Source organism: Physella acuta, unplaced genomic scaffold, assembly GCF_028476545.2.
Source record: "Physella acuta isolate Inbredline_101_S28 unplaced genomic scaffold, ASM2847654v3 ptg001328l, whole genome shotgun sequence".
In the NCBI taxonomy this organism is placed as follows: Eukaryota; Metazoa; Mollusca; class Gastropoda; family Physidae; genus Physella; species Physella acuta.
Genome location: NW_026732843.1, coordinates 147,287 through 216,826, shown reverse-complemented (window position 1 = coordinate 216,826; position 69,540 = coordinate 147,287). Strand labels below are relative to the sequence as shown.

General features: G+C 34.5%; 8 protein-coding genes across 18 annotated transcripts in view; 3 read left to right on the top strand and 5 right to left on the bottom strand.

Moving 5' to 3' along the window:
* Positions 1-5,734, bottom strand: part of LOC131958470 (mesoderm-specific transcript protein-like) — a 10,079-nt gene extending 4,345 nt beyond the window's left edge. The window contains exons 1-7 of the mRNA XM_059323535.1: positions 5,348-5,734; positions 4,517-4,593; positions 4,080-4,157; positions 3,440-3,570; positions 3,200-3,255; positions 2,345-2,385; positions 2,161-2,228 (exon numbers count right to left, since the gene is read on the bottom strand). Coding sequence (XP_059179518.1) covers positions 2,161-2,228; positions 2,345-2,385; positions 3,200-3,255; positions 3,440-3,570; positions 4,080-4,157; positions 4,517-4,593; positions 5,348-5,495 — 599 coding nt within the window. The 5' untranslated portion in view covers positions 5,496-5,734. The remainder of the gene's footprint in view (positions 1-2,160; positions 2,229-2,344; positions 2,386-3,199; positions 3,256-3,439; positions 3,571-4,079; positions 4,158-4,516; positions 4,594-5,347) is intronic.
* A 14,214-nt stretch (positions 5,735-19,948) lies between these two features.
* LOC131958475 (nicolin-1) lies at positions 19,949-27,965 on the bottom strand. Of its 5 annotated transcripts, none has more exons than XM_059323544.1 (10): positions 27,946-27,965; positions 27,061-27,243; positions 26,364-26,384; positions 25,036-25,126; positions 24,443-24,546; positions 23,789-23,899; positions 23,002-23,076; positions 22,409-22,459; positions 20,950-21,054; positions 19,949-20,285 (listed from the first exon to the last, which is right to left on the bottom strand). In XM_059323544.1, exons 2-10 carry the CDS (start codon positions 27,196-27,198, stop codon positions 20,244-20,246), a joined length of 738 nt encoding a protein of 245 aa, XP_059179527.1. In that variant the 5' UTR covers positions 27,199-27,243; positions 27,946-27,965; the 3' UTR covers positions 19,949-20,243. The 5 variants fall into 5 exon arrangements, with proteins under 5 accessions (XP_059179527.1, XP_059179526.1, XP_059179525.1 ...); XM_059323543.1 differs by lacking the exon at positions 27,946-27,965 and adding an exon at positions 27,634-27,888; XM_059323542.1 differs by lacking the exon at positions 27,946-27,965 and adding an exon at positions 27,654-27,888.
* A 64-nt stretch (positions 27,966-28,029) lies between these two features.
* On the top strand, positions 28,030-33,476 carry LOC131958428 (F-actin-capping protein subunit alpha-2). The gene is made up of 9 exons (XM_059323452.1): positions 28,030-28,104; positions 29,827-29,890; positions 30,082-30,133; positions 30,264-30,327; positions 30,454-30,552; positions 30,758-30,945; positions 31,160-31,244; positions 31,352-31,423; positions 31,533-33,476. The coding sequence occupies exons 1-9, from the start codon at positions 28,060-28,062 to the stop codon at positions 31,752-31,754; spliced, it is 891 nt and encodes a 296-aa protein (XP_059179435.1). The 5' UTR covers positions 28,030-28,059; the 3' UTR covers positions 31,755-33,476.
* A 584-nt stretch (positions 33,477-34,060) lies between these two features.
* LOC131958427 (uncharacterized) lies at positions 34,061-38,356 on the bottom strand. The gene is made up of 8 exons (XM_059323451.1): positions 38,220-38,356; positions 36,164-36,435; positions 35,852-35,915; positions 35,251-35,381; positions 34,914-35,032; positions 34,579-34,711; positions 34,371-34,467; positions 34,061-34,230 (listed from the first exon to the last, which is right to left on the bottom strand). The coding sequence occupies exons 1-8, from the start codon at positions 38,299-38,301 to the stop codon at positions 34,163-34,165; spliced, it is 966 nt and encodes a 321-aa protein (XP_059179434.1). The 5' UTR covers positions 38,302-38,356; the 3' UTR covers positions 34,061-34,162.
* Positions 38,357-40,501: 2,145 nt separating this feature from the next.
* LOC131958462 (PRA1 family protein 2) lies at positions 40,502-45,278 on the bottom strand. The gene is made up of 3 exons (XM_059323524.1): positions 45,082-45,278; positions 43,705-43,922; positions 40,502-43,493 (listed from the first exon to the last, which is right to left on the bottom strand). Exons 1-3 carry the CDS (start codon positions 45,258-45,260, stop codon positions 43,354-43,356), a joined length of 537 nt encoding a protein of 178 aa, XP_059179507.1. The 5' UTR covers positions 45,261-45,278; the 3' UTR covers positions 40,502-43,353.
* Positions 45,279-46,393: 1,115 nt separating this feature from the next.
* Positions 46,394-51,760, top strand: LOC131958431 (transmembrane protein 243). Of its 5 annotated transcripts, none has more exons than XM_059323460.1 (5): positions 46,394-46,439; positions 49,280-49,509; positions 49,731-49,781; positions 50,044-50,148; positions 50,462-51,760. In XM_059323460.1, exons 2-5 carry the CDS (start codon positions 49,447-49,449, stop codon positions 50,597-50,599), a joined length of 357 nt encoding a protein of 118 aa, XP_059179443.1. In that variant the 5' UTR covers positions 46,394-46,439; positions 49,280-49,446; the 3' UTR covers positions 50,600-51,760. The 5 variants fall into 5 exon arrangements, with proteins under 5 accessions (XP_059179443.1, XP_059179441.1, XP_059179444.1 ...); XM_059323458.1 differs by lacking the exon at positions 46,394-46,439 and adding an exon at positions 46,448-46,574; XM_059323461.1 differs by lacking the exon at positions 46,394-46,439 and adding an exon at positions 46,462-46,574 and having other exon boundaries at positions 49,414-49,509.
* A 155-nt stretch (positions 51,761-51,915) lies between these two features.
* On the bottom strand, positions 51,916-59,642 carry LOC131958429 (cyclin-D-binding Myb-like transcription factor 1). 3 transcript variants are annotated; one of them, XM_059323454.1, is made up of 19 exons: positions 59,550-59,642; positions 58,175-58,247; positions 57,647-58,027; positions 57,432-57,500; positions 57,282-57,337; positions 56,824-56,983; positions 56,663-56,739; positions 56,355-56,545; positions 56,076-56,185; positions 55,917-55,985; positions 55,466-55,625; positions 55,012-55,080; positions 54,813-54,895; positions 54,533-54,661; positions 54,123-54,307; positions 53,811-53,943; positions 53,624-53,712; positions 53,102-53,225; positions 51,916-52,602 (listed from the first exon to the last, which is right to left on the bottom strand). In XM_059323454.1, exons 3-19 carry the CDS (start codon positions 58,008-58,010, stop codon positions 52,523-52,525), a joined length of 2,148 nt encoding a protein of 715 aa, XP_059179437.1. In that variant the 5' UTR covers positions 58,011-58,027; positions 58,175-58,247; positions 59,550-59,642; the 3' UTR covers positions 51,916-52,522. The 3 variants fall into 3 exon arrangements, with proteins under 3 accessions (XP_059179437.1, XP_059179438.1, XP_059179436.1); XM_059323455.1 differs by having other exon boundaries at positions 59,531-59,636; XM_059323453.1 differs by having other exon boundaries at positions 59,395-59,622.
* Positions 59,643-60,088: 446 nt separating this feature from the next.
* On the top strand, positions 60,089-64,603 carry LOC131958430 (translocon-associated protein subunit delta). The gene is made up of 6 exons (XM_059323457.1): positions 60,089-60,220; positions 62,525-62,643; positions 62,767-62,841; positions 62,974-63,063; positions 64,061-64,126; positions 64,329-64,603. Exons 1-6 carry the CDS (start codon positions 60,157-60,159, stop codon positions 64,431-64,433), a joined length of 519 nt encoding a protein of 172 aa, XP_059179440.1. The 5' UTR covers positions 60,089-60,156; the 3' UTR covers positions 64,434-64,603.
* The last annotated feature ends 4,937 nt before the right edge of the window (positions 64,604-69,540 follow it).

The window sequence follows — 69,540 nt, the reverse complement described above, 5'->3', positions numbered from 1 at the left end:
ACAGAACTGATTGACTCGCCAGTCTCACTCACACAGAACTGATTGACTCGCCAGTCTCACACAGAACTGATTGACTCGCCAGTCTCACTCACACAGAACTGATTGACTCGCCAGTCTCACACAGAACTGATTGACACGCCAGTCTCACACAGAACTGATTGACTCGCCAGTCTCACTTACACAGAATTGATTGACTCGCCTGTCTCGCCCAGAACTGATTGACTCGCCAGTCTCACTCACCCAGAACTGATTGACTCGCCAGTCTCACCCAGAACTGATTGACTCGCCAGTCTCACTCACACAGAACTGATTGACTCGCCAGTCTCACACAGAACTGATTGACTCGCCAGTCTCACTTCTCACTCACACAGAACTGATTGACTCGCCAGTCTCACTCACACAGAACTGATTGACTCGCCAGTCTCACTCACACAGAACTGATTGACTCGCCAGTCTCACTTACCCAGAACTGATTGACTCGCCAGTCTCACTCACACAGAACTGATTGACTCGCCAGTCTCACACAGAACTGATTGACTCGCCAGTCTCACTCACACAGAACTGATTGACTCGCCAGTCTCACTCACACAGAACTGATTGACTCGCCAGTCTCACACAGAACTGATTGACTCGCCAGTCTCACTTCTCACTCACACAGAACTGATTGACTCGCCAGTCTCACTCACACAGAACTGATTGACTCGCCAGTCTCACTCACACAGAACTGATTGACTCGCCAGTCTCACTTACCCAGAACTGATTGACTCGCCAGTCTCACTCACACAGAACTGATTGACTCGCCAGTCTCACACAGAACTGATTGACTCGCCAGTCTCACTCACACAGAACTGATTGACTCGCCAGTCTCACACAGAACTGATTGACTCGCCAGTCTCACTTACCCAGAACTTACCCAGAACTGATTGACTCGCCAGTCTCACTTACCCAGAACTTACCCAGAACTGATTGACTCGCCAGTCTTACTTACCCAGAACTTACCCAGAACTGATTGACTCGCCAGTCTCACTTACCCAGAACTTACCCAGAACTGATTGACTCGCTAGTCTCACTTACCCAGAACTGATTGACTCGCCAGTCTCACTCACACAGAACTGATTGACTCGCCAGTCTCACACAGAACTGATTGACTCGCCAGTCTCACTTACCCAGAACTTACCCAGAACTGATTGACTCGCCAGTCTCACTTACCCAGAACTTACCCAGAACTGATTGACTCGCCAGTCTCACTTACCCAGAACTGATTGACTCGCCAGTCTCACTCACACAGAACTGATTGACTCGCCAGTCTCACACAGAACTGATTGACTCGCCAGTCTCACTCACACAGAACTGATTGACTCGCCAGTCTCACACAGAACTGATTGACTCGCCAGTCTCACACAGAACTGATTGACTCGCCAGTCTCACTTACCCAGAACTTACCCAGAACTGATTGACTCGCCAGTCTCACTTACCCAGAACTTACCCAGAACTGATTGACTCGCCAGTCTCACTCACCCAGAACTGATTGACTCGCCAGTCTCACACACACAGAACTGATTGACTCGCCAGTCTCACTTACCCAGAACTGATTGACTCGCCAGTCTCACTCACACAGAACTGATTGACTCGCCAGTCTCACACAGAACTGATTGGCTCGCCAGTCTCACTCACACAGAACTGATTGACTCGCCAGTCTCACACAGAACTGATTGACTCGCCAGTCTCACACAGAACTGATTGACTCGCCAGTCTCACTTACCCAGAACTTACCCAGAACTGATTGACTCGCCAGTCTCACTTACCCAGAACTTACCCAGAACTGATTGACTCGCCAGTCTCACTCACCCAGAACTGATTGACTCGCCAGTCTCACACACACAGAACTGATTGACTCGCCAGTCTCACTCACACAGAACTGATTGACTCGCCAGTCTCACACAGAACTGTTTGACTCGCCAGTCTCACACAGAACTGATTGACTCACCAGTCTCACTCACACAGAACTGATTGACTCGCCAGTCTCACTCACACAGAACTGATTGTCTCGCCAGTCTCACTCACACAGAACTGATTGACTCGCCAGTCTCACTCACACAGAACTGATTGACTCGCCAGTCTCACTCACACAGAATTGATTGACTCGCCAGTCTCACTTACCCATAACTGAACATGTAATAATTGGACAACTGACTTGTCAGGTATCCTAACACTGGTATTTGTAACACCTGAAATGGTTTACATGGCATATTATTAATATAAATAGTCGCTGACTTTTTCAATTGTGGAGTTGGAAGTTGGAATGAATCAAGTTTGGTAAAATCAAGAGCTTTTAAAAACTTACTTTTTGAAAAAATCGAGGACGATGTACTTCTGGAAAAATACCTGTTCAGTAAAATAATTGAATAAACTATTGATTGTGTTAGGTAAATATGTATTAATGAAGGATGTTGGGGTGAGTGGAATTGGTAGTGTCGGAAGGGAGTGGCGGCAGTTTATAAACATGACATGACGTGGATGGAGGTATGCAGCAAGGTGAGATGCGACACGGTGTCCATGTAGGTTTTATTTCAGGAGGGTAATGGGGCGTCTATAAATGACGTCACACTCTCACAGGAGGAAGTCAAGATTTACTGACGCGGTGTTATTTGGGGGGGGGGGGGGGGGGGGGGGGGGGGGTATGAGCAAGTGTAAGTCACAATAATGCAATTTTAATTTGTTTTAAACTTAACTTTACCGCTCATTTTGCATTTTTTTTAAATAAATGTTTCAGTAAAATTTAATGAAAATTGATCGATGTACCTAATCTTCACCCGAAATTACTGGGATTTAATGAGATTGTTGAAAACAGCAAACAATTAGGTTTTTAGTAACATTCATGTAATGTCACTAAAGAAACCGGCCGTTAAATCATGACGGTCCAAGGTTAATACTGTTTACAGTAAGCCTTCATCCCATTAGCTTTGATAAACAGTAAGAATAGACATGCATGAGCGCTTAAGTTCAAAGAGATTTTTATTTGCCGTAGGCTACACAGAGAAATTTCTAAAAACTAGGTCAGTGTCTGGTTAGGTCAGGGGTGGACTTATGTTATTTAAATAAAATGTAGTTGAATATATAATGATTTAATTTGCCTATTTTAAGTCACCGATAAATTCTAATGAATTAAAAACCAGGTCTATTTTGTTTTTGTTTTTACCTCCATTTAACATGGTTAGCGAGAGAATTTGAAACTTCAGCCATTGAACGTTGTGCCTGTAAAAAGGAAATCACTTTTTTTTTTAAAAATCTTTTAAGAACCTAATAAAGTAGCACTGTTATTACGATATTACATATACCAAATGTAAATCAGTAGTTTTTTTTTTTTTTTAATTTATTTTTTAAAATGTTGATTAAGACAACGAAAAGAATTTGTTTAGCAGCTGTAGACAGCTCGTACCTGGCAAGGAGTTCAAGTGCCACGGTGTCGCCATAATCGTGCGCCAGAATATGTGCAGACTTGATGCCTAATTTGATGGCTAAGGACTCCACAATGTGCGACTGGCTATCAATGGTATACTCGTGGTTAGTCTAAGAAAATAATTCAACGAAAATTTATCACGCTCCTAATCAACTTTATTTTAACCGTGTCGCTCATTGATCTAGCAATAATTTCTAAACAACGTAAATTGATGGTGTAAGGCTGTAAGCATGGATTACTTCCCTTTCAATCTATCTTGGTAAGGACAACTGACTGTAGGGCTGGTAAGTAGGACACCAACCAGTTCTACGGCTCAATTAAACCTTCATGAGCCATAGAGCTGGTTGGTGACCTACTTACCAGCCCTATAGCCGAAGTGGCCTAAATTGATTTTTTTTGTAAATTAATTTAGCGCATATAATAATTATAAGCGTACCAATTGATAGATATAGTTTTCTAAAGAAAATCCACTACATTTTTAATTGCCGTAAAATTATGTTTTTTTTCACTAGACCTATTAAACTATTAAGAACTTGTGCCATATAAATTTATATTATAGTTTATAGTATAAAATACACATGTTTACTGTAGCATGTGTTTGAATGTTCAATCAACTCACAGGCTTTTCACTGAACCCATAGCCCAGTAGGTCGAGCAGGATAATTCTTCCAAACTGTTGCTTTAAGTCTGGCAGTATCTACAAATACATCCATATACAAAATCACATTAGGCCTACATTTGACATGCAGACTTTCATAAGGCTATTTAAAAATTTTATTTAAATAAAATGTTTGCCTTTATATCGGTTATGGAAAAAGGAAAAAGTTATACAGTTAACTCCCCCCCCCCCCCCACCTCCACCCCACGTGAAATTATCCGCCTCATCTCTTCCCACAACCCCCCCCCCCCCCACTTAAATTAAAACGATAAGAGTTATTATGTTATTTGGGAATAAATTTAGTTAAAAGTTTAAAATCTGAGATCTTGTGTCAGTTTGTGGTGAGTACTTCAAGCTATTTGCCTGTGTGTATTTGTGGTGAGGTGGTTTCTGTTTACCTTGACCCAGTCGTAGCTGCTGGTGGGGAACCCGTGGAGACAGATCAAGGTGCCAGAAGGTCCGGTGCCAGCTTCGTCTGCGGGGGGGGGGGGGGGGAGAGAAGAGACAATGGATATATTTACTAGTCTAAGAGAAAAGGTTTTTAAAAAGAAAGGATGAGTGACATTGATATGTGCCTGGAGTCACACATGACAAACTCTGAGCTCTGTGCTAATGATATCATGTTCGCTAATGTGTTCGCTTGTTTACATCATGTACTGTTAAACACATTCTGGATAGAAATCGGGTATGCCGTTCTTTTGTCATTTTAATTTCAACAAATACTATACATAAAACTGTATTCTGTAGCATATGAAGATTATCCACCTTTCAGTAATAACATCGATCGCATTCACAGACGCAGTAGAGGCGTAGCGACCCTTCCCGGCGCCCGGGGATAAACTTTCAATTTGGCACCCCCCCCCCTCCCTCCCGTGGACAAACGTTCCATTTGTCGATTTCCCCCCCCCCCCCCCCCCCCCTAGTATATTTTTTTAATATTTATAATGCAAAACTGCAGCTAAAATGAGCTTGTAATTTTTTTTAAACCCATTTTGGCGCACCCAAGGGCCGGCGCCCGGGGACATATGTACCCCCCCCCCCCCCCCCGCTACGCCTCTGAGACGCAGACTCACTGCCCCCCTACCCCTCCTACAGACTTTTGGGAAAAGCTTCTGTCTCGCACGTAGCCTCATTACGTCCATTTTTTAAAATTTACAGACGACCCATGAACTACACAAAAAAGCACTGTTATCGTGGGTATTTTTAGAGGCAAGATGGCCGACACTTACCGACATAGAAAATATTCCAATTTTGCAGCTCAGCATACTGGCCCCTGCTATACCACCAATCAACATTTCTGGTGATCTCATTGGTGTGTGCCGAGAAGTATGCATACCACACGGCAATTAGAGCAACCACAACAAAGAGTCGCAGCATAGCGGAATAGCGTTAGTGAGCTTAGAAACGAAACTAGAAAAGCGTCCTACTTTCTGCAGTGAACACGGTGTTATCGAGAGCTTGTTCACAAATATAAACATTCACTTGTTGTGATGTAGAATGTGATAAATTTTTGTTATCTTTCTCAACAGCTGATAACTTTATCAAGTTATTGAGTTGTTATCTAGTCTAAAGTATAATTGCAGAAATAGCGTGTATGAAAACAACGGGCTGTGTGTTGGTCGAGCAACACTGGCAACACACCGGTGAACGGAAAAAAAAAGTCACAGGAAAAAAAAGACACAGAAAACAGTCACAGTTTTTTTCTAGGAAAAAAGTCACAGAAAAAAGTCACCAAGGACAAATTTTAGCGGATAAAAGACTCAGAAATAAAGTCATAGAAGAATGTCACAAAAATCTTTTAAGAAATATTTTGATTTAATTGTTGAGAATCTTTTGGTTGTTTGTTGTTGTGGGATGTGTTTTTACTTTCTCGTATATACGAAGTATAGAGAAAGTCTTGTAATCGTGCAAAAAAAAAATCGAGATTTTTACAAATCTCGACGTTTTACATCTCACTGATACGGAAAAACATAATTTTGCAATCTTGTCCGTATGTCTGTGTGTCTGTCTGTGTGTGTGTGTGTGTCTGTCCGTGTGTAAACACGATAACCTGAGTACCGTTACAGCTAGGTTGATGAAATTTCATATATAAGTATTTTATCAAAACCGTAGATTCGTATCAACTTTTGAGTGATTTCCGATAACCGGAAGTGGTACTTTTTCTACTTTGAATTTTTCGAAAGCCTATAACTTGAGTACTACAGATAGATAAATGAAATTTCACATGTACGTAAAAAATCTAATTCTCTACCTTCTGTCAAATTTTGAGTAATTTCCGTTGACCGGAAGTACTAATTTACGCTATTTCCGATTTCTCAAAAAAACGCATGTAAATTTATAAAGTACTAATTATTTAGCGCACTATTATGCACTTTTTTATTTGGCGTTCACTTGGTGTGCAATTCTTTTGTCTACGAGATTTTATTCTATTTTTAAAACTTTAAGTATTTAAAATGGATTAAAAATCATGTCTATAGCCCGAGTTCCCATCCCCTGTTATTTTATATAAGAATATTCGAGAAAGTTTAGGGGAGATCACTCCCGGTTTATTTTTTTTGTAGCGTATTTATAAACTTTAAAAGCATTATAGTTTATAACAATAATAAGTAAAAATCTTATAAAATAATTTACGCAACAATCTCAACTTTTGTTACGAAAAATTAATTACAAAAGAAATTTAGGCACAACATTGTGGATTGGGTGGTTTGTGCCTTAGGTGATTCCCTGGTCGGCTTTTCCTCACTCGGCCTTGTCCGACCATGTTGTGTGTTGTTGAGGTTTTGCGTCAATGCCTTTGTACAGTGTCGGCTGTTTTGATCCTATGCTTTATTATGTAATGAGCGTGCAAAGATGGTTGAACTACTTTTGTGATTATTTGTGATTATACGTCTGTATGCCATTTCATGCTAATTTAAAATTAATATTTTAAAGAACACGATGAAAACCGAGAAAATTGGAACATTCTATTAAATTATATTGTCTAACATAATTACAACATACATACTTCATACTAAATATTTTTTCGGTTGTTATAAATATAACCAACTACGACATTTACTCTACGTTACATTTAATTGATCGTAAGTTGATTTGCACTCTCGGAATATTTAATGCATAAAAGTATTAACAAATTCCATGCAGATATGCAGATATACGTTTGTGACTTTTTTCCTGGGACTTTTTTTCCTGTGACATTTTTCCTGGGTTTTTTTCCTGTGACTTTTTTCCTACAATCAACACACCATGGGTGTGTACTGTGTCATGCTACTCGCTATGCTTGACATGTATGTGTAGGACATGTTCAGTTCAGGTGCTTGAGTTATTCAATCGGTTTAATGCTATAATTAATAATTATGAGAATGGTTTTTATCAAGTTTGTAGTGTAACGTTTATTGAAACAAACAAAAAAGTATGTACAGTATATATATTCAATGCAACATACGTATTACATACAATTAAACATAAAGCAAATCAAATCATGTTAAAATAGTAACATTGATGGAATAAGTATATACAACAATATACTTTTTGGGAGGTACTTGTGTTGTTTTGTATCGTCTTATATTTATACAACGAAAAGAAGTTTATTGACCACTTTGTCCAGTGCTATTGTTACACCAAGCAGCCGCCCCATTAATGAACCCAGGTCACACTTCCGGTTCTTTCTACCTCCAAAACGACGTCACCGTCCACGTCATTCAGCATCCGAATGATCTGCAAGCTTGACGCGCACCTGACGTCATAATGATTGACAGCGACGATGCCGTCACCGGGGAGCAAACCCCAGTCGTCTGCTGCCGTGCCCGGGACGACGCGAGAGATGACCACACGCGGTGCCATGGCCTTCAGGCTGCCGCTGTCCCAGCTGCCGAAGCTGGTGTTACGGCTGCAGGAGCTGCAGCTACTCTCGCTGCAGCAGTTACCGCAGGAGTCGGACGAGAAGAGCGACATGGAGCTAGAGCTTGAGGCGTCATCGATGAAGCTGGAGCTCCGAATTCGTCCATTGGCGAAGCTGTTGTAATCGATGTTGTGTTGGGGGAATACGTTCCTGGTGTTGGTCGCATTGTGGTGGTTGTACGGGTGTTTCTTGATGTCCGAGTCCTCTATAATTGAGTGAGATGTGTTACGTATTTGCCTGAGGTAACTGTAGATTTCATTTTTCAAATTGTTCGAGGTCACAGAAGTGTGACAAGGCGGCACGCGAGAGCTAAGGTTAAGGTCATGGAGCTTGTCAAAGCTCAGCTGACAGCTCAAGTCTAGAGGTTTTGGGAGGTGGCTCATGTTTAGCTCGTTACTTGAGCTTAAGTCTGAGCTGCTGCTGTTGCTACGACAACGGCTGCTGACGTCACTACACAGACTGCCGCTGTGGTTACGCCGTGTGCCGGATGCCTGGAACTTGAAGATGCTGGAATCGTTGTCTAAATTTAACGGCCCGGGGTTGTGATGCTCCCTGCTGTACCCAGGCCAGACAAAACCGCTGACCGCGTCCAGCTCGTGCGTGTCCGTGACTGTGAACCCCAGATCTTTCCTTCTATCAGAACTTCGATGGAAACCGATGATCCGTTTCTGCACAGCAAGCACGGTCACGTGGTTTTTAAATTCTGGTCCAGTTTTCAAATATCTCTGGAATTCATCAGTTCTTCTAGGCGCCGATTTATCAGCATCTATAGAGTAGAGCTGGTCATTTCTGGCTAAAAAAGCGCTTTCATTAAGCGATGTAGCGATCACAGAATTTGAGCTTATGCTAGAGAGACTGGCTATGTCGTAGCTTTCTTCGCTTCTTTGTTGCATGCGGGCGTTCTTTAAAGTTTTCATTTTGCGGCCCCGACCTTTGAGTACCCCAAACAGCACCCCTTTGCTGCAGCAGCTGACGGAAGACTTCAGTGCCAGATGCGGGTGGTTGACCCCCACGACACTCGAGTCTACGGATGTCTCCAGGCTATCAGTGGAGTCTCGGCTTGGATGTTCTGTAGAATAACCTGACGAGCTTCTGAACGACAGCTGCCTTCTCAGGATTTGAAGACTGTCTCTCTTGATTTTTCTTTTGCCCCGCAGCTTCACCGACGTGTTGCCGAGTCGAGATGGAGTCTCAAACAGATGCAGGTCGACTCGTTGGCTTTCTGTTGATTGGGTGCTGTTTGTAGAATCCGATTGATCGGCGTTGTTGCGTATAGCTGTGGAATGTTTCGGTAAGTGGATTTTATCCGAGATCTCACACTCCTCCATGAGAGCCGAGAGTTGGCATTGGACATTGTGCAGAGAGTCTTCAAGCCTGCGTTCTTTACTCTCGGGGAAAACCTTTTCCTTTGGGATGCAGCAAAAAGCGGCATCAATATCCGTCTCAAGTTGACCTTCGATCACGTGACCTCGACAGACGCTGCCGTCTGGGACAACCGGGTAGCTTGGGTTACACTCGTCATCCGCGTCATCGTCTGCGTCAAGCGTCAGACACCTGACCTGCTGTAACAAGTCACGTGGGTTGCCGACGACCGCCGACACGTGTTGCGTGCGGCCTGCGTCAGACGGCAGCAGGAAATACCAGCCATTGACGAGTTTTGTGTTGTGGTGGCTGAGGTCAATCAAAGAAGCGAAACTCAACGAAAAACACCCGACCATCTCGCCCCAACCAGCGTGGTTCCCCCTGCTGGCATGGACGCTGAAGTAAAGTCGTTTTCTGCGCAGGTCTTCAGACGGGGCGTTCAGATAAAAGACGGTGTTGAACTTGAGCATTGCTGTGCTGTTCTGGTAGTGCTGCTCAACGCTTTTGGACAGCACCGTGAACAGGGTGGTGCAGTGCTGTCCAGACAGCAGCTGGGCCGTGACTTTACCGTCTGCCAACGTGTTGCTTTGGTCCGCCGCTTTAATCCCCATCGCTCGACGGACTTTGATCCTTAGCAGCCTGTTTGATTTTTTCGTGATGGATATCCATAGGAGACCTATGGGTAGAAAGTAAACATGATTCTAAGCCTACTGTTGTGGTTAGATTATTTAGTTAATACTGTAAAATCTTAAAGTTGTGCTTTATTTTAACAGAGGTTCACTTATGTGGTTGTAGTGACCCAGGGTTGACCAAGTGGTTGTAGTGACCTAGGGTTGATCAAGTGGTTGTAGTGACCTAGGGTTGATCAAGTGGTTGTAGTGACCTAGGGTTGACTAAGTGGTTGTAATGAACCAGGGTTGATCAAGTAGTTGTAATGGCCAGGGTTGAACCAATAATTGTAATGACCCAGGGTTGACTAGAGGGTTATAGTGACCCAGAATTGACCAAATCTTAATGACCCAGAGTTGATCAAATGTTTGTACAGACCCAGGGTTGACCAAGAGGTTGAAATGTCCAGGGTTGACCCAATAATTGTAATGACTCAGGGTTGACCAAGAAGTACTGACCAAGACTGACCCAGAGTTGACCTAATGGTTGTACAGACTCAGGGTTAACCAAGTGGCTGTACTGACCAAAGGTTGACCAAGTGGTTGTAATGACGCATGGTTGACCAAATAAATGTAATGACCGAGGGTTGACCAAGTGGTTGTAAATACCCATGGTTGACCAAGTGGTTGTACTGACCAAGGGTTGACCAAGTGGTTGTGCTGACCAAGGGTTGACCAAGCGGCCTTACTGACCCGTACAAGTAAATCGACCGACCAGCCCAGGCAAGGTAGTGGATGAGACGTATGTGATGTGGCACCTAACCCCTATGACTTGACACTAGCAAACTTATGTTAATGCTTCTATTATTTAAACGAATTATTTTCAGTGGCTTACGTAAGATGTGAGAACAGGAATTCGTAGTGATTGTTTTGTACAATTAACGGTCGATCATAAAAAACCCATAACACTCAGATCTCCCTTCACACTTATAACTGAGATCGCTTACAATCTAGAAGGGCTCAGAGTAGGCCTATTTGGTTTGAAACGTTATAAACTTATCTGGTAATCCCCTAAATTCAAGTTTATATATATATATATATATATATATATATATATATATATATATATATATATATATATATATATATATATATATATATATATATATATATATATTGATGAAATCACTCGGAACATTCATCGTTTTTTGAATAGGAAAACCTCCAGTCCTCCACTGGTAATGAGAAAAGACAGTGAATTGTAAGTGGATCGTTTGTTTAGGCTTGCCCAGGACGAAACCTCACATAGTTGCGTGTCAACACAATAATTGGAAGGACGAACTGGTTCAGTTATCTGAAGTTTAAGTAAGGAACCATTTCAATTATCTGATGTTTACTTCTAGTAACTTACGGTTTAGTGCGCTTTATAGTGACTTGTGGATGTCTAAACTCAATAAAAAACAGGGTCTTACTAACAAGGTTTCTGAACAAATGACCATGGAGATACACCCCATGTATTCCCCTACCTTTTCTCCCCCCTACCCCACCACGAAACCCATGGGCAGTGTGACGTTTATAAAAACAAACTGAGAAAAACAAAATTTAGTAATACAAAAATATTTATTGCCTATTTTTTAATTTAAAAATTATTTTTTACAATGTAATTTTTTAATCTTATCTGCTGCATGTCGATATTTTATTAAATACTTTAACCACATCAGTGGCGTAGTGGCGTAGCCAGGGGGGGGGGTCATAACCCCCCCCCCCATAGACCCCTCGGTATATAGAAAAAGTATATGAGGGGGGGGTGTGCAAATCGAAAGTTTGAGGGGGGGTGCAAATCGAAAGTTTGAGGGGGGGGGTGCAAATCGAAAGTTTGAGGGGGGGGGGTGCAAATCGAAAGTTTGAGGGGGGGGGGGGTGCAAATCGAAAGTATGTCCCCGGGTAAAAATTGGAACCCCCCCCCCCCTTGAGACGATCCTGGCTACGCCACTGAACCACATTCCAATATTTTGGAAACTCTAGACAGAGAATAAGGCTCGGTGGTTGATCTAGTTTCTTATTACAACAGAAGAGCAAACAGATGAAAACAGAAACTACTCTCGAGACTAGGTGCTGGTTTATGAGCGATTAAAGGTTAAAGGTTAGAAAAAAAAATATTTAAAAAAAACTGTTGAACGAGGAAGATTCACACAGTCGGTGTTTCTTTCCGGTATATCTGCCTTACTCCTCCTCCTTAAATCTATACTTATTTAGGAAATAAACATATTTTAAACTTTGTTCGCTCCCTTTAGGGATGTTTCACGTAAATAAAAGTGCTCCCCTCCCCCACCCCCATCCCTCGTCAAAAATGTCTAAAAGAAACGGAGACAGAGAACGAATGTTCCCGCTTGCTTTAATGAACATGCGAAATGCCGAAATTAAAAGATTTAACTCCAGCATGGGATGTTGCTATCCGAACATCCAGAATTTCTTCAACAAACGATTCGAAACGATAATCTGAAAACAATAATTGCAACGTATAAACTTACCTCTATTGAAGTAGGAATCCATTGATTACTTCCCCTAGCTCGAGTTACCTCCACTAGAATTAGAATACCAAGAGACAAAGCAGTTCTTCACAAAGGTTGTATTTTAATACTTTTAAATCTATTACGTCCGTGGTCAACTTGGAATCACGTTAATATCAGGTAATCTGGGATGCTGGAACTATGAACAAGGTAGCTGTCCTTAAATATGAAACATGAACATCGATGTGATATATGAACTATCTATAAAAGTGAAACATGAACCAACAGGTAAAAACTGATTCCATTTTTGTCTGGATTAAGGCGAAGTTGCAGGCTTTTACTTATAAGCCCCTGACCAGGACTGCCCCCAGCCTCAGGCTGACCAATGGGCGATGACGGACTATAGGTAGGACAATCAGACTAGGCAGTGGGCGGGGCTGTGCTCAGGTGTTTTGAGAGAAGGCCAGATTTTTTTGGCCAGCGGGGGAAATGTGCGAATAGCTGAATGGGCAGACTGACCGCTCCAATCACAACAATCAAAATGTGAAAAGTAAATAAGGTGCCCAATTGTATTGAGCGAGATCACGAGTCTACTTGAACATGATACTGGGTTGTTTTATTGTAGGTTTTTGTTGATTGTCAGAAGCGACCGTCCTCCCCGGCCTACACAAACACCTTTAGTTCAATGTATCTCAGACTCACTGGCGACCAAAACAGATGACGTAAGCGAGCTTGAAGTGGGGCTTCGACCGACGCCACTAAAAGATAATTAATTTCGATGTTGTGTAATGAACCCGAAAACCAACTCTCGCTGTAAAAAGCGAGGTGATTATAAACGGGATGAATGGCCACTTCACTTTGATACTATTTTTGTCAATCACATAAGTTACTGGAATGTGAAAATATTTGAACAAGGGTGTGTGTGTGTGTGTGTGGAGATGGGGGGGGGGGGGTATATAACTGGAACACAATTCCGCGCTGGCTCTCAAAAAGTTTAGGTAAACATAAATAAATCTCTTAACTTTTGTGTTCTTCAATTAGTAATTCCAGACTTTAGACTTGTAAGCCTAGGCATACATATTACAATATCTAATTTTTGTACTTCTGTTTCAAAAAGATAAAGATTAATCAGCAATAATTATGATGATGCTTGTTACAATAATATTTATAGAAACGACGTTGAGATACAACTTAAATTATTAAGTAACTATTACGCTTTGTAAGTCGTGGAAAGAGAACGAGACCCAAAAGTTAGACCTAAATAATGGCTTTAACATAAAATCTAAAGTAAATACTTTTTTTTTATCTAAAGTAAATAGATCTACTTTTTTTTTTTAAATACTTTTATTTGCAATTTAAAACAAGTACATCAACATCAAATTCTTACATAATTTCGAACATCAAATGAAAACGAAATAGTAAGACAATATATTACAATATATTACAATAGTAATATTTCTTTCTTACTTGTAGCCTGCTTTCATTCATTTAAGATGGTTTACATAAACATAGATGTAATACAAAACCTCAAAATATAAAGAAAAATTAAAAATTAAAAACTAACCTGAAACTGAAAATGCAAATGTGTAATTAACCCTTTATCTACTGACGGTACTCATAAGTACCAATTTAATTAAGTGCCTGTAAAAAAATTAATTTAATGCGAATTTTAAAAATTATTAATGTAATTAATAGTACTATCTCCCCTGAGTCGCCGGTAGTTGGATGGATCGATGTTTTTTGAAAACTTTTGGTGTGGTGCCAATTTCAATGTCTTGCTGTATCGGTAGTTCACAGTTTATCTGTAAAGTTCTCACACACGTTCCTGATTACCCTTTGTTTTACCTTATTTTTGAAGTTTTCATCCCCAAATATTTTTTATTGGCATCTCCAATAGTCAGGCAAACGCGTTTAACTTCTAGTTATACAATTTTACTCAAATTGTCTATGTATTAGATCGATGTTTACAAGTGGACTTATAAGTACCGTCAGGGCACACGGTCAGTTTTTAGGATTTTTAGGAAATGGCAGATTTTTTATGTGGAGTGACATAAATATTATTTTGATAATTAATTATCAAAATGTACTCAAAAAATGATATTGACACATTTATAAGAAGGTTATCATATGGTTAACCTAAGAAATATTATAATTATATGTTGATTTCTAGTAGTAAAAGAATAACAAGAATAAAGGTAGCAGTTGCAGGCTCGTTTACTAGGTTTAGTATACTTCATTTGTATACCAAAGCCTAGTTCTAGTAGTAAGATTTAATTTGTTAGTTCTATTTATTGCAATCAACTGTCTAGACTGTCTTGCCTACAATAACTAGTATTTACGTAATGTATATCTGTAGACTAGTAATAGTCCATACTTCTGCATATAGTATAGATCTATATGGTAACTTTTAATCAGTAAACAGGAAACAGTAGGCCACTTCGACTATACTAAACACATTGCGCTCACTTATATTTATGAACTTTACACTGCAGTGAAGACTTGTCATAACATTCTAGTAGGCTACAATTATACTAGTATTACTAGTAGTTGTGTACTGAATGAATAGGCTTTTGTTTGTTTATGCGGCTCATTGTAAGTAATAGCTATTGGAAGCTTCCAGCAAAAGCATGCTCATTCCGGCAATCGTTGCTACACAAGAAAGACCACAGACAACATTGAGGGAGCATGATATGTCGGCAACTTTTGCTGTGTTTGAGGCCTTAGATGTGTTCCGACAGAAAATCCAATAAAAATCGTACTCAAAATATACTTTTGTGCTGTATTTATGTGTAAAAATTACAAAAAATGACTGTTATAATGATTGTCATTTTATTAGTTAATAAATTGTATCGTTTGTTCCTGTTTTGTAAACGAAATTTTTTTTGGAAAAAATGTCCTACATTCCTGACGGTACTTATAAGTACCAATATCTGTTTGGGCCATCAAACATTTATGAAACGAAATTTCCTTCGACATATGCTTTAAATGTGCCAAAAGCAATATGATAACACATTGTTTAAGAAAAAATTTCATTCAGAACCTAATTCCGTAAATAAAGGGTTAAAATTAAATGATGATGCAAGGGATTTTTTTTTTCTCTGCGTGGTGGGCTGAGGGGACGAGGGGGGGGGGGGGGGGAGGGGGAATTTGTTTTTTTTTAAAGTAGAGCTGAAATGAATTTGGGATTACAGAGAATTAAAATGATACAAATTTTAAGCAATCGGAAAAGTTATGTTATTACAACGAGACACATCAAAGCAAACATTCTTCCCTTTCAAACATCTATATCTATACAGTCCTCAATTAGTTTTTTTTTTTCCTTTTTATTTTTTTTTTGTTTTATTAATTCAATTGTTTTAAACATTTAAATCAGTAGTAATTATTTATTTGATAGATTTTACACAGCATCAAAGACATGAACATCAATTGCATATATAATAATCAAATGGAGAAAATAAAATGGCATAAGAACTAGACTAAAATAAGGTGTGCAAACTCGAGCTAGTTATCATATTGTTAATCCTGATAATGTTGCAAATTTAAATGGAATTACCGATATTCAAATTTATTGTTTAGATTTAGAATTTATTTTTACTAAAGAGTAAATAATAGGAAATTAAAGAGCGTTAGCATTGATGAGATGTGTTTAAATAATTTTTAAGCAAACGAATTTGTAGAGATTTATTTTTAACTTATGCAGTCGACGCAAGGGTAATGGATGATGTTAATTACATTTAAAATTACTCTTAGCTATCTCCCTTAATTTATTTGTATTGTAATTATGACGTAAGCAAGGGAGATAATCAACTATTTCAGCTAAAGAGTGTTGATACCTTATTTAAGATTTTTTTTTTTAATTCTTCGAGGAAATACTTGAGAAAAAGTTAACAATTTACTTCTGTCTTTATACAAGGCTATATACAAGGCTAGGCCACCTAGCTCAAATTATGCACATTCTCATGTTAGGTTTAAGCTAACGAAGTTATTAATTTTTATTGGCCTCCTCAAATGTAGTAGTAATAAAGTGTTGTCCATAAATAAATGCCGTCAAGTTCATTTGGGGTTTCCGACTATTTGCTCTTTGGTGATGGATCTCAGAAATAAAAGTAATAAAATATGTTTATTTGCGGTTTAATTTTGATTTTTGGTGTGTGTGGCGGGAGGGGGGGGGCTGGTTGTGACATAATTTTGTGAGGGTGGGGAGAGATCGGCGAAATTACCGTGAAGTTTATTGACTGACCTTAGAGGAATTTATGATGAGTGTATCCCTACTTTCTTTTCTTGAAACGATGACCACTCCTCTCTTCTCTCTCCACCCCTACACCTCCCCCGCTTCAATGTGCTTGCAGGCCCAGGTGTGTGAGGTGACGGCACTTGTGTTCTGGGCGGCCTGGAAACTACAAAGCTCATTGTTTGTGCCCACTGGTCGCCGTCTCTTCACAGCGCATGCGCCTGGCTGGGGCAGTTACGTCACATAGACGACTGCTGCGTCTCACACATTGGCATCGGTGGCGTCTGTCAGAATTGTACCTAGGGTTGGGGTGGTGGTGTTAGGGGGGGGGAGATTACCTTTAGGGCATTTTCTTTTATCAGAGGGATGGGGTCTGATACGTAACACATGGCTGACACAGTAATTCTTGATCTACCCGAAGAAGAATGTCCAGACCTTTATTCATCTGTATCAGCCTCACCTACAAGCAGAGGCGTAGCGAGGGGGGGGGGGGGGGTGCGGACCGCACCGGGTGACACCATTTAGGGGGGTGACACCAAGGCAAAATATAGCAAAATATATAGTGAAAAACTTGAGGGGGGGGGGGGTGCAAATCGAAAGTTTGAGGGGGGGTGCAAATCGAAATTTTGAAAGTTTGTCCTCCGGGGGGTGACACCATTAAGTGCCGCACCGGGTGACACCCGACCTCGCTACGCCACTGCCTACAAGTACTCATCACTTCAAGAGGTCAACCAAACACGTGAGGCCATATATTAAGACATTTAATCAGCAATCATCAAGCTCTTCTACTCAACTATGGCAGAGTGGACACTTGGCACTTCTCCTCACAAGCCTTCGACGTCACCATAATGGACAACACATGCAAAACACACGGTCCATATACACTGCATTTCTCACTTCATGAAAACAACAAACTCAACGAGACCCTTAGATGGGTACCCCTACACTTAACAACATTACACTCATACAAGCACTACGCCTATTCAGTAACAAAGAGCCATCCATAAACACAATCTCGATAAACAGTACTGCAACAGCAAATATCAGTAAACCACATTCAGAAACAGCAACATACACCATCACACCAACAAAAAGGAAAAACAATCCTACATCAGAACAGGGGAAAATAACAAAGGCACACAAGAAATCACTAATTCAGTGCTCGAGACAACCCCCAAAAACAGAGGCACCACAAAAAGGGAAAGAAGATGACCCAAGCATAACCCATAACAAAGAGACAATGACAAAAACAGATGAAATCTCCATTCCAGAATCTCTACAGCAATCAAGTAGTTACATAAGTCCGGTGGACAAGATAACTCTAGCAAGGACTGACACAATTCAATCACAGAAGAAAAAAAAATCAACAAAACCATATATATCCAAAGCAGTAGCGTAGCGAGGGGGGGGGGAGGAGCGGGGGGGGGGGGGACATATGTCCCCGGGCGCCGACCTTAGGGGGCGTCAAAATGGGTTGGAAAAATAAATTGAAAGGTTGAGGGGGCTGCATATTGAAAGTTTGAGGGGGGGGGGGTGCAAGTCGAAATCTTGAGGGGGGGTGCAAGTCGAAAGTTTGAGGGGGGGTGCTAATCGAACGAAATCTTAAGGGGGGGGGGAGTGCAAATCGAAAAGTTTGTCCCCGGGCGCCGGGAAGGGTCGCTACGCCTCTGATCCAAAGCATGGAAACAACAACAAAGATTAACGAAAAGGTAGTCACGCCACCAGGGAAATACAACAAGCAAATGTCTCTGCCGAAGCAAAACAAAAAATTTTGTCCAAAATCTCACGTAAACGAACCAGTCAACCATTGTACAATAACACAATGTGCAAAGCACCACCATCCTCGGAACCCTATAAGCTACAATGAATTATACTACAGAATCGTTGCAGGACTCTACAAAGACCCCATAATATATACCTACCTATCCAATTAAAAACTCCCTCCCCAATTTTAACAAATTGTTAAACGCTAATCTTTTAATAAATTATATAAGATATAGGAAAATGATGTAAATAGATCATTTAAAAAAAATCTTGTTCTGAACTCTGTCAAAATAGAGTATTTTAATCAATTCCTAATACAGTTTATTAAAACAGTTGTCTAAAACGCGAAATAACGGCTAAAATTCGTTTTCTAACATTATTTTTTATATTACAAAAGTGTAACGTCACACCATCTGAACCCTCACCCCCTCCCCACACACCCTCACAAAATTACGGACCCCCCCCCCCCTCCTACGAGTGTGACGTCATTTATGGACAACTCCCCATGGCGAACACGTTTTTTGTTAAGTGTTTTAAGCCACGATAAGATTTCAGAAGACCTTGTGAGATCGTGTGTGTCAGATAGTAGAAAAATGTATCCCGAAATTTGAAGTGTTTAGAGCGCAAGTAATGATGCCTGGGCTAGTAATGATGCCTGGGCTAGTAATGAGGCCTGGGCTAGTAAGTAGGCATGCACCTGATGTGTAAGTTACAATAGGAACTTCTAAACTACAAAAACTTTTGTTACTGGTCTATTTGGGGGTGTTAGAGAATGAAAGGGGGCGCTACTGGGTGTCGTAGTTTCTTCTCGCCCCTGATGAGATCAAGAGAAACAATCCGCTGAAACAATGTACCCCAGTAGTCCGTGTGTAGGGTTATTAAGCTGGGTCTTGTTCCCGAAGTGCCGAAAGCTGGATTGATACAAATTACGTATCGCTAGTATCAGTGGGTCATTAGACGTGGATTTATGTCTCACACACGTTCAACGCTTGTCTCAGAGCTGAGGGCTACGGTTGGAGATTTTTTCTTCTTTTTATGTTCACCGCTTCTATGTGGAGGTGTCTGAATAGGGGGGAGGGTGGGGTCCATGATGGCTATAGGATTTAGTTGGTGCAATGGGTACCCACAGTGGCGTATGTTGGGGGTCTTAATGTGTTAAATGACGCTCCACCATAGGCCCCAAAATGGAAGTTGTCTTACGTAAAGTGTTTAAGGTTGTATGCGTGAAAGTTGGGTCTCAGGGCGGAATAAGGAGACGTAGGCCTGGGAGGGGGGGGGGGGGGGAGAATGGTCTGCTTCTGTTGACCATTTATTAGAATACTGTTAGTAAAACTAGCTTATTGCCTAGTTCGTAAATAACATAAATAACACAACAAATATTTTACTACCAAACAGAAAACACCAACCAATAATTTATTATAATATTTCTTAAGAAAACATGATAAAACACCTTATTCAAACACCACGGTTTTTACATATTTTAATCCATTGCATTAAATTCACAATGAAACTAAAACAAGGGCGATAAACAGCATAGAAATTAAAAAACAGACCAAAATATCTTTCTTTAGGCACAAGATATAAGCAAACCTGTATACTGTATAGCCCAGTTAATCATTAATTTCAGTTTGACTAAAAGTATACAAGTATTTGAAGAAATACAACAAATGAAAAAAAATTCTTCTAAAACAGAACACCCAACTGTAAAAAAGTCTGCAGTATTGTTCCCATCCGGACACTGATCTGTAAATTTTAGGTGTAAGATAGAAGATTGATGTCATAGCACCCATCTACCTGTGAAAATTGAAATCACAAAATGGTAATGATCAGTTTTAGATGGAAGAACTAGTCACTTACACCTATGTGTAGAGATATGCAGGTATTTATTTGATCAAAACTCTATTTACAAGCTGTATTTTTTTGGGCCTTGATTAGTCTAGTCTATAGAGGAAGTAGAGTTTATCTCTATACAGAGATTGTGTGGCCAGTAGAAAATTAAAAAAGAAGTGTCAGTTAGAGACAAGTCATAGAACTCTTTGGTGTTTAAGTACCCCAGTATAACTAAGGTATCTAACAAGAAAAAACCTTACCTCATTTCTTCCTATAGATGAGTCAGTTAAGTACCCCAGTGTAACTATGGTATCTAACAAGAAAAAATCTTACCTCATTTCTTCCTATAGATGAGTCAGTTAAGTACCCCAGTGTAACTATGGTATCTAACAAGAAAAAACCTTACCTCATTTCTTCCTATAGATGAGTCAGTTAAGTACCCCCGTATAACTATGGTATCTAACAAGAGAAAAGCCCTACCTCATATCTTCCTATAGATGAATCAGTTATGTACCCCAGTATAACTATGGTAACTTACAAGAGAAAAGCCCTACCTCATATCTTCCTATAGATGAATCAGTTAAGTACCCCAGTATAACTATGGTAACTTACAAGAGAAAAACCCTACCTCATATCTTCCTATTGATGAATCAGTTTGAGCTGTAGACACCTCTTCAGCCAAGGCCCATAACTGTTGCAGATTGGAAGAAAGTATGTCTAGGTCTGGGACACCCTATAGTATGACAACAATAACATTGTATATATATTTATATATATAACAGCTGTTTTTAAATGGAGAAATTAAATTTTTGAATAACATGTAGACTAGTTTTTACAAAAGGAGGGGAAATAATTCAACATGTTGTCACTTGCTTTTCTCATGACTTGATAATAGAGTCTAAGACTTAGATTCCACTTAGATCTAGATTTATTTAAACTAATAATGTTTCAACAAAAATTTGTCAACATATATCACATTGAATGGCTTATCTTTTAACAGTCTCACCCATATAAGTTGATTTTTGTTTTCTTATTAAAAAAATAGACAATGCTTGACTAATTTTATTTTTTACATTATGAATTCAAAATGAATAATTTGTTACAAGTTAGGAGGATGTTAGTTGATTGTGGAGCAATAGAACACCCTGTGGATAAATGATCTACTACATCTATATCAAAGTTATAAAAGCATTGCAATTAAACTAGGGATGTGGTAGCTCCAAGGCATAATTTGTCTCACTGTTGATGAAATTGGAACATGCTATACAGTGAATTATTATGATTTATGATGCACTACTTTTTATTTGGCAAGTCAGATTATATTAATGATGATAACATTGGCACATGATGAACAAGAAAATATTATGATGCACTATTTTTTGTTTGGCAAGTCAGATTATGTTATTTATGATAACATTAGCACATGATGAACAAGAAAATATTATGATGCACTACTTTTTGTTACGCTAGTCACAAATCACTTCTAGGATGCAAAAGTTATCAGGATGTAATGTTTTTTTTATTTTAAAATATGAAAAGACATAAAGCCTAATATCTAAGATATTACAGAACATTAGTTTTTCACATGGTTTCAAAATTTGATCTTTTTCTGTTTTAATGTTTTAAAAAGATGGGTTTAAGAAAAAAAATAATGCACATATAATAAAGTATTGACTTCAGAGTCACAATTTGCAGAACATGATGCATATTAGGTTTGGAATATCAGAGTGTTGGTTAAAAAACAAAGCTAGAAATATTACTAGCAATAAACATGCTTCAGAGAAATAAACACTGAGTACTAACATGGCAAGGCTGATTTGGGTGTGTGGATAAAAACATCAACACAAAAAACATCAACATTATAGTAAAAAGCCATATCAGAGTCTCACAAAATGTGGCTCACATCACATATAGCTAGAGCCACTCAATATGAGAGAAAGTAAACGTCTTTGAGAACTAAAAATATTATTCAAGATAAAATCTACTACAAGTGTGGATGTTATACATCTACATAACTTCTAAATTAACAGATCTAGTTCAAAACACTTGGAAATATCTTTTCTTTGGCCAGATCATTTTTATCTTACCAATGGAGTGAGTTGTGTATTTGGTGTTGACATCAAGTCTAAGCTGCCTGGCTGTACATTAAATCATGATTATCAATACTATAACATAAAAGTTTAGGACACTTGCTATAACAATCTGTGGGTGTATTGGAAAAGTGAACAGCACTAAAAGTTCACCCCCAACTTTTTTTGCCATGTTATTGTTATAAAAATTTACTTTCATGCCAGTTAGGCCAAAAAGATATTATTAATCCATTTTTCAGATTAAGTTTTTTTTTAAAATGGTAAAATACATTTTTTACATATAGCAAAAAGTTTTAAAGTTAGAAAATCTAATTTCAGTAGCATCTGAAAAAATACCCTAGTATAACAATAGTTTATACAAAATGTAATGTATATACAAGTAAAAATATATAGGCTTATACTATGATTATTTTATTTTATGAAGAGACAATGAAATATATAAAAATTTAAAAACTATTTTGCTACAAGATGAATTTGAGGTGTTTTTTTTTTTATTCCTAACGTCTTTCTACTGTAGGTAAAATAAATAAAGAGACAAGTAGACCTACAGAGGATTAGAAAAGTTATAAAATGAAGCAAAGTGGAATTACTTCTATTTCTTTTTTTCCTGTTGTCTTTTTTGTTTCCTCTAGCACCCATGAGGGTATTGGTGTTGCTCTGGAACCCTAGAAGTTTCAAGATTTAAGAACATTATTAAAGAAATTAGATACTGTACAGGTAACAATAATCATATCACACACTTCTTAAGTAATAGAAAATTGTTATGCTAATAGCATTTTATAAAACATAAACAATGTTACAAAAATAATTGTTTGTGATAAAACATAAATAAATGTCAGATTAAAATTGGCATTTTGTATTTTTTCTGAATGCAATATATTTATATGCTGATTCAGTAAAAAATATTTTGAGCAAGATTAACCTAGAGCTATATCTACATTATTTTCTTTTAGTGAACTATCTAAACAAGTGAGGTCGGGTGTCACCCGGTGCGGCACTTAATGGTGTCATCCCCCAGAGGAGTAGCAACCCTTCCCGGGGACAAACTTTCAAATTTTCGATTTGCACTCCCATCTCAAATTTTCGATTTGCACCCCACCCCTCAAACTTTCGATTTGCACCCCCCCCCCCCCCACCTCAAGTTTTTCTCTATATATTTTGCTTTTTTTTGCCTTGATGTCACCCCCTAAATGGTGTCACCCAGTGCGATCTGCACCCCCTGCCCCCCCCCCCCCTCGCTATGCCTCTGCCTGACTCTCAGCTATTACTGACCATGACAGGACACCCAGCTACTACTGACCAAGAGAGAACACCCGGCTACAACTGGAGGACACTCAGCTACTACTTACCATGAGAGGACACTCAGGTACCACTTACCAAGAGAGGACGAAATAGTTTTATATTAGTTAAACTGAAATCTTTCCACACAGGAGATGGCTGTTGTAAGATTAGTCTAAGGGTCACAACATTCGAAAGCTCAACCAAAAACTGAAAACAATGAGCAAAGATATATTTCATGACTGTAACTTTAGTTTGATTTAAAATTAAAAGAAATACTTTAAATGTTTCAACTCAGCTTTTCAAATTGACCGGGCAAGGAGACATCCTTTACATTTTTAGCTTCTGAAGGTGCATGAAGGTTTCAAGATTTGTTTTACTTCAAATAATAATTCAATTTTTTTGCATCAATGATAATTCTCAGATAAACAAAATGTATTTTAGATTGGCTGCAACAACTTAAGCATGTAAAAATAGTTTACTACTTTAAATGCTGATTTCAATGGTGAAAACTGTTAAGGAAACAGATTAATAGTCCCTGAGAATATGATAGTTTTACTGGTAACTCTCTTAAAAAGTTAATTTGACAAAACTGAATTTACTATATGTCATTTTTATAGCAATTAGTTTACTACTTCTAAAAGACAATTAAAACACGAAGGCATAATTTTTAAATTAAAGTTTCCACAACTAATCCCAAAAAATGGCATTACTATAAATTATGAATATCACCTTTTTCTGCTCTATACATACATGTTTCTTTGTTAGACTGAATATATCTTGGGATCCTGTTTCAGCATGGGCATCAGGCATCAGTTTATATCTTTTTAAAGCAATTCTCCAACCCTGATCATTTACTAAAATAAATAAGTTATGTTTACGTTGTTTTAAAGATTAGGATACATCATTTTATAAAATAAATACTTTTTAAAAATACATTCACTGAAATAAAAATGAGTTATGTTTTTAGTTGTGCTTAAAATTTGGATATATTTTATTTAAAAAATAAAATTGGTAAAGATTTTGAAAGGTGAAACGTTTTTGATGAGATATATACATTCTAAACATTTTTCATAATATAGCATAAATATGTTAAATTTCACTTAAAGAAAAAAAGTGTAGTGTTTCAAATGTCTATGCATAATGGCAAGAACAAAAAGTTTACTATACTAAAAAGATTTTTTTAATTTAAAAAATCTATTAATTAACTACCATGTTTTGTTTTTTTAATAGCTTTTTTAAAAAAATACATCACTCTAAAACAACTTGCTGAAAAAAAAAAACAGAATCACTTTCATGTATTTATAAATCTAAGTAAAATATCAGATTTGGTATATCCTACTAACCTCCTTGCTTTGGGGTTTCTTCTGTCATCTTAATTTTAACTTTAAGAGTAAGAAAGGCAACATAATAATTCTGAAACTGTATTTCTCCAATCTAGGGGAAAAAACATTATTTAGCAATTGTGTAACAATTACTTTAAAAAGGAGAGAAAATTTAATTTTTTTTTTTTTTGATCCGTCATTACAGCTGTTACTAAAGGAATTTTTTAAAAAAAATTATAAACATAAACTTAGTAGTCAACATTAATAAACATTGAAATACAGTATTGAATCTCAATTGTTTTTTAAGCTACTAGGTAGATGTATTGTTTTAAAAAAAATGTTTTATTGTCTCATTAAAACAATTTTGAGTCCTGAAAATCAAATTGGGGAAGATATTCATCCAACTCTGAATCTACTTACAACCTATTAAAGTTAGAACAATAAAAATTAATGACACGAATATTACATATAAAAAGACTAAACAAAAACGAAACTTTAATTTTGAAGCATTTCATGCATTTCATGCAGCAAAGCTTTTTGACTATTTTCTAATGACTAAAAAAAAAGGGTAGATTTGAGAACTAAACATATTACTATTTATTGTAACTACAGAACATAGAAGTAGAAAAAACCTGAAAAAATAAAACTGAATTAATTTGGATTAGAACATGATTTATATTCCACATTTTGCTATGTTTTAGTTTTTCTAAATCATTCATCTACCTTCTCTCAAGTGTTTTAATAATACACAAGTACATTATGCAAATATTTTTTACATTGGCCTATGAGTTATAATTCTTATTTGATAAAGCCTACACATAGAGCACATAATAACGAATGCAGGGAAAAAGGAAACTATATCCTACTGAGAGGCAATGGTTAAAAAGTTTAAAAATTAAGTACTACACCATACTAAAATGCAAACATATTTTTAAAATTAATGCTATAAAATAAATCTAATTCAGGTCCGAAAATACATACATTTAAAAAAAAAGTAAAGCTGCAAAAGTCTTTTAGTGATGATAAGTTAAAGTATGCTAATATGAACTAGAAATTTAAAAAATTCAAGTCTCTAGGTTTTAAGTTGACAAAAAATATAATAAATATGATAAAGTAAGTGAAAAATGAAAGGGGAAAACTTAAAATTTTATGATATTGTAAAATTAAAAGTTTAAAAAAAAAATGAGTTTATGCATTCATTTAATTAAAAATTAGGACTTAAAAATTATAAAACAAAATACAAGTGTTTGTATCAAAACTTTCTGTTCTATGAGACATCTCAATAAAAAACACACATATAAATAGATATTCTATGTTACACTAAGGCAGATCTGTTGCAGACTACTTACATAATCACATTCCACAGTTGTCTATAGGAAATGTATTTAAATCTTTTAAAATGTTAGAACTTAAGTTTAGACTAAAAATTGAAAGTGAATTGTAATTGTAAGACAAGGTTATCTGCTACTTTGAACATTTAAGATCATTTGTCTGGGTATCCCCTGAAGGTTTGTAATAATAATGAATGCCTGACATACAAGAGTGAACATAAATTGTCAGCAACAAGTTACTGTCTCAGGAAAATACCATAGACAACAAATGGTACCTGCTGTTATAAATATTCAAGTATAGCACCAAACAATATTTTGAGTTAAAGATATATTTACAGTGAAGTAGGCTATAAATATGAAGGCTTATAAAACATATTTATCTGAATGAGAAATGTTGCATGAAATATAATTTTAGCAGTAAAGAACCTTACAAATTTTCAATTTTATATATTTAAATAAAAGTGGATAATATATAGGGTTAATATAAAAGCACAGTCAACAAAATACAAACAAGACTATATAATTATAACTGGCGATCTTGCAGTTTGGGCCAGGAAAGACAGTGATCCAATATTGAATTAGCCTCAACTTTTTCCAGCTAAATTTTAATTTAAAAAAGTAAGACATTTATTTTAATTTTATTAAGTCAACATTGAATCCCAAACTCAACTAAACAGAGAAGCATATATTTTTCTGCTTTAAAATCATATCTCACCTCTGGATTAATAACACTTGGAAAAGAAATATCAATGATTTTGCAACCAGAGTGAAATGTTTGGTTGAAGTGCTTATCCTCTGGAATTGTCAAGCACACTGGATTTTTTATATTGCAGTTGATTGGTCTGTCGTTCATTTTAAAATGTTGAACAGCTAAAGTTTTCACTCATACAATATAATACTAACATATATAAGAGAATTTTTAACTGGTTATATCATCATAAAATTTTTTATGCACAGTCAGCATAAGGAACAATTTTTTAAAAAAAGATTGTTCTTAACTCTTAACTTCACCACCAGATCTAACTAGTACAGACTACTGTTGAATAGAATGCACGGGTAGATCTAAATACTATGTACTGGTAACTATAAATAATCTAAACTCAGCTTCACGTGGATTGTAGATCTAGATCTAGCTAGACTATATCTCTATGATACTAGATCTATATTTATGTGTAACACTTGGGATCTGTTGGCTAACTCAACTGACAAGGCAGGACCAAGGCAAGTTTCAAACTTGAAGTTTGATTTAAGACTTTAATTATTAATTAAGACAGTCAACAGGACTAACACTAAACAGTAATGAGTTACTGTTAAGGTCAGGCAAAAACAATTGTACTGTCATCAAAACATTAGCATAATTTAGATCTAGATTTAGATTAGATTAAATCATTTGGATCATGAAATTGAAAGTTGTTATTTTCGGTTTTGGCGTCCCAAGTAACAGTAAATAAAATCTATCGATTATTTCCCCTGAAAAAATATGATTTCTTTCGGACAAATTCCTTGTTAACTTTGAAAAAAAATGCTACTTGTTAATACAATAAATATTTCTTTATATATTATTTTTTAATTGTAATAGTAATCAATAAATTTACTACACAGTTAATTGAATTATTAAATTTATTGTCTCATAATTTTTTTAGAATGGCGTTGTTTTTAATTGCTCATATCGGCTACATTCGCGAGATTCGCATTACGCACCGGACTGAATAAAATGGCTGACGCCTTCGACGACGAACCGATTTCAGACCAAGACAAGGTATTAACTTATGTCTTATTGTTACCATGTTAATTTTTTTAGGCTCGTATATTTGTAAATAAATAAATTTTACATCAAACTAGATTCGCATGTGCTTAAGGCGTATTCCTATTTAATTCTTTATATCTGTTTTCTATACCAGGAAGGGGAGTGGCTAAAATAGTGTAAAATTGTGTCTGCATCTGACCCTTAATAAAAATCTGTTAGGCCTATGGCAAATTATGGAACTTCCGTATTTTTAAATGGATTTTACTTTGGTTTAGTAAAGTCAATCTTGATTATAGAATTATACCATTGTTATTTAAAAATAAGAACTAAATAAGTAGGCTAACTCCACACATTTTTTGTTGTTGTAAGAAAATAATCACAAATCTAATTTTTATTTCTAATCTGAAAGATACAGAAGTAGATCTAGTAGATTCTTGATCTAGAGATCTAGACACAAGTGGTCTAACTAATCAGCATGCAACACACAGATACACAGAGGCTTTTTAAAAAAAAAAAAAAACTAGAGCTAAACTTAATTAAAAAATGCTTGTTCAAATTTATTTTAATCGTCTTAGTCTTTTAAGTAAAGTTTTAAATTAAACCACAATTGTATTGAGCAGATTTTATTAAATTGAGTCTTATAAGTATTAAGTAGCCTACTCTATCTAATCCCAATGGAGGCCACCATTCCATTCATCATACTGTTGACATGTATTAAAAACATGCTTTTGTCAGATTTAGCGTTTGTAAAAGTAATAAAAAATATAGGTCCCTAAAGCCAAAAAATAATTTAATATTCTTAGAGTCAATGGTATAAAAGTCGCAAATCTAGAGAACTTTAGAATAATTTTTTGAGTTTAAGGATACATTTTAGTTATTCTCGCTGAGTCTAAAATTTACTCAATTTTTAATTTAAACACGACCACTAAATAATAAACATCCATAATTAATCCACATGACCTAGTTCTGCCTTTTTTTGTTATCATTTTGTACAATGCTAGCCTATCAAATAGCAGGATGCCATTGTTTATACCTATGTCGCCATTACCAGTTAAAACCAAATTGCTTTTGCCTTTTTAAAATTATGTTTAATTACTGAAAATACTAAAACTAAAACGTTTAATACATCTAGAAAAAACCAAACAGTCACAATTTTATCACCATATTAATTTTAATTACACCGTGCATGATTTAAAAAAATATTTAATGGGCCTCACAAATACCTTTGAGACTATTCTCGCTTGGGTCCATTATCAGGAAAAAACACCAGTCTGTGCCTGGTTGTGAAAGTGAAAACAAACCCTAACCCCTGAAGTGCTTGCTTCAGTTTTTCAGTTTCATTAGTTTCATTCCAAAATTAAAGAGAAGCATATCAATGGAAGTTTAGGTCTGCAAAAAAATTAAAAATAAATTTGTTAGGCCTAAACACGAAAAAAAAAACAACTAAAAACTCAACAAATCTGATATATTAATTAATATTAATATATTCTTAATAACAATCTTTACAAAGATTGTTATTAAGAATATATTAAGTATATTTCAGTTAAATTAAAAATGTGTGATACATTTTAGTTTGAAGTTGGGTTATTTAAGAGAACCTTTGAGGTTTATCTTTTGGAGCTGCTGAGTTTGGAATAATTGGTAGGGATATAAAGTAGCTTTGTGATATTATTTATAGATGTTCTTAATTTTTTTAAGTGTTATCAGATAATAATATGTATAATCTTTATTCAGGTGAGGATTGCCTCTAACTTTATTCTTCATGCTCCACCAGGGGAATTCAATGAAGTTTTTAATGGTAATTTTTTTTTTAAAAATAAAATAAAAATAATTAATTTGGTAAAAATATTAATGTGTAGAAGTAGAAGAATTAGTTGAAGTTTTTGTGTTACAGATGTAATTTCATTGTTTTGGCAGTCAAATTGATTTTTGCCACATAGCAAACAATACTTTTGTTTTTATTGATGCTATTTTATTTACTTATTTCAGATGTAAGAATTTTAGTAAATGAAGACACTTTACTCAAAGAGGGTGCTTCAGGGTATGTTTTTTACATTCAGCTTTACATTAAAAATGTTAATGCAAATTTTTTTTTTTTTTAATGTTGCGATGTTAAATGTGATGTTAAATGTTTAGGAATACTTGCATATATTTAAAATTATTTATTTCAGTGCTTTTGCCCAATACAATAAAGACCAGTTCACACCATGCAAAATTGAAGGCTCGGAACACCAGGTAATATAAATTTTGGTATTTTAATGAAATTATATTACCATGTTGTTGAAAAGCTAAATTTTAATTTGTTATTAAACTTTAGAAAATGTACTCTTTATATTTTTCCCTCATTTTTTTTCCTGCTAGGTACTTATAACAGAACATGGAGATCTAGGAAATAATAGATTTTTAGATCCACGTTCAAAACAGACTTTCCGTTATGACCATTTGCGAAAAGAGGCTCAGGTTTGTTAAATCGCTGTTTACTTACCAATCCTTTTAAAAATTATGAAAGTATTTTGCTATCTTAAATTTTTTATTTATATGGTTTACTGTTACCATAAAACCAATTTGAATGTTAATTTAAATATTAATTTAGACCTGTGAATCTATCTTCTTTTGCATTTGTGCTCTGTTGTTATTTGTTTTGTTTTTGTTTTTTTTATATTAGGATGTGCAACCTGCAGAGATTGACCAAAGAGCTGAACCATGGCGTCATGCTATTGAAACTGCTCTTACTGCCTACATTACCTCCCACTATAAATATGGTGTTACCACTATCTATGGTAACAGCAGGGATGGAAACATAACTATTATTGCCTGCATAGAGAGTCATGCCTTTGAACCTAAGAACTGGTGGTAAGTTTCATGTTTTTATCATTCAATAAGGCTTATAGCTTAAGATCTTAACGTGGATCTTGTTCAACAGTATCTATCAGGATTGTTTTATAAATCTCAAATATTTTAGTGGATCTGTTTAATTTATTAGTTACTTGTGAAATTTACTTTAGCTTAGTCTACAATTCATCAGCATTGGCTGTTTTGAGATGTGTTGATTTTGTTTTGTTTTTAGGAATGGGAGATGGAGGGGTCAGTGGTCTGTTACATTTCCAGAATCTGGCGGTTCCGCTGAAGTGAGTGGTTTATTGCGAGTTCAGGTGAGTTACTAATTTTTAGAGTGGTTTGTCAGAAAAATGTTGCATCTCTGTGCTGTTTGAATTCTCCCACCACACATATTTTAATGTAACTACTCTTTGCTTTTTAGGTCCATTATTACGAAGATGGAAATGTGCAGTTAGTCAGTTCTAAAGACATAAAGCAAAATATTAAAGTTCAGGTTTGTATTTCTTTTAATTTAAGCTGAAAATATGCATAGTTTATTTTTATAATTAAATAAAAGTAACACTGCATTGAATTGATAGTAAATGTTTTTTCTTTTGATTTAGAATGATGCTGAAACAGCCAAGAATTTTGTGCACCTAGTTTCTGAAGCTGAAGAGGAATACCAACGGGCTCTTTCAGAAAACTATCAGACAATGTCTGACACAACATTCAAGGCATTGCGCCGTCAACTGCCAGTTACTCGGTCCAAAATAGATTGGAACAAAATCTTGGGATATAAGATTGGAGGCGATTTGAAAAGTAATAAGGGAGATCAATATGATTAGTGTATATCTAATGTAATTTATAAAATCTTTTACAAAATAAGGTATGCTTTTTTTAAATGCCTAATATAAAATGCCCTTTTCTTTCTAAATATTTGATAAAGACTACCTGTACATTGGTAACCATATACTGAATTTCAAAAAACAAAAAAAAATATTTTTTAAATTTTCATTTCATTTGTTTATTGTCCAGATTTGTGTGGGGTTTTGTGTACTTTTTCTTTTAAGTATTGGTGTGAAATGGTAGAATGTTGCAGCATGAAGATTAAAAGTTACAATTTGACTCGTAATTTGTTACAGTAATCTGCAACAAAAATTTTAGGGAGCCAGCATTTACTCATTGTCTTTAGTTTTGTCTTGTTTTTTTTTCTTCCAAGAAAAGTTGCAATACCTGGGGAGTAGATTGTTTACAGCGTTTTCTTGTAAACATTTTGTGTTTATGCTATTTCCTTGTTTTATGTTGGTGGTTTTTATCTGAGATAAATTGTATAAAAGCAAATTTGTAATATGACTGTTACTTTGTGTAAGTAGGCTTACCTAATAGATCAGCAATTTAAAATGCTCATCTGACTTTCATTTTAGGCATAGCTTTTCACTTAGATTGTCACAAAAGTATTAAATTTAGTAAACATTGACATAGTTAGCACTAAAATCTTCAACAAAACAGGATTTTTTTTCAAGATCTTGGTTTGGGAATTTGTGTATGCTCTATTAAAATTATTTATGAGAACTGTGTCTAATTATGTTCTATGCAATTTCCAGCATCTACGTTTTCAATTAAAGTAAATCAGGCATATATGAATTTAGCAGTTATCTTGTAAGAAGGTTTAGTATTTTAGCTGAACAGTTTATCATCAAAGTTTATCACTGCTTTGTTTTTAATTTTGGTAATTATAACCATAACCTCTTTTTATCCCCTTTCAATATCAATTAATTTTGAACTGCTGTTTAGAACAATACCTTTTAAATAAAAAGTATTTCATACATATTCGGTTATTATATTAGTCATTATATTATTAGGATATATCAGCCAGTTTTAGCAATTATTTTTTTCTTTGTATGTTTTCATATATGTAGAGCTTTTCTAGCTTTATGCATTAATGTACAAAAATCTGTAAATTGAAATATTTTAATGTTGGCTAGATATGTTAGCAGTACCAACATGACTAATTTCCTGCTAGCAGAATTTTATATTCATCTCTTAAAATCAAGATTAAATACTACCTATTTAAATATTTCAACATTGAAGTGTTTTAAAATTTTATTTCCCCATTCTATAAGGGCTGGATTTATAGAGTATTGTTACTTGTATGGTTATGTATAGATGGAAAAATAGATATCCATTAAAAATTACACGTACAGCATGCATACTTTTTAAATTAACCATATGTTAGATTTACCTTTTTCTGTTTTCTCAACACTCAACTGCAAAGGGAAACAAGTCCATGTAAGGGTTTGTTGCTTAAAATATTAACATGTATTTTTCCTTACGAATTTAAGTTGTTTTTAAATAAGGTGAAAATATAACAGGTCGTTTAGAATTCTTGTGGCTGATGCAGTCTCCAAATTGTTGAAAGGTGACTGTTGATCTTTCAATTAATGCCTAATATAGATTCATTTTAGCCTGTTGTAACAAACTTATTTCACAAAAATTATATACATGATTATTGAGTATCATTGCATATATCATAAAGAGCATGATTGATAAACTGAAATTCCAAAAGATGAGTTGTCTTCTGAGGTTTTTTTTTTTTAATATTTGAAAATGTTTTGTTTTTTGTAAAATATTATGAATAGCTATGAATATGATACTAATACTAGTAATAGGTCTTGAGTCCATTAAGGACATAAGCTTTATGATTTTTGGTTCTTAATGTCTGCATTGGAGGTTCATGCATCTAGTCAAGCATTGTAAACTGAACCGTTGTCTCTAACAATTTTTCTCCAAGTCGTGTGTTGCTGGGCTGTAGTCTAGACCAAGTTTGTTGGTACAAAGTGCAGTCTTGTAAAATATGATTGGTATTTTCCAATGCCATAGCACAAGGGTATTTCTGGCTGGGACCAGCTGGATTTAATCTACTTCAAACTATTTCCCCATTTTTTTTAGTCAGTCGGGTAAGTATAGAAATATTTATGTATTTCAAAAGTATGCTACAAGAATGTTACAGTAACTTTTCCCAACATTAATTCAGTTTTCTGGCCTAATGAATGAGCCAGGGACCATTAGGTTGGCAGTCATATGTTCAAACAACAAAGTCTTAGAAAAAGAAGTTCATTTTTTTTTTTATCTTTTAATTCATTTAAAAACATTCAAACAAGCAGCTACAGGGTGAACTTGCTTTCAATATGTCCAAATTGAAGGAAAGAAAATAAGACTCCTTGAATGTTTTCCTATCATTTCACAGAGCATGCTATTTGCCAGCATAGTAACTTTGTAGTGGGGCATGCAGTTGCTCTACATAGTAGCTTACATAGGGATCTGGGGAAAAAAATTATTTTAATTATTTAGCTACAAAGCAAAAGCAAGTAGTCAAATTTAATATTATGTGAAATGTTCAATTTAAATAAATGCTAACTTTATGTTTAGCTATTCATACAAATAAATTGAAATTGTTTCACCTGTGTCTGGGTTAATAAAACCATGTCTTATAAGAAACTCCAGACATATTGCTGCACAATTTGGCTTGAAGTTATCACCAATAATCAGTTGCTTTACCTATACAAAAAATAGTATTTAATTAAACTTTAAAAAAATATCTTTTATAGTCTCCAACTTTAATGTTTGAGTATACAGTTGTAACTTGTACACATGTTCTGGTGTACATACCTCATCAACTGAATACAGGTGAAAGTCAGCAACTTCACCATCTGCATTAACAGGTGTGAAATCAATAGGAACTTGAAGATCATAAATAAATTGGCATTCAGGAAATAATCCCCTTTCATCTTCATAGAAGTAACTAAAAATGAAAAAAATGAAATATCTGTTGAACACAATTAGCTGCATCAATCTTTTAGTTTAAGATTGGATATAAAAACTGAAATGCTTAGACCTGTAAAATTAGTTAAATTACCTTTTCTAGGTTATGGAACAGATTACATAGGGGGGGGGGGGGTTGTATTAATAAAACCGATTGGCAAAAACTATAAATAACTACTCACCTAACGTTGCCAACAAACTTCAATCCTTCTAGGACTTCATCTGAAACACTAGCCTCCTCCTTACATTCTTTTTTTACACACTCTAATACTCCAAGGTCAGCGGCCAATCCACCAGCACACTGGAAGTGGTTTGAAAATATACATTAGAAACTACAAACTAAATTGATGCCAGTTTTAAACCTGCTTCCCATTCTTATACCTGTATTTAGTGTTGCTGAAACATTTAAAAGATAAATTCAATCTTTTAGAGGACTTAAAATAGACATATCTTGCAATACTTTAATGTTTGCTTTCTTTAACTATCTCATGATGCTGATATAAGTAAACCTATGTATACCATATTATCATACATGTCAGGAAAGGTTTGTTTCGTTTTTGATCTCTTGCCTATCCATATCTTTATTTCTCCATTATCATCTTTTGTGAATCCATTTACATGCACTCCATACTGAATAAAACCAAATAAACCTACAGCAGAGAATATTGAAATACATTGAAATATTTATAAAATCTTGTATTAAATGCAGATCAGATCATTATTGAAGACAATATGTTCTTTTTGTTGATTTTGTTTTAATTTGGTCATCTAAGTAACCTTACATTTCTAACAAAATTTATGAAATAAAATTGGCAAATGAATTTTTTTTTTCTGAAGTTACAATTCTGACAAACTTAACACTCAGCATGTATCACATTTTTAAGAGATACTTTGATTGGTAATCTGGGCCTTCAATTATTTTGTTCTTAAGACTTAATAAGGCCTCTCTCTTTTTTTTTTACCTCAAAATGTTAGCTTTCAACTAACCCAAACTTGAAAAAATTAAAGGACATTCAGGCTAGTGTATTTTTTCTAAACAAAAATTTATTAAAATCAAAACGTGTATTAAAAAAAATCTTGTAGAGTTTCACTAAAAGACCTGTTCAGATAATTCACTTACCACAACAAGATCTTTCTACTTCAAGAAGAGCCTTTTCTGTGTACATTTGGGCAACTTTATAGTTCTATATTTTAAAAAAAAAATTGGTTATGATAATTTGTGCAATTATTATTTTTAGTTTTTAATAGCATTTTTCTGACAAAAGATAGATTATTTTCTCCTCGATTCCAAATGCTTAATTCATCTGATTTTGAAAATATATTTTATAAAAAGATATTTAATATATGCATATTCTTCCTTACACAATATAATAATCATTTTTGGGGAGTTAAACAATAAAGTTAGTCGTGTAAGATACCTTAAAAAAAATACCTCATTTCTCCAGCCACGTAAAGCAAGAATCACATCTTTTTCTCTCAAATTTTCAAGTAGTCGATTCATAGCTTCAGTTTTTTCTTTATAAGAATGGTATTTAGATGAAAGGTGAACTCCAGGTTTATTTCCATTTTTATTGGCATAAGAATCTTCTTCAACTATTTGGAGTTCCTCTGTGTAATGCTTTAAGTGAGTCAAAAAGTCTGGCCTGATCAAGCCTACCTGCTTGTTCTCAACATAAAATGGTTTACAACCTCTATGAAGAGCTTCTAAATGTATTTAAGAAAATAAAAACGTAAATTTACTAGAACTTAAAAATAATGAATAAAACACATAATATATTTTAAAAATAGAAAGTGTGAGCCAGCATCATCAACAAAACACATTGGTCTAAACCAGGGGTCTCCAAACTACGGCCCGCGGGCCGCATCCGGCCCGCGAAGTCCCCTCATCCGGCCCGCGGAGATCTTTTTGTCCAAGGAAAAATTGTTTGTCGGTGATTGCTGAGGAACTTTTCCCAGAAAAATGAAAGACATGCCGGGAAAAAATGGCCCCCGAACTGAAATTTCACAGTTAATGCGGCCCTCGGACTGAAAAGTTTGGAGACCCCTGGTCTAAACCACCACAAACTAACTACCACATTCATGTTATATAATATATATGCAATATATACAACAATGCATATTGATATTATTGTTTTTAACCATATTATGAATGATGTTTCATAATTTCAATGAAATATTTTACCCGTCTTCCAATCTCCCCTCCAAATACTATTAGATACCATAATCTCTTTAAACGTATATGATGCATTTTCCATATATGTAAACTTATTTCATAACATAGTTTTATTAAGTCCTTAAAGACCTTGTAAATACTACAGTATGATATAATATTAATAATAATCACATGATAAAAGTAGTAATAATACTTTTAATCAATATTAAAAAAAACTTCTAAACCTAAAGATCTTTCTAGATTACTACTTCATAATCCTTAAAGGTAGAGCATATGACTACTAAACCCAAAGTCTTGATTTTTTTGTGACTTCAGGCTTTTGAGACTATGGGGAGGGGGGGGGGGGGGGGAGCGGACACTGTTAAAAGTATATCTTATATAAATTCCATTTCATTCAATGGGGAAAGGGGGGGGGGTCGGTAGACTATTTTCAGGGGGCACAGAGCCCCCGCCCACCCCCCCCCCCTCAAACAGATGCCTGGAAGAAACTCTGTATAGGAGTGCCTGAGTCCACCCAGCTGTAGTGGATACAAGTAAAGGTGGCTGGGCATGGTGCTCACCACACTATCCCTACATACTACAGATGTCATTTGCTGATGTCATAATAACAGGTGATCTTTACTTCCTCTGCTCCATGGATCACTACATCTAAAAGAAAGGGACACTTACTTAAAGTTAATAAAGTATTAAAGTGGGCAAATATTATATTACATATATATATATATATATATATATATATATATATATATATATATATATATATATATATAAAATATATATATATAGCCGTCAACTACAGAGTGTGAGTAAGAATAAAGTAAGTATAAAAGTATTAAATACTACTACTAGATCTACTAAGTATTAAAAAGGAAATTCTTCAAATTAGTTAATTAGTGTAGAGCTTCTTCTAGTAATAATTATTAATTAATTTAATTAGGCCTTCAAGCTAGAAAAAATAATTAATTAAAAACTTTATCATCCTGGGCTAAACACACAGTCAATAAACACAATCAAATTCGCTAAATCAATAACATAAATTTAAATAATAACATGACATAGAATCTATAAACTAGCTATTATATTATAAATATAAACAGAATTTAAAAGAACTTGTCGTCTTATTTTGGTAGCGGCGTATATATCTCGAGGTTTTAGTCATTTAGGCTAACCTACAAACAATAGTAAGGAAAAAAATTTAAATGATTAAAATAACTGATTGGTTCTTAAAAAACTAAGAGAAAAAATTGTCTAGATTCCAATTCTATCATCTCTAGATCTAGAAGCCTAATGTATACATTATGTTGACTTTAAATACCATCCAAATTCACTTTGTTAAGCCTCTTCAGTAATTTTAATATAGCCTTTGCGAAATTATTTGTACTCATTTCGTTTTCCATTTCTGATGGGAGAGAACCTAGAAATCTAGATCTAGATTTTAGTACTGAATTGGGCAAGCCTAGGTTTTCATAGTTACCGCAAAAAACATGAGAATCTAATACTTCATCTAGATCTAGAATCAGTTTGTAGAAAAAAAAAATTGATATTCTTTTTCTGAAGTTTGGTTTAGAGACAGTTTTACTTTTACCCTCAGTATTTTCAATGGTTTTAACTAAATTTACCCGATGTATTGGGGTATATTTTCGTTTACATCTGTAATACGTTCTGACCACCTTTATTCTTACTATACTATTACTAACGTTTTTTTTTTAATTTGAGCGAGAATGTGTTTATTTTTCTGTACATATATTCAGCTTCCCCCCCCCCATATATATTTGTATATAGTTTCTTACACAATCCACCTAAAAATGTGCGCATCTGTACATGTTTTTAGCGCAATTTCCATACGGACAATTGCGATTATTAACTCGTCATTTCTGGATGGATGTGTATCCCCAGCTTTAAGTCGTATCTCCTCCTCAACGAAGCAATATCGAGGACTAGTTTCAAAGCAAATATGTTAAGCAAGTTCCGAGGATGATTGTTGGCCAAAAAAAATTCCGGAATTCCTTCCTGGATTTCCCGGAAAAGCCAAAAAACCTCGAAAAAATGCAGTTTTTGGCCCATATCTCGGCAACCAGACCACTTAGCGACTTGAAACATTTACCAATCAATTCCTGTCATAATTTAGAACAATATTGCCGAAGAAAGTTTTCAAAAATATCCTTTCGTTCGGTCACTAAAAATTAATTAAGGAGATTGCGCTTAAATTGTCACTAGACTTTTTATTAACTTGTTTTGGATCAACTGACATGCAAGGGGCCTGCAATTTCACTTCCAGGATAAGTATTGGCATAGATGAGCAAAAGCTTATTCTACGGGGCAAAATTTACGTAAACAATTAACTTGCGTCTCTAGACTGATCTTAAAATCCAAACCTGACAACTCGAGAAAAGGCTGCACTTGTGAATTATGATCTATCTGTACGTGGTTGACGGTCCATATCAAGTAGGAATAACGCAAACAGCAGATGGTACTGGCGTTTAAGTAAATTGAAATTGTGAAGAAAAAGCACCTCACGCATGCATGGCGCTGAGCTAGGCGCCAAGAAGTAAGCCAAGAGGTATACTTGCGACGAGTCATTAACAAGACAAATATGTATGATATTTAGGCTACTTAACATGACAGTTTTAAATTCGTAGTTTCTGTTAGGTGCGTTTATTAGCATTTTTTTTTCTATATGAAAATCGTTTTCAATTTATTTAATTATTCTCCGGAAAAGGTGCGTAAAGGAATTGTGTAGGTCTACATAAAGTTTATGATAAAGAGGGTAAAAGGAAATCGGGGACGGCAGGGGGATGGTGGAGGCCTGGCGTCGTGTAGATGTTGTCTTTTTCACGTAACGTTTAACCCTGCCCGTTAGCACGTCACAAAATTCCCAACAAACATCTATATCTAACCGGGTCTTCCTTAAACAGCTTCTCAAATGACGTCAAACATAGCCGTCCTATCTCATTCTTCACTTTTTTTTTCGAATAAGGGGATATAACTTGGCTTAGACAATTTCATCAGAAATATTAACTAAGTTGTTTCCCTTCCTATAAAAATCTCCGATTGAACGTCCTAAGCAAAATTGCTTAGTTTAAAAAGTAATTCTTTGTCAATATCACACACACCGATCGATTTTCCTTACAATTTATTGAAACTATGTTTTTTAAAAATGTAAAATATCTGCTAAAAAAGTAAGATTATGAAATATAATTCTTTCCCGTTCCCATAAAAAACCTGATTCTTCTCCTTAGATTCTTTCATGTTTTGTAATTCTACTTCTACACTTAATTTCTTAACCAACATAGCCCAGCACAAAAAGTCACAAGTTAAGCCCCATCCCCCGTGTTGTAGGCTTCGAAGATGCTGAAACAAGACTACTTGCTGGAAAGTCTTATACACGTAAAAAAACAACTGATGTTTAAGTCAATTTATGGCTCTTGACGTCATAATTTTTTATCAGAGCCCCCTCCCCCCCTAAAACATTTTTTATCTTTTTCTTTTAATGACCAGATGAAACAATATGTGTTTATCAACAGTTGCATTTTTGTATTTTCCGTTTTGCAAAATAAAGGGCGATGCTGCATTCAAATTTTAAAAAATAAGCCAAAATAAGAGAAAAACATTTATTTCAAGGAAGCACAGCACTGGTGGTTTTCTTTAATATGACCTATAAATAATGTATTAGGAAATATAGAAAATAGATGTAAATAAGTTCAGTAATAGGATTAAAACTAGTTTTACCCCAAATCAAATGGCTAAATTTAAATAACCATTAATAAGTTATTCAAAATAAAATAATGTTAAAAAATGAACTTAAGTGTATTGAATTATCTGTTTATGATACAAATATTTCAATTTTTAAAAATAAAGAACATTAAAATTATCAATATTTCACCTCTGTTGATAGCACATTTAAAGGTACAACTCTAAGCAATTAAAATTGTGAATAGTTCATTGAAGAGAAAATATAAAGTGAATGTCAAAATATGGAGGGTTTTAAAAAAAAGTACTGAGATATGCAATCACAAATTGAGCCACAGGGTGGAACAACTGAATTCCAGATGTAACTTTTGCTTTAAATACTACATGTATTTTCTACATAGGACATGGTGCACAAAATCAGAATGAAAAAAAGTGTTTGTGTGTAAAAACATTGGACAAAAAAACCCATTTATTTAAATAAATGTAAAACAATTCTTCCATTTGTAATGTTAGTATAACCACGCAAAATCAATTAATAAACATGCCCATACTTTCATTTACACAGTGTATGTATTACAAAGTTCATGTATCAGTCAAATTCTCAAGATCAGCTGTACATTTAATATTGCTGTCAGCTTAGAATTCTAGATGATCAAATAAAATAGTTTTTTGTTTCAACATCCCATTTAGTTAGCAGAATACTTTTCGATTTACAATGAGATACAACAGGTAGGGAGATTCATAGAGATTTTTGTATCCTTTAAAAAGTTTTTAAACAAAAATGTTTGCACTAAGATAAAAGTGAAAGACAAATATGTATAAATTGAAAATTATTGCATTTAAGATCAGAAAAAGTATATATTTCTTTGTTGATGACACATTTATATCATTCATTATTTTTAAAACTCTATTTAATCAAAGCTGGCTATTTGAATTTTAAACAAACCATTCTGTTTCATTTAAGTTTTTTTGATGCTTTTCAAAACCAGTAATTTACTATAAAAGGATAGTCGAATATACAATTATATAATCTTCTTAACATCTGAACCACACTTTGAAAATAAACAAGAAATAAAACAAATGTGCAAAAAAAAATATTGCTCCAATGTTTCTGTAACTTTCAACAATTCAATACTCTAAATATTCCATTAGACAAGCTCCTTTATAGGTGTTCATCTGACAAAATCCATATTTGAGTAATTTACTGTTTAATAAGAAATCAGTTTAAATAAACATTTTATGTGTAAAAGTGTCTCAAAAGAGAATGTCAATTGCCTGAAAAAAAGAAACGCTTTACTTATAGCGCTAAAGGTAATTATTAAGTCGTACTTTTTTTAGGGGATATTTATTGTCATAAAAAATCTAATGTCAGATGAATATTTTTTACCACCTTCTACTAAATCAGCAGTTTTTATCTTTGGTGTAAAAAAATAATATATTTATTTTAAAAAAATTAGTGAGGGAAAAGCAAAGTCTTTACTGCTAAAATTTTGAACAGCTATAATGTTGTTAGATTAAAATAGAGATATAAGAATGACAACTAACCCCAGTGATATTACACCATTTGGTTTAATGTAAATAGGATAATTACCAACAAATTTTATTTTACATACCCAAATTTAGTCATTGAATAATAAAACTAATTACGATTTTTGTTAATAAAATAATGAAAAATGAATGGTAATCAATTGCATATGTAGAAAAACCTGATACAAGCATACCCTAACTAGTGAATGAGATTAAAGAAGGAACATGTGCAACATTTAGGAGGGATTGTTCAATTCATAACTAACTAAATCCAATGGTATGCGATATGGGTAAATAATAAAAAGAAACCCACTTGAAGCAGCTCTTAGTACTGTACAAACTCAGCAGGAATGGTTTTATGTAGGTACTCATGTTAAGAGTCATAAAATGTGTGTATTTAGGGTATGCAAGTATCAAAATAAACTGAAAACAAAAACACAAGCCATCACAATATTCTATGCAATTACCTTCATTAAGCTGTAATGAACATTACTGTTTAATGCCAACAGAATAAAAGTAATACTACTAAAGTACTAATATTTTAGAACTAGAACACTTGCTGTAATATATGAAAACAAACTATGTCATAATTTATTCCTTTATTTAAATAATTTTTAGTTTTAATCTCATACAATTACAATGAAAGACTATATCATTCAGAACAGATAGTTTTGATAGAGATTAGATATAATATTTAAGTTGAAAAAATTCAAACACAAATAGTGTAGAGATATTTGCACATCTCCACATATTTTGAGTGAAGAAAGAATAGATCCAATGCTGCTATTAAATTCAGACTAAATAGACTGGAATTTTATTGCTTTTAGAATTTATTTTATACCAATAGCCAATAAATTAATATTAGTGTATCAGACATAAAGGTGTGGTAATGTTTAAGTTATCAGAATGTTGAACATATTTAAAAAAAAAAAAAAACTATACAGAAATAAGATATATAGAATTTTTAAAAACTAACCCAACTACAAAAAAATTCTCAACGATAACATAAACACATTATAAATAAAACTGTGAATTGAAAATTAAATGCTGTTTAGAATAATTTAAAATAATTAGGTTGGGTAGGATAAAATAAATGCATTGTTTACTATTGTTTCTTAAGCTATTATATCCATAATAATCTACAAAACTTCAATAAAAACAGATGTATATGATAATCAGTTAATATTAAAGTTAATAAACAAATTGGTTCTTTTAACAACTAATTTTTTTATTCATGATCCAGCTTCTTGCTCTTGCCCCAGCCCCTCTAGGATCAAGCCCATGGGTGTTCGTTTCAGCCCGACGTACTCCATCTTGTTCACAACTTTGTTTTTAAAGTTTCTCAAACGTAAAGATGCATGGATCAAGATCACTGTGATTAAATTAAAAATGTTTATAACTTAACATAAAATTTAAGTAATATGATGCTAAATTTTTTAAAAATATCTATGTATTGTAGATTTCTTCTGAATGAAAACATCATGACTTTTAAATTAACACTCAAGTTAGCCGGTATGCTTTTAAGCACATGTATTCTTGAATAAGCATTCAGTGCTAATTTTTGGTAAATAGCTAATACTTACACAACATAGGAAATGCAATTCCAAACATAAATACAAGTACAGCTCCAAACATGTACACCACAAAATACCCTGCAGCTATAATGGCCGCAACACAGAATATTGGGTGATCATGCTTAAAGCGTTTTGCTTTATTCTGTGTATTAGTAAAATAGACAAACACTCCAAAGCAAATGGCTAAAGCAGTAAAACCCAAGAGTATCTGAACAGGGTGAATTATTCTGAAATGATAAATATTATATAAAAATATAAACAATTGCATATTATCTATAATAATAATTAGACTATTCTGTTTGTTTCACTCTGTCTTTCTGTCTGTCAGGAACCAATGTTCCCTGTAAGGGGGAAAAGCTAATGTGCAACATGTATTTTGTATGCGCGATGTTCTAAAAATCTTATACAAGGGTATATTTATTTTACAAAAATCTCTGCGCTGCAGTTTAAAACTACTGCGCGGCCGCGCAGCTTAGAGGGAACGCTCTAGAGAAACTTTCAGTCAAACGAAAAACAATACTTCCCACGACCAAGACATCACATGGAACATATAGATAATTTTCAAAACGAAACAACATATTTACAGTTCTAAAGCCAGAAAAGAACAAAAATAAAATAATGTCAATGATTCTAGAGTAAACATAGAATTAAAATTCCAATGCTGAAAAAATTCCTTTATTCTGTATGATCTACAAATGCGAGCAGTGTTTCTTACAAAGCTACATTGATTTTAGAGTAAAGAAATCTAATGCCACAAAAAAAAAATGACGTCATCGATACATGATTTTTTAAATCTAATCTTAAAAGTGGTCTGCATGTATTGTTTCAGGCATCTCTTTGGGTGGGGGGTCCAGACCATCTCCCCCAAATACAATTTATATAGCCTAGGGCCTAGAAAATATATAATTTTACCAGTGTCAGCCCCCTTCACTTGAGAATATAATCCGCCCACCCCTAAAAAAATTTGAATGCCTGAATGGTTTTGTCCAAAAAACAGGAGGAGAAAGCAGGATCTTTATTAATGGGATGAATAAAAATTTGACAAAGACTTTTGGTTAATGAACCAAAACTCCCTTTAAAAAATGGGCTAGGCCTACTTAAAAATATTTCAACATTTTGGTCAAAATTGTCCAGTTGCTCTCACTTTTTTATCTAACATTCCAAGCCCCCCCCCCCCCCCCCCCCCACAGATTTCTAGTGACTTGTTAAAGACCTACATTTATTGTTTAATTTGAATAATTTCTAAACCTGTTCCTTTTATTATATACTTTTATAGAATCTCTACTCTAGTCTAGATCTATATCTAGATTATCTAGAGATCTAATTTTTTTTAAAAGTCCAACTCATGAACTGATGTCTGATGACGACAGACAAGTCTGGACTCACCCAATAACTAGAAAAATCAGTAATGCAGTAAGAAAATAATTGGTCTGGTAGTAAAGCAAATTGTTTAATACTCTGTTCGACCACTTCTCTGGATCATTAATTTGTGGAATCTGAAACCTTGCAGTTTCGAATAAAAAATCATTCATAGAACGTAGCGGAGCAAGTTTTACTTGTTCCATTTTCTAGCCGGAAGTGACACTACTGATAGTTTAGTCTATATATCGAGAATTAGGTAAATAATTATCACAAGCGTTACGGTACTTAGTCATAATTATTTATAGATCTAGAGCAGCACACTTTTATTACTTTTAAATTTAAGTCTTTTTATTCTAAGCCTTGTTTTCCTATTGCAGTCGATTTTTTTTCACAACTTTTATGTGCGTCCGAATCTACTACACAGTATGGCTGAGAATGTGGCTATTTATCAGTCGTCCTATTACCCCCATGACCCATGGTATATTGGGCAACACGGTTGGTAAACACTTGCGACTCTGCATTATCCGTAATTGTATGTGCTCTTTCTGGCTTCACTATTTTAAAAAGACATTGCGCTTGAGTATTAAATTGAACGATGTGTTCACGACTGCTAACCCCAAAGTCTCGAGGCCCGATCTCAGGCTCGGTCTGTAGTACACGAACGGAAAACAGTTTATTCCAGGCAGAGGCGTAGCGACCCTTCCCGGCACACGGGGACAAACTTTCAATTTGGCGCCCCCTTGGGAGTAAACTTTCAATTTTCAATCCCCTCTCAAACTTTCAATTTGCACCCCCCCCCCCCTCAAAATTTGCACCCTCATAGATCTATATTTTTTATATTTATAATACAAAACTGCAGCTAAAATGAGATTTTAATTTGTTTTTCCAACCCATTTTGGCGCCCCCTAAGGTCGGCGCCCAGGGACATATGTACCCCCCCTTGATACGCATCTGCTTCCAGGCATCTCTTAGCCCCCCCCCCCCCCCAAGAAAATCTCGATTATTTTATTTCTTAAGCTGGGCTCTTGTTATGTCATTAAAGATCTTGGCCTAGAACTTGCGCCATCGGGTAAAATAGATCAGTTATCTAACCTAATAATAGTAATAGGAATTACTTTATCTAAAAAACTTTTTTGCGATTTAGAATCGCAGACATTTAATAAAAGGTAGAAGGGCTGTTACTAAAAATGAAACGCCATATGAACAGAGGGAGGCAAATTATAGTAAAAATTGGGTGGGAATTCCAGTACTGAAAGATCTTTTGGTCACATGATTGCTAAAATTAGCTGTGTAAACGAAAATAAAAACAATGACACAAAGGGAAATAACCTATAGATTCTACTATTAATATTATTGTAATGAATCCAGCTGAGACTTCGTCGGTACTCCCTAGAACCTATCTAGATCTAGTTCATATTATTATCAACAAAACTACAAATGACAAATGATCAACTCAATCAGCTGTAGTATAATAAGACAGCTAAATTGAAATTATATTCAATTTTTAATCTGTTAATGTAATTAGTAATTATTACAAGTATCAAATAAATTCTAGAATCAGATTTCCAGATCTAGATCTAGATCTAGAAATCTAGATCTAGCCAATCTCTTCCACTTCCACTTTCTTCCACTTTTATACTCTTACTTACACAATACTTAGTCTTAAACTTAATACTAAGTTAATTTAATGAATAGTAGTGAATAGTAATACCTGTGACTGTGAGTACAGAGCCTGTGACTAGCTTAGCTAGGCTACCTTTCTAGTACGGTAGTAGTTAGTGGTAGATCTAGTAGAATCTAGAATTCTAGATCTGTAGAATGTCTAGAATAGATTCTAGGTTTAGTTAAATCTCTACTAGACTACTAAATCTACTATTAGACTATTACACTAGTTATATTACTACTGAACTGTTGTGTTGCAGTGAGTACTTAAACTTTATAAACTTAGTAAACTTAGGCCAACAGTGGCAACAGTCGCCTAAGAACTTAGTAAGAAGGTCTGTTTTACCGTAGTGGCATAGTCAAACTACTGCTAGTAGTATAATTTTAATTAAGAAGGCCTATAATATTAATAAGTTGAGCACTTAGTAGTACTATTAGCAGGCCTATTAGATCTAAATAAAAAATATGGGCCCTATAGCCCAATATACCTAGGCCTAATTATAATGATAATATAATATAGGTAAATATCTATAATTCTCTTCTGGGAGCCGTTAGAAAACAAGCTGCAAGCGCGCCCCATGCAGTCCCCTCTCTTCCTTTCTATCGCTACCACCCCCCCCCCCTCACATGGTCAGGTGAGTTGTAGTTCACTCTAAATATTTAGTTTGGTGACGGCTATTAGGGGCAGATAATTCAGTTTGAAACTATTTTAAACTTAGAGGAGGTAACTAAGAGGAGGCTGCTTTCACGGGGGAGGGGGGGGGGTTTAGTGTTTTAAAGCAAATATTTTCAGTGGCAGCATTGGTACTGTCGAATTCACAAATTATGAATTACTGAAAAGTAGAAAAAACAACTAAATAGCGGCGTATGATACACCGCGGGACGGCTCGTAATTAATAATATGTTTGTGGGTTGTTTTATTTTTGGTGTGTATATGTCTTTTGTGCATTACTACACCTTTAATCCACATGCCATTCATCTTTGGGAGGTTAATTAAAATACTTCTGAGAAGGTTTTTTTTCTGTGGGGCAGAGGCTGGTAGTAAGGTGTGGTTTGATACCCGTAGTTCCTCAGCTGCTATTTTAGCACCTGGGATCAGTTGATTGGGCATCCTTCACAAGGGTTCAGGGGTACTACTTGATTCAAACGTCAAACTGCAACATGGGTGGCATCCAACACCCCAGCAGTCAAGTGACATGGAGCACCTGGGCTCCCCGATGAGTATGAGCACTATGGTGCCTGTTTGTTTAAAAAAGCATCCTACACTAGGGCTTACATATAATAACAAATTCGATAACTGCAGGAATGTAACCAGGGGCTCCTGAAAGAACCCCTAATACCTAGGCTGATGGGTGTTCATGTTCACTGTTACGGAGGTTGATTAACATACATTCAAGGCTTTCATACAGCATGGCCATCTGGGCGGTTATCTGTTTTATTTTTAAAATTTTATTTATGAATTACTTAAAGCCTTGGAAAAAATAAATATATGCCAGTCCTAATAACCAATTAATCATAATTTTTGGTCATGCAAGTTCTATCCTCTTGCTTCTTGTTTTATTTACTAGCAAAATTTACCCAATTTTTATTAACACGTTTTTATTAACTCAGCTTCGCGTGTGTTTGTTGTTAAAATTGACATCGAAAATTAACCCACTTCTGATTGCTCAATAGATCTGAAATTTGGCATGTAGGCTACTTTCGCCTAACAATTTCAGATGCAATCATAAAAACTAGCAATTAGAGACGGTAATTAGCTTAATTTAATTACGCCCCAAGGACCATAAAATTGAGGACATGATTTCTAAAGATACCGACAAGACTGGAGGCTTATAGACACAGTTACTTCGGCCCCAATCGATGTGAGCGCGCTGGCCGTGATCGTATAGTGGTTAGTACTTCGCGTTGTGGCCGCGACAACCCAGGTTCGAATCCTGGTCGCTCAAGATTTTTTTAGTCCGTGTATTTATAAACACTTAGTCAATTCATACTTAATCAAGTCATTAGATAAAGTAGAAAATAAACTATATAAAAAACTTTTTTAAAAACCACGTTTTTCATGTGTAGCAACGGACTAAAAAGGAGAAAATAAAATACTTAAAAAAAACTTTTTAAAAAACCACGTTTTTCTTGTGGACTAAAAAGTAGAAAATAACTATTTACATACATTTGATGACAAAAAACGTGGGTCGGGCAGATGGGTCGGGAAATTTGATGGTGAACGTACCCACGTTTTTTGTCATCAAATGTATGTAAATAGTTATTTTCTACTTTTTAGTCCACAAGAAAAACGTGGTTTTTTAAAAAGTTTTTTTTAAGTATTTTATATAACAATTTTTTTTATCCAATCATCAGTAAAAGAATAAAAGGAATGAAAACATTGCATTGCCATTTTAGATTGAGTATAAAGGGAAAAAAAACATTACTATTATTATAAGATAGTTAACAATAGGGGCTTTATGCAAAACTCAAGATCTTTGTACTAAACTAAATCAAATTTTATGATGTTTCAATTTTACTAATTATAATTACATTTCATATCTCTGTTATCCAACTCAAGTTTTGCAAAAGAGAACTTAGATCATAGCCATCAAGAATATAGACTTACCTTAGATAACTGGAGCCATTAAATAATAAGTCAGCAGTTTCTTAAAGTTACAACCCTCTGAAATGAGCCTGATATTTTACACACAGCTGTAGATGAGTATCAGTATTTGAGCAACACAAATGGAACGCTACAGAGAGACTGATCCCCTTGATCGTCCCCTTTTTGGAGCCCCATCATCAGTTGTAAGTCTTTTTTTTACTTTTGGTAAGAAGAAGAATGGAAACATGAAATATTAGTCATATTTTAAAGAGCATGTTTTATAATGTTTTAGAGCTAAATTTTTTAAATGCACATGATATATAAATTCACAAAAATAGCTTTATCTTTGGATAAGTAACTTCTTATGCTATTTTATACATTTTGTTAGTTGCTTTTACTTGATAATTTTCTCACATGGTTTTAGGATCGTGTTGTGAACCTTGTAATTGGCACAGTAACTGGTATAATAGTTCTGGTATGTATTTAATGCATGGTTAATTTTTAATTAATTTAATTTTCTAACATGTTTATTTTTATGCATTTTCATTTAAATAATACTTTTGTATAGAAGGTTTACCGAGTTTTTATTTTCAATATCAATTCACTGCTGCCTTTATTTCTGATACTAATAAAAAAAAATGGAAATATCAACTTAGTTTATATTTAAGTGATTTTAAAAATATTATTTGTTATAGGATATTTTTCTGAAAGTGAACTGTTTTATCCCCTTCACACAGGTTACTTTGATAAGTGCCTTTGTATTTCCTCAATGGCCACCAGATGGAGTCAATGTGTTTTTTGCACTAGTCATTGTTCTCATTTGTGCATCGCATTTAGTTTTGGTGAGCAATACACCATTTTAATATATATAGCTAAATTTTAATCTTTTTTAAAAAAAATAATTATGATTAAAGTGAGTCCCAACCTTTCAAAAGTTGATTTCTTCCATGTCTATTCAATGTAAGATTTTAAATGGAGTTCTGTGAACTTAATCAAACACTTCAGCTACTTAAAATTATCAACATTAAAAAAGTTGTGTTTGTCACCGTGAAAATTTATTTCCCAGTTAGTTTACTTTGTTAGGCATACTTAACAGTTTTAAAAATCTGCGGTTTCTTGAATATGCTAATCTAAATATATTATTTCTTTATACAGGTGTACTGGTATCGCTTAGGAGATCTTGAACCAAAATTTCGAACCATGATTTTCTACAATGCTTTCACTATTGTGTTGCTTTGTGTTGTAGGCAATCTGTATATACATGGGGTTGCTAAACGAAGTCAAAAAGGATGAAATTTTAACAAGAGTTTTATCTATTTTAATTATATTTATAATCTGTTTTGAACATTGTATTGCCATAGTAAATTTCTGCTTATAGAAGATTTCTTTTGAATGAAAACGTTTAAGAAAATGTAAAAATATAACCTCAGCAATTACATTAATTGTGTAGTTTGAATGCATTAAATGAAATCAAAGCTTTTTTGAAGTTTTGTTTGGGCTAGTCTTTCAAGTGAAAAATTCAAATTTCTTCAGAGTCCTACTTATTTTAAAAATATGTATTAATATTTAACTGACTTCACCAGTGGTTACTGCTCAGTATTATTTATTGGTTCCCTTTTATGACTGAAACACAATTATTGTAAAAATATTGTTTTTGTTTAAATCAAAAACAGAATTGTAAATAAATAAAGCATGTAAAATGTTCATTAAGACAAAGCCATTTAGATAACTCTGTTTTGTCATTTATAGAAATATTTTTAATGTTTACAAAATGATGTTTAATTAAACCTAAATAATGCATTAATATTAGCAGGTACATAGAAACTTGACCAGTTGTATTACTGCACTTATAATGAAATCATAGCAGATGTCTTTTTTGCAACTGTGATTGCAAATACAAGCTAATTTAAAAAACATTAAAATTGTTTTAGAAAATAATTGTTTTAACCTACAATAAATATTTATCACTTGAATTTAAGATGTATATTGTATATATATATTAACCTCATTATCTGAAGCATATCGACATATATTTCCGTCATGATATCAGATTGACATTGTGTATTGTATTATTGTTAATAGCATGGAAAATTATTCAGGAAAACTGACATATTGCTGTCACACTGGACAAGTGATGAGTATACTTGAAGTATTCTACTGAAAAAATGACAATGTGCAAAAATACTTGTGAAAATATACGCAGCTTTTGCTGTATAATCTGAATTATAAAAAGATTTTATTTGTTGTGGTAAATATGTAATTTAAGTATGTGCAAATGTTCAATGAGTGACATGACAATGAACTGTCTTTTTATATTAACTTGTCTTTACAAATGCTTTTCACAACTAAGTATCATTTGTGGCAAGTGAAAAATTATTTTTATTATTGTAAACTAATTGTTAATGTTGCCTGTGAAATTTTTTTTTAAGTCGCATTAAACATATGCCAACTCTTACAGAAGCCTTATATTAAAATTAATTTTTACTATTGAATGCTTAGTATTATAGTAAACTGAGACATTTTATCAGATAACACTGTACTTAAATTCCTTAAACTTGTATATAAAATTACAAATAAGTCAAGCATCAAAGATTCAATATTCACTTTATTTCCATAAAAACACAGAAAATAAGTAAAATATTGCACTTAACATGACTAACAATTTCAAAACACCCTAAAGTAAATGTTGAAAAATGTTAAGAATTCATTAGAAACTTTAACATGTGCTTAGAATTAACCTACTGTACTGTAATCACCAATACAAAAGAAAAGAATTTGGATGAATTTACAAACAGTATTTTATCAAATTTAGCAAATCAACATTTTACCATTGCTAAAAAAGTTTAAAAAGATAAATTTACCAGTACACAAACAGCACAATATTCAGTGCAAATTTTATTTTTAAAAAATACGTGCATTGTTGAACATAATGTTACTCAGATCACAGTATTACAGTTGGAGTTTTAAAGTTGTACATAAATAAACATAATATACACATTATTATAAGAAATTAATCTCTTCATATGTTTCTACAAGATAATACTTGTTTCGTTTCACTGAGCATTCTGATACAATTTATTCAACTGGAACTAAGAGACTAAAATTGCCTATTTGGGATGTAATAAAGAAGATGATTAATCACTATAAAGAAAAACTATACAAGTATTTTTGGATTAAGCTGTGTATGTGAAAAGAAGTACATTGCCATTTTTTGATTCAGTCAGTTAGTTCTGCTGATTCATCAGCATTCTGGCTTTTCTCACACTCCACATCAGAGGATGACATTAAAATAGGATCTGGGGTAAAAAATAATAAGAAACACATTACTTGAAAGGGACGGAGTGGCCTAGTGGTAGAGAGCTAGACTGCTAACCCGTAAGTCTCTAGTTTGAATCTAGTTCAAGTCAGTACACCATCCCTGAGTCTACCCAGCTCTGATGGGTACCTAATGGGAAAGTACAGACGGCTGGGCATAGTGTTGACCACACTATCCTTTCATATGTCGAGGTCACAGAAACAGGTGAAATGTACTTCACTTGCCCCATAGACCGTTAGTATGGAAGGGGAACTTTACATAACTTAGAATATATTACCTGAAGTAATTTAAAAATCTAAAATGTGTAACTAAAGTTTTACAGTATGCAAGGTTACAGTGATTAATCAACAACAGAACATATAAATACACAATCATATACTTTAAAGAGAAAAGATTAAAGTCTATGGCTTTCTTGGCTAATGACTAACTCATTACTAAAGGAAACAATCTTAAGGTAGTAAAAAAGGAAACTGGTTTACCTTTCAAGCTAGTCATGAGGCTACTTGCATGGTGAGGGGAAGTAACTCCCATGACTAGATCACTGCTAGACTCAGCTGTAACTGTTTCAAATACATCATGTGACATCATATCTCCAGTTTCTGGCTGAAAATAAGAAGGTAAAACAGATGTTTTCTCAACTGTCCTAAATATTCCCAGAATTAAAAGTATCAAACTGCCAAGACTATATTATGTTACAAAAATATTACATTAGTTCTTAGGTAAACACTACAAAAATTGACAATCTACATTTTATGTAAACTTTATTGGAGTAAATTCAAATGTTCTGTCTATCTGCAACACACTATATGTAATTAGTAACCCTAGAATAGATAATGCTAAAATTGGTTGGATTTCAATAACTTAAATGTTATTCATTTAAATTTGAAAAAAACTAAATAAGAAAAAAAAAGGTTTCAGTCTTACTCAACTTACTGTACAATACTACTGTAAAATACAAACTGGTTTACAATACTATCCAAGTATAAAACAGATAAAATCACCTGACTGTGATACTCTGAAACTGTAATTTCTTCTCCACTTGTGGTAAACGAGTTTATATCACCATCATGAAGGTTGTCATTGCTCAAATCTAAAAGTTGTATTTTAAGTTGTAGAACAATATATCTCATCACTGTAATGTAGGCTAATTAGGAAACAAAGAACAGTTTTTCCTAAACAACTTAATACCTTGATCATTTTGAACCAGTCCGTCTTCTTGTATAGTTATTCCTTCCCCTGCATCATCATCTGCTGACACTGCTGTTGTGTTGATGATAACTTGTTGTTGGCCATTCAGTTGAATGGAGTCACTGATAGCAGACTACACACAGATTTTCTCATTGTTTATAAGTTACTTCACTTTCAAAAAAACTATCCGGATAAACTATCTTAAAGATTTATTTTGGTATGTAAATGTTGCTACATATATAAAAATATTAGGAATATTAAAAATAGGATTTTTTTGTGTTAACATGGTTAAGAGAAGCTGTAAAAACTTACACCCAAGTTTGCGACTATAATATGACTAGTGCCACCACTGAGGATACCCTGGTCACCATCACTGCTTGTGGCAGCTTGTGTGATTATCTGGGGCGTCCACTGCTGCAGAACTTCAAATGCTTGAAAGCCCTCTTCATCAGACGGGCAGTAAGACAAGGAAAGAGAACCGCTTCCATCAACACCAGCTATATCAAATATTAGAGAGGTAAACAGATGTAGTGTGTTGAAAATTTTAAGAACATTAATTATAAACATAGCACTATTAAATTTACATAGGATGAAGAAAAGTGTGCATGTTTCTTCAATTTTTGGTCAGCAATATTTAGACATATTTTGGTCAGCAATATTTAGACATATTTTGGTCAGCAATATTTAGACATAATATAGACATACTCTAGTTCTAGCCGTACCTGTGAGTGATACTGGAATACACTCTTTAAATATATCAGAAGTCCCAGCCCCATCAGATTTTAACTGTCTAGTTCCTAGCTTGGGTTTTTGGCTCCAGTGAATTACTTGATTCATTTGTTCCAACAAAGCTGAAACATTTTAATGGCATATCTTTACCAGGATACTACTAATAATACAATCATAAAATTATAATTTAAAGAACAAGATACTACAATTGTATAGAAGTTAAACTCACACAAATTATTATTACAGTAGCTTTTAAAAAAAATGAATTCTTACCTGAGTAACTCAACTTATTATAATCTGCTATGTGTCTCTTTAAAGCCCACCACTTGCCTCTGAGCCATTGGGGAGATCGCACACTGAAATAAATGGATGATAACATATGGATAGGTTAATTCAAGGGGAGGTAATATCTAATTTACATGGAGAATAATTAATGAGGGAAATCAAATGGAGGTAAAGTGCAATGCTGTACCTGGCCCAGTCTTGTGACAGTGCTACCCAGTCTATTTCAGTATCATTAGTTACATCCATTTTTGAAACTCTACATTAGAAACAATTATACTTTACAATTCAAAATTATATATGAAAATAAAAAAGAATAAACTTTTATCTATCAGTAAATATTAAAAACATTACAAATAACATGTTTTGTACAGATTAAACTTAAAGTATACAACTTAAAATTAAAGTCTTTCCTATCTATCCTGACTATGTACTATAGGTTTCAATACCAAAAGGTTGAATAACTTGAATAGTGGTGCTTTACAATTTATTGTTATATCATTGTATTTACAACATTGGGTGGAATACTAGATACAACTTATACTTGTTGAAATACTGTTACTGCTTACATTTTCGCCAACAGAAAACTAAACAAAGAGGATAAATTAAAAAAAAAAATGACCCAACAATTTATGTCCCATTACTTTTCAATGAGCATTGTATCATCATCTCTTGTCCAGTCAGCACCCCCTTGCTGTTTCCAGTTTAAGTAATTTAACCACTTTGTTCTGCACTGCTTCTCAGATCTAGTTCCAACATGTTCAGACACACTTGCCCATGACAGGCCTGATGTGATGCTTTCAGCTGCAGATAGAATTAATTAAAGCAATGAAATAGTTATATATTGACTCAGTTAACATTAAATAACAATATTTGTCATATTAAAAAATAATAATCATCAAATGAATAAAGACCATCTAACTGTATGTTTTTCATTTTTAAATTAAGTTTTGCAAACAGTCATATAAATTATCCATTGAAGAGTCTACTGTGAATCCATCAACTGAGTTAACATTTCAAATTTTTAGCCAACTATAGCGACAACCTAGCCTTGGGCATTAGGTCAAAGGTCCTACATTATATTATCCAACTTACAAGGTTTGAGCCCAGTTAACTTATACACCGCAGCAGCCAGCCTTTCTTCCTCTTCTGGATACCATTTACCTGATAGGTCATACAAAAACAATGTTAAGATACAAATATTGAAATGCATACATCTTTACCCTAAAATAAGAATGCAATATTAATAGCTACCTGAATTGCAGTTATCTTTCATAAGTCTGCATTTATCTTTTACTGATGAAGCACTACGTCCTAAAGCACCACCTATAGCTGCCCAGTCATTGCCATGTTTTGCTCTTAAACTAAAAAAAAACAAAACATTGAAATTAAACAATGAATACTTTAAATTACCTACAATACAATATAACATAATGTTCTATGTCAGTAAAACTGTCATAAACTATACTTGAGGGGTTTAGATCTAAAACAAATGTCTATGAAAATCTTTATAAAAGTCTTGAAAAAACTTACACTCTAAGGGCTTTCATTTCATTTGGTGTATATTTCCCTCTATGATTTTTCTGATCATACATTCTCGTCACACGTCTGTATACAGAGAAGAGAGGACGCTGTATCCCTAAAGCTATAGTCCGATAAAAATCTTTCCTTTCGTCTTTGGACATTTCAAAAATAACTTCTGCTGGATCTTTAATGCTATGTTCCTGAAAATAGCATAAAAGAGAGTTGATTCATTCTTTATTAAAAATCCCTTCGTGGTAAACAATAGTTTTAATTTTATTTGTCATATCAAGCATTTTGAAATATTTTATTAGCAATACCTTACAGTAACTGTTAATGTTGGATTCTAAAATTTCAATTTCTTCTTTAGTCCATTGCCCTTGCTTCCACTTGTGACCTATGGAATAATTCCAAATGATTTAGATCCGGGTCGCCAGTGTGCACTGTATATTACAAATGCCAGGCATAACTAGACAGGTACCTTCACTATGAAGTGCATTTTTATCATCCCTTGTTGTGAACCAAGCTTGATTGATGCCATCAGCATTGGCGTTATGGGATGATTTTACTCGACAATTTGTTGATGGAGAAGCCACAATATTTGATGGACCAGCTTGTCTGTTTCTCCCTGACTTGACATTCTAAACATGAAAATGAAACAAAAACGGTTTAACTTCGGTAGAAGGGTATTCTTAACATCACTTGAGTTGTGGCAAGATCCATAGTTTTTTAAAAAGCTCATAAGCCAGAGCAAATATGATGAGCACTAAAATGTTAAAAGTTATTTTTAAAAAACTTTTAGACTTCTGCACAAAAAATGTCAACATTTGTTGTATGGATCTATGTTTAGATTCTTCACAACAAGCACAAATTTCTATCCAGCACTTAAGAACTGCAATGGAGGAAACAATCCGTACAGCAAAAATAAAAATGATTTACCTTGGTTGGATGTTGAGTTTGCATTACTTTAGTTGGATCAGTTGTCAAGACATTATCTGAAAATATATAAATAATACATATATAATGCTGTTTACATTATGTTTAAAGTCAAATGCTTGTCTGAAGATTCTTAAAAATGTCAATAATTACCTGAAACTGCTAAGACATACGTCTGACCATCAGCACCATCAAAACGAATGTACTTTGCAGGCGCACTTTCTAAGTGGTGTGGAAAAAAACAATTATTTCAAAGTACGATACTTTAGAGAATATTATTTTAATATTAAGAACTTAATTTAAAAAAAAAATATTAATGCCTCAGGAATTAAAATTTTAGAAACAATTGTATGTATATACAAACTCACCACCGCTTCCATCAGTAGTACGTGTCAGAATAATAAACTGCTGTGGTGCTAAGTGATGAATAGGTTCTGTATCTCTATCATCTGTGTTTTCTAACCCTATAACCTCTGTTTTCATCATTGAATCCATTTCCACTTCTTCCACTTCAGCAAACTGTTCCATCTCCATGCTACATATCTCAGAGCAGCTTGGATGTTCTGTTTTAAATACACTTATTCTCTCCTCATCGTTGGATGATGAAACTTCTGCCATGATTGGCATGATATCAGATTTACTGTCTTCTGGCAAACTTCCACTATCCTCCTCAATATCATCATTCAATGTGGTTACCAAAGTATAAGTAGATGTACTGGGGTCATCTTCCATTGCAAGAATAGGCAACCCTGAATGATAAATTACATTTTAAAATTAAAATTATTACAAGTCTTGATATCAAGTATTTAAAATATTTTGGAATATTGAAAAAATACTTTGTTTAGAAGTTTCACATTTTTTCAAATAAATGAAGTTTAGTTTGAATCCTCACTCACGTGAAACCAAGAAAGCTGTACAAATAGAGTTTGACACAAAGTCTGCTAAAGCATCATCAGATAGTTAGATTACCTTAAGAAATATGTGGAAAACAAAATGCATAAGTGGATACATTAATTAAACAAGTGACACAACAGTAAAATGGTAGACCTTGATCTACTAGTGAATTAAAAAAAAACCAACCAATAAGCCAGTGATTAAACAGAAGATTCTTTTTTTTTAAATTACTCAATAAGGTTTGTTAGTAAACGCATCAGAACAAGTACAGCCAAAGTTATTTTTATTGCAAAAATTGCTTCATTAGGCCTAATTTATTTTTAATTTTTACTGTAGACATTTGTAAACTAAAAACTCAAAAAAAGATAGATAGAAATATGATTCAGTAAAATCTCAAAATAGCAGTGAATTGCATTTAAATTCTCATTTTTCAGTAATAATTACTTTCAAACTTAACTATTTTGGAAATATCCAAACTGCTTTTATGTTTTAGCATTTCATAAGCTGCTTGACATTGAAAGAAATTGAGGATGATAAAGCGACTCTTCTCAACTAGTTTTATGGTTAGAAATTACTAATTACTAGTAATCAGGGTTAGACCTATTATGGTAGGACTGGGTTGGTGGGGTTAGTATTGACATTATGTCACATTAGCAAGCCATGTGTGTATTATTTTAGTTATATACCAACTACTAGTAACCTAACACCCTTTTTAAGAAGAATCTACTATTGGACACTGGTAATACTGGTATAAAAAACAACCCCCCCCCCCCCAATACTGCAAGATTGGCACACTACACTATGTAACTATTGACATTGACTAGAGAGTAGTAGAGACTAAGAATCTAGAAAAAAATCTACCATCATTCATTCAAACAAACATCAGTAATCACAATCAGTTTTTATATTTTGACAGTTGGAATCTTTCAGAAAAAAAAGGCAAGCATACTTTAATACTTTAGCATACTGTTACAACTGTATACTGAAAGAAAGTGTCTTTTCTTGAAAAGGGTCTCCTTTTAAAATAGAAGGTTATATTGGGTTAATTGTAGTAACGTAGAAGTGGATTTAGATTGTATGTGGTGATGATACTGCGTGGGAGGGATACCAAAATTTTTATGCAAAAAGGGCAGGCTCCAGAACTACCAGTCAGTGAGCTGCAATAGAAAACATGACAGTGGACTTCATTTCCGGGTTAAATGAAAATTATTCGCCTTATTACCGATTCAGTGAATAGACGCATATTATAGAGTTGTAGTAGGGAAGTCCTTTTGAAAACCCTAGCGACATTTTTTTTAATGATGTGACGAGGACACCCCTAAAACACGAAACGGGAGCGTCCATAGTGACATACGAACCCACGTGAGCTATATTTACAATGTTTTCGTCCGGGTGTTTCTTGAAGAACCAGGATGAACAAGGACCAGGATGGAGAATTTCAATCGCCTTCGAGAACCCCTAGCAAAATGATATAAGCGTAGTAATCTATAAAATGTAAATTTAACGGTTATTTGGCTAACATTTTTACTATATACTACTATATAGGCTAAAGAACATAAGTCTACTTAGCAAAGCAGCTGATGATTCATAAATTATGATAAATAATGTTCAGATATAGTCTTTTATAAAATGAAATGAAATTATCTTTATTTTTATTAAAAGGAAAGGAAACCCCAACCACATTTCACATAGATTTAGCAGGTCTAAATTGCCATGACAAACGTTTTTTTTATTAATATCTTAAGTCTTCTGTTTATTTTGCGTTTAACTTAAACAAAAATAAACTATTTTAAAAATATCTCTTTTTAATACTTTTTATAAACTATTATCGTTGAAATTATTATCTAAAGTAATTTTCTTAATACAACGCTAGAACTACATTTTGAATCTTTATTAGCAAAGTTAAAATATGATGAGAACTCTTTTAAGGCATAAGTATACTATTGCCATCATCTCTTTCTTTTTATTCAACGTCACAATAAAAATGGCAGCTACCAGCAAAGTTCTCGTGATAATCGCCCTATGTCTGCTACCAGTTCTTACATACGGTAAATTTATTGTTCACACGTTTTAGAAGATAGATCAAAGGTTTATTTACTTGTTATTACTACGAAGTTTTAAAACTTTTTATATTACTTAAATCTATAATTTTGCTTTGTAATGAAGCTTCAACGCTTCTCGCATTCTTCTGTCACTCCTTTCGGTAATCTATCGTTTTGGGTACGTAAAATCGCCCGCGGCTATTAATGTACGAAAACGTTACCTCATTGTCAAGGCTTTAATAGAAGTATATTGTCATATGTTTGTGTCAAATATTATAGATAAATGAATAATAAACCTAAATCAATGGCTAAATATATCGATATAGGCCAGAAATAAACTTTAAACAGCAGTGTTTGCGAGCAAGATTTGCTATATAAACAGCAGCCATTTGTAAAATAGAGTGGCTTCCCCCTGATCTCGCGCTAAAAGCTTATAAAATAAAACTTAAACAAGATGGCTGCTATAGTAAATGAGCATGGTTGCATCTGTTGGAAACATCGCTAGTCTTCATTTATTACTGAAAAGTTTTAATTCAATTCTTTAAAAACAGGTACATAAATGAAACAAGGAAACATTTTTGTATTTTAAAAAATATAAATCCTCCTCAAAATGTGAAATAATTATTAAAATTTAAGGAGTCACCTGGTTTTCACATTACAAGTCGCGGGCGATTTTACGTACCCAAAACGATAGATTACCCTCCTTTCACTCCCTGGCTGCTTGTTTTTAGGCGTTGTTAGATCTTCTTCTCAATCCGTAAGAACTGCTGTGTACTTTGAGGCCAGTGCTCCAACCAGGTCACTGGCTAATTGGCTTAGATCTAGATTATATTTAGAAGTAAATGGTCACACAATTCCCAATCATTTTTGGCCGATGCTAGCTGGAAAAAGATATGCGGCGATGTTTTCGATGTGTTTACAACCGCAGAACCCTAACCCTAATGCCATCCCTAATCCTAACCCTAGCCATAGGTCACTGCGCATGCGCAGATCTTTTGCCAACTAGGTGGGGAGACGTTGGGGGGGAAAAATCTTTTTTGGCTCAAAGGACCAATTTTTAAAAAAATGGCTGCGACTATTCGTACTTGACTACAAATAGCCCTATGAAGGCTATTCGTACTCTGACCAATCAGCGTGAGGCATTTTTTCTGTGATTCTTGAATTTCCTTTACAAGCTGTATAGATCTAGAGCTAATTATTTTTTTCGATCTTATCACTAACCCTACATCTAATCCTAACCCTAATGCCTAAACCTAACCCTAATGCTTAATCCTAATCCTTAAGTAAAATTTAAAAAAAAAAAAGCAAAAATGAAAAAAAAAATATCTGACCCAAAGGGTATAGAACCCACGCCTTGAAAACAAACATGCCAATGCACAAACACTTCGACCACCGGAGCAGGTACTTAAAAAAATTGCAAATACAAAAATAGATATGGGAGAATTTTTTATACCAGTGTCCAATAATGGAATCTTATTAAAATAGGGTGTGTTAGCTGTTACTTGTAGTTAACTACACACACACATGGCTTGCTTATGTCAATATGATGTCATCAATCTAAAAATAAAATGTTTTACCAGTTGTTGGAGTTAAGCGAGTGTTGGCAAAGTCAAAGCGTTGGCAAATGTAATTCAAAATAAATGTCATAAAAATGTTAGTAATGCCTAGGCCTATAGTAGTATAGTAGGCTATATATTATGTCCAACCTCTGGCCATAAATTTTAGTTAGGCCTATATGTTCAGTTTTACAGATAAACATTCCACAAAAAAAACCTACATTTCTTACTTTTGGACAGAATAGTAGCAATTTTTTCAGGCTTAGAAAGGAAGATAATTTATTTATTTAGTGTCACATTCAAAGCATTATGAGTTTAGCAAAATGAGCAGTGTTTTCATTCCTCGTAGATAGTAGTCAGTATAGGACCCTTAAAAAACGAAACCACTGCAAGAAATCTGAGTGTGACATTTGGGACAAACTACTAGTAATACTCAGTTTGATATTCTGTGGTTCTTGTTGACAGACTATATTTATTTTAGAGAAAGTGTTTCATTTTCTTATCTTCAGTGCATTTTAATTTAAAGCTTACTATTTCTAAGGATTTTTATACTTGTTTTAAATATATACTCAATATATGCATAACCATGCAATATAATGGGGTTCATAAAATTGCTTGTTTTTTTTCCAAAGCATATAGCTGTATTGATAAGCTTTTTATGCTAACAAAATTTGATCTGCATCAATTAGTTTTCAAAAACATTCAGGACAGTCATCATTACTATTTCCTTTTTTTTTTTCCTTTAAATTTTTAGGAGACACCTGTCTGGCACCTCAGGTCAAATCCCAGTTCTATTCAACACCAGAGGCAGTTGTTTCTTCAGAAACTGTTCTCATTGCTGAGTTTACTGTCAACTGCAAAAACAATTTGAAGGTTTGTCATTTTTTGCTTTGGTTTAGAAATTCAAATGATTGTTTATTATGAATATAATTTTACAAAGCAAAACAGAAAGCTTTTTATTTCAGTTCTTAATATTGATCATTTAAACTCTTTTAGAACATTAATTTGTATGCTGATGTTGGCGGTAGGACCATTCCAGCTACCAAAACAAGCGAGCCAAATAAGTATCAGGTATTGCCCTTCTTTTATTTTTGCTTCACTCTGCAATCATTATTGATGTTTTTAAGTAGCATTTTGAAAACATTGTAATTTGCTGTTGTTTTTGTTAGGTTAGACTTGAGAAGTTTTAAACTTGTTTTGCAGATTAGTATAACAGATGAGCACAAGAAGTTACCCTCTGGGAATTATGAAATAAGAATATTTGATGAAGAAGGTTTTGCTCTGTTGAGAAAGGTAATTAACATTTAAGTTGTTAAATTTGGGTTAACAAAGCTGTCTACTTGTATGATTTTGACCATAATGTTACCATTTTTACTCAGGTTAAGATATTATGAATATTTTCCCAAACCATAAACTTAGGTTTTGCCTTGCATAAAACTAGAAAAAGGGATCAGCATAAATCATTGTTTGTTTTGGTTTTTTCTTTATGCAGTGGTTGTTGGATTATTGTCCAGTTTTACTTTCAGCTTTAATTTCTCATACTTCTCATTTACATGTCTTCTATATAAACTCACTCACATCCAAAGTTATCTTTGGATGAGAGTCACTAGATTGCTAGGTCAATGGTGTGATATTTTGCTATTAATATGCTTTGGCTATTGAGTGAGTAGGTGTAACCAAGAAACTCATTGATAAACTGACCACACTAGGTGAGTTTCTTGGTTACATCTACTTTAATTCTTATTCATAACAAATGGTCAAAGGTTAGAATAAAAATATTATGTGATATTTTTTAGTGCTTCATTGTTGTATTATTATTTTTTTCTTTGGAGGGGTATAACAGCTTGTGATCTTTATGTAGATTTAGTGATGATATAAAAGTGAACCAAGTTAACCTGTATAAAGGTGTGAAATGTATTATGCTTTAAAAATGGACAGAAGCTCTTTTTTTTTTTTTTTTTTGTTAAAAAAAATGTGGTTTGGGTTGTGTTGGAATATTTTCAAATACGTCATGATAAAAATTCTCTAGAACTTATTTATTTGCATCATTCTATAAGTGATTTATTAGTTCTAGTGTAAGCCCTTTTTCCATTTCTTTGTATTTGTTTATATCTAGTTTACCAGCTGAATATTCCATGTTTGAAAATGCATTTTAATTAGTCATTTTTAGCATTTATCTTGATGTGGGGTTTTTTTTTGTGTGAATTTATAAATCTTTCCTGTAGGAAGAGAAAAAAGTTCTAATACCTAGTTTGGTGTGGTTAATTTTAATATTTACTTTCACTTTCAGGCACAGCGCAGTGGTGAGAGCACAGACAGCCTTAAACCTTTGTTTACTCTAACTTTGAATCATCCAGTGAGTTATGATTTGTTTAGTAACAACTAATTGTAGGTTTTATACCATCTCAGCAATATATTTCAGACCTTAACATTAATTGATTAGGTTTTTTTCCTGGAGATATATTGCTATCAATAAAAACGAAACTGTTAATAATATATTTAAAAAATGATGCTTGGTTATGTAATTAACTTCAATAAACAATTTTTTTTTGTTTCAGGGCATTTGGTCAGGTCCAATTGTTCAAACCGAGTTTGTTGCTGCAATGTCAGCAATAGTTGTTTGGTGGATGGCTTATACAGCTCGTGCTAAACTTCTAGCCTAAGCTCTATATGATTATGAGTGTATGCAGCCAATGTCCTTTCCATTTTTCTTTGTGACACATGCATTATTGTTTTCTTTTGAGAATGTTATGAATTTGTCTTTAAGATATTATAGTGTGTTTGTTGTCCCGTTTGCTTCAGTGTTTTCTGTAATAAATAAATAATTCCACTAGTGCAGCCTTTTTAAAATTTATTTGTATACTTTACAGGCAATGTATGAAAACCCAGCATTCTATAGAATTCCTAAGCAATGTATACAATCTCTGACATTTTCAGGCAGTGTTTTTATGAAATATTGTTGTTTTATACTTTTCCTAGGTGTTGCACAAAAAACATGTGTTATAAAGAATGACAAGAACTGTTAAGGCAAAGTGTAAAACTACCCAGAAATGCAAAAGTTTTTTAGTTACATTTTGCAAAATGATCAACAGGAAATCTATTGTGAGAACAAAGGAATCAGAAGTGTTATTACTTGCTGTTTATTGCAACAGGATAGACTAGAATGGCGTTTTGAATTGCACTTAATTTTTTTTCCAACCAAAAACCTAACAAAGATAGCGGAATGTTCTTGCAAGAAAGTGTATTCTACACTCTGCCTGTTTGTTAATTGGTATTCTATAGAGTGACTAAGAAATGTATACCCATTGCCATGGTACTCTATAGAATGTCGGATTTTACACTTAAACCGGATTTTACACTTAAACCGGTTTCAAGTATATATAGGGGCCTACATGTGTTTGTGTTAGCTTTTTGCCCAACACTTATGTGTAAGTCTGGAGAAGAAACTAGAGCTTACTCCCCTACACTTAGGTTTTCTCCCTTTCTATTTGATTTAAAAATGCTTAAGATCTCTTAAACTAGACTTGACAATTTATTGATTTTTCTCTTCGATTAAGTAGCACAGCGATGTCCACGCTTACTTCCCCTGGCTCCAATCATGCTGTAATGGGGACTAATTCACTCCCCTTTTTTACTTTTTTTTTTCGATCTTGTTAGTTTAAATTGCAAGGGGCTTGAAACTTTTAGGAAGGCAGCTGGGTGGGAACTGGAATTAGCGAGCTGTAGCTTGGTTAATGGTTGGGGTGAGAAATGGCTTAGGGTCACATTGGGTGGACAGGCTAGATTTGAATGGTCCTGTCTGGTAGTGATTGGGGTGGGTGGCAACCTCATTGACACGCTCTCCGTGGTCAGGTTGGTAGTGATTGGGGTGGTTGACAACCCCATGGACACGCTCTCCGTGATCAGATTGGTAGTGATTGGGGTGGGTGACATTAAGGACAACCCCATTGACACGCTCTCTGTGGTCAGGTTGGTAGTGATGTGGGTTACCGTAGCTAGAGTTTAATGTGCACTACATGTGATTCTCCTGGTATGAGGGTAGCTGTCCGGTGTATGGAGTGACGAAAATGTGACATTTCAAAAAGGTTTGAGGTTAAATTATACATTCTTATATTCTTGGCTATTTTCCTGCCACTGGTGATAGATAGCCTATTTAGGACGTCCATAAAAAAAAGTAATTTTTGTTGGGAAACCCCTCGTGATGGTTGAAAATGAACGACCGTCATATATACTAATAATTCAGTCAGTATATTTCGATCCATACTAAAAGAACTTCGTTTATCCCAATAAGAATAAAGCGACGAAGTACCGTTTTAGATCCTCCGGCATATGAAAGGATGGTGTGGTCGGCTTTAATGTCTTGCCGCCTCAACTTCCCCCCCCCCCCCCCCCCCCCCCCGTCAGCCTGGGGACTGGCTAGACCGGCACCCATTCCCCAGATCATTGGGTTAGTTACCAAACCGACCCTAAGCTTAACTCATTCATTGGCTGTGTAAGAGTTACGTATGGTCCTAGTCCTACAGGTAACAAATGAGTTTACAAATAGTCCTAGTCCTACAGTTTACAAATGAGTTACATATAGTCCTAGTTCTTCAGCTTACGAATAGAGATGGACTGTATATAAGTAACAACTGGTCCTAGCCCAACAATTAAAAGATGGCCTTTGTATAAGTTATATATGGTCCTTGTCCTACGTTAAAAGATGGCCTTTGTATAAGTTACATATGGTCCTTGTCCTACGTTAAAAGATGGCATTTGTATAAGAGTTACATATGGTCCTAGTCCTACCGTTTACAGAGATAGATGGGCTGTATAAGAGCTACATATGGTCTCATACCGACCAGGCTGTCTGCGTCCCTCTACTGAACTTAAATAAATATAACCATTTAGTCTGCAGACATGACCTTTCACAGACTCAAACCGTCTTTGAAGTAGATTTCCTCCAAGAAATAGCCCATGTGCAACTCAACATTATTAAAGGGGAGGGGGTGTAAAAGATGTGAAAGAATTCTAAGATTTTGATTTCCCTACATCAACTTCTACTCAATTAACAAAGAGATTTTGAAATCATTTCTTGATTTCTGAGCAATATTTTTTTTTTCGTGTTGGAATTGAGTTGGGGGAAAAAAAATAGATGAAGTTTAAACACAGGAGCTCCTGGGAAATCACGATCAGGAAAAAAAAATTCTATCCATCCTTTTTCCTCCACCAAATTCTTTCTACAGAAAAACTGACAAGGCGTTCTATCTCCGTCCATTTGAACATGTTCCCTGAGTCTATAAGTCAGGAGTTAAATCTAGTGTTAGCTGTGTATGTAAGTGTATGTAAGTCAGGAGTTAAATCTAGTGTTTCCCGGGTCTATAAGTCAGGAGTTAAATCTAGTGTTGCCTGGGTCTATAAGTCAGGAGTTAAATCTAGTGTTAGCTGTGTATGTAAGTCAGGAGTTAAATCTAGTGTTAGCTGTGTATGTAAGTCAGGAGTTAAATCTAGTGTTGCCTGGGTCTATAAGTCAGGAGTTAAATCTAGTGTTAGCTGTGTATGTAAGTCAGGAGTTAAATCTAGTGTTAGCTGGGTCTGTAAGCCAGGAGTTAAATCTAGTGTTAGCTGGGTCTGTAAGTCAGGAGTTAAATCTAGTGTTAGCTGGGTCTGTAAGTCAGGAGTTAAATCTAGTGTTGCCTGGGTCTGTTCATTGTGGTCGATATTGGTTTAATGTTATAGATGAGCAATTTATTTATTCTTATTAAATATTTAGGATTGAAATGCCCCTGTTTGTTATTTCAAGTGGAGGACAACTTAAAAAAAAGTTATCGTGTTTACACACAGACAGACACACACACACACACACACACACAGACAGACACACAGACATACGGACAAGATTGCAAAATTATGTTTTTCCGTATCAGTGAGGCGTAAAACGTCGAGATTTGTAAAAATCTCGATTTTTTTTTGCACGATTACAAGACTTTCTGTATACTTCGTATATAAGAGAAAGTAAAATTAAAGCTAAAATATTTACAAAAGAAATAAATAAAATCAAAGGGGAAAAAAACAGTCCAGAATGTTGACAGCACTTAAGATGGTTAAACTGCGCGAGACAGTTGCAGAATTATGTCTAGGTGAGATTCGAACACAACACTGATATATTAAAACATCACACGCAGTGTTTCTTTCAGACGTTTTTTTCTCCTGGGCGTGTGTGTGTGGGGGGGGGGGGGGGCGGACCAATTTTCCTTTGGGGGCGGAAGTGCTTCAGAGGAAAGCCCCCCCCCCCCCGCCAATAAATGCCTGAAAGAAACACTGATGACACGTGAAATTTTATGATGAGCGCCCACAAGTGCCGCTTCCAATATATTTGAGTAAACCGCCTCTCAACTCACGTTTTGTCGTTTAGACCTTCCTGTCAAGGTGCTCCAGGCAAAGGTTAAAGGTTAACTTACCTGTGCGCTGGCCACGAAAACAGTTTAAGATCTAATGCTATAGCCGAGATAACCTTTATTCATTTGGGGGGTTGAGGGGAGGGGGGGGGGGGTTTGACCGAACTGTTTACAGGGTCCCAGATTTTAAGAAGTCCCAGGTTTTCTGGAAAATTTAATGGAACATTTAACCGTGGCACGCTCAATTAACACACGATTACTAATCCGATCATCTCGAGTATGATTCGTAGGCTCCATTGGACGTCACTGAGTTTACCCAGCCCCGATGGGTACCCAACAGGTTGGGCATAGTGCAGACCATAGGACTACAAACCCTTTTATATGCGAAGGTCAGAGAAACAGATTCACTGTATGCCATGTATCAGATGAACGCCATGTATTATCTGGTATGGAATTAAGCCCAGCTAAACGGAAGGCTTTAGACTAAATAGTCTCCACTTAAATGAAGCTTTGTGTTGGTGGGGATTGTGTCTTCTTCGCCTTTTCAACTCCCAGTGTAGCGTTTACAACATCCTACTTGCTAATTGCTTTTATGTCCTCTGATAATATTTGGAGGTGGGGGGGGGGGGGGGGTAGTTTAAAATTTAAAAGATATATGTAAGAGCGCATATTCCCATTGCTGTTGTTGCTTGATTTGTTTTGTTTTTTATTTCAATCTTACCGTCACTAAGATATATGAATAACCCTGCGGTTAAAAAAAAAAGTTCGACGGTCCCCGGAAATGTTTGAATCTCGTCCCCGTAGGATTCAGCTAGGGGATCTAGATCATTCTTCCCATACCTTATGTGAAATGGTCTAGTCTGGTGTTTATTGAAATAAAAAAAAACCCCCAGAAATAACAAAGACTAGTCTTAAACCTCCCAGCCGTCCTCTGTGTTAGATGGCTAGCACGACATTGTACTGCTGGTAAATAATGCTGGGTTGACTAGGAAGGCTCCCACTTCTAAAAACTTTAGCCGATCACAATGGCCTTCTTGTCAGTGGTCAGTCGCTACTGTTTCTCTTATCTAGTGACCATTGGTGATCTTAGACCAAACATACAGTTACCATTGTGAACATACAGTTACCATTATGAACATACAGTTACCATTGTGAACATACAGTTACCATTGTGAACACAAAGTTACCATTGTGAACACAAAGTTACCATTGTGAACACAAAGTTACCATTGTGAACATACAGTTACCATTGTGAACACAAAGTTACCATTGTGAACACACAGTTACCATTGTGAACACACTGTTACCATTGTGAACACACAGTTACCATTGCGAACATACAGTTACCATTGTGAACATACAGTTACCATTGTGAACATCAGTTACCATTGTG

What these genes read in the sequence shown, in the direction of transcription:
- LOC131958475 (XM_059323544.1), bottom strand. Translation starts at nt 27,198, where the DNA reads ATGAACGACAGACCAATCAACTGCAATATAAAAAATCCAGTGTGCTTG. An exon ending in CAAGTGTTATTAATCCAGAG is followed by an intron (nt 26,385 to 27,060) that starts GTGAGATATGAT and finishes CATTTCCTATAG; the next exon opens with ACAACTGTGGAATGTGATTA. An exon ending in CATCAATAGGAAGATATGAG is followed by an intron (nt 20,286 to 20,949) that starts GTAGGGTTTTTC and finishes CAATTTTCACAG; the next exon opens with GTAGATGGGTGCTATGACAT.
- LOC131958428 (XM_059323452.1), top strand. Translation starts at nt 28,060, where the DNA reads ATGGCTGACGCCTTCGACGACGAACCGATTTCAGACCAAGACAAG. An exon ending in TTGAAGGCTCGGAACACCAG is followed by an intron (nt 30,328 to 30,453) that starts GTAATATAAATT and finishes TTTTCCTGCTAG; the next exon opens with GTACTTATAACAGAACATGG. An exon ending in AGCAAAATATTAAAGTTCAG is followed by an intron (nt 31,424 to 31,532) that starts GTTTGTATTTCT and finishes CTTTTGATTTAG; the next exon opens with AATGATGCTGAAACAGCCAA.
- LOC131958427 (XM_059323451.1), bottom strand. Translation starts at nt 38,301, where the DNA reads ATGGAAAACGAAATGAGTACAAATAATTTCGCAAAGGCTATATTAAAA. An exon ending in TAACAAAGTGAATTTGGATG is followed by an intron (nt 36,436 to 38,219) that starts GTATTTAAAGTC and finishes AAATACATTTAG; the next exon opens with AAGCTCTTCATAGAGGTTGT. An exon ending in TACGTGGCTGGAGAAATGAG is followed by an intron (nt 35,916 to 36,163) that starts GTATTTTTTTTA and finishes TTTAAAATATAG; the next exon opens with AACTATAAAGTTGCCCAAAT.
- LOC131958462 (XM_059323524.1), bottom strand. Translation starts at nt 45,260, where the DNA reads ATGGAACAAGTAAAACTTGCTCCGCTACGTTCTATGAATGATTTTTTA. An exon ending in CTGATTTTTCTAGTTATTGG is followed by an intron (nt 43,923 to 45,081) that starts GTGAGTCCAGAC and finishes TTATCATTTCAG; the next exon opens with AATAATTCACCCTGTTCAGA. An exon ending in AATTGCATTTCCTATGTTGT is followed by an intron (nt 43,494 to 43,704) that starts GTAAGTATTAGC and finishes ATTTAATCACAG; the next exon opens with TGATCTTGATCCATGCATCT.
- LOC131958431 (XM_059323460.1), top strand. Translation starts at nt 49,447, where the DNA reads ATGGAACGCTACAGAGAGACTGATCCCCTTGATCGTCCCCTTTTTGGA. An exon ending in TAACTGGTATAATAGTTCTG is followed by an intron (nt 49,782 to 50,043) that starts GTATGTATTTAA and finishes CCCTTCACACAG; the next exon opens with GTTACTTTGATAAGTGCCTT. An exon ending in GTGCATCGCATTTAGTTTTG is followed by an intron (nt 50,149 to 50,461) that starts GTGAGCAATACA and finishes TTCTTTATACAG; the next exon opens with GTGTACTGGTATCGCTTAGG.
- LOC131958429 (XM_059323454.1), bottom strand. Translation starts at nt 58,010, where the DNA reads ATGGAAGATGACCCCAGTACATCTACTTATACTTTGGTAACCACATTG. An exon ending in ACATTAACAGTTACTGTAAG is followed by an intron (nt 56,546 to 56,662) that starts GTATTGCTAATA and finishes TGCTATTTTCAG; the next exon opens with GAACATAGCATTAAAGATCC. An exon ending in CTGTCACAAGACTGGGCCAG is followed by an intron (nt 54,896 to 55,011) that starts GTACAGCATTGC and finishes CATTTATTTCAG; the next exon opens with TGTGCGATCTCCCCAATGGC.
- LOC131958430 (XM_059323457.1), top strand. Translation starts at nt 60,157, where the DNA reads ATGGCAGCTACCAGCAAAGTTCTCGTGATAATCGCCCTATGTCTGCTA. An exon ending in GTTTTGCTCTGTTGAGAAAG is followed by an intron (nt 63,064 to 64,060) that starts GTAATTAACATT and finishes TTTCACTTTCAG; the next exon opens with GCACAGCGCAGTGGTGAGAG. An exon ending in CTCTAACTTTGAATCATCCA is followed by an intron (nt 64,127 to 64,328) that starts GTGAGTTATGAT and finishes TTTTTGTTTCAG; the next exon opens with GGCATTTGGTCAGGTCCAAT.